This window comes from Erigeron canadensis, chromosome 9 (assembly GCF_010389155.1).
Source record: "Erigeron canadensis isolate Cc75 chromosome 9, C_canadensis_v1, whole genome shotgun sequence".
NCBI lineage: Eukaryota > Viridiplantae > Streptophyta > Magnoliopsida > Asterales > Asteraceae > Erigeron > Erigeron canadensis.
In genome coordinates this window covers 32,937,864-33,009,574 of record NC_057769.1, presented here as the reverse complement: position 1 = coordinate 33,009,574, position 71,711 = coordinate 32,937,864, and the positions used below count along the sequence as shown (strand labels likewise).

General features: G+C 32.0%; 8 protein-coding genes across 8 annotated transcripts in view; 4 read left to right on the top strand and 4 right to left on the bottom strand.

Annotated features, from left to right (window-relative positions):
- The window catches only part of LOC122582629, a 5,190-nt gene extending 512 nt beyond the window's left edge, over nt 1-4,678 (top strand). The window contains exons 2-13 of the mRNA XM_043755047.1: nt 455-676; nt 807-902; nt 1,273-1,325; nt 1,419-1,515; nt 1,944-2,017; nt 2,112-2,223; nt 2,328-2,438; nt 3,436-3,512; nt 3,877-3,943; nt 4,103-4,168; nt 4,356-4,476; nt 4,586-4,678. Of these exons, the coding sequence (XP_043610982.1) occupies nt 455-676; nt 807-902; nt 1,273-1,325; nt 1,419-1,515; nt 1,944-2,017; nt 2,112-2,223; nt 2,328-2,438; nt 3,436-3,512; nt 3,877-3,943; nt 4,103-4,168; nt 4,356-4,436 (1,056 nt within the window). The 3' untranslated portion in view covers nt 4,437-4,476; nt 4,586-4,678. The remainder of the gene's footprint in view (nt 1-454; nt 677-806; nt 903-1,272; nt 1,326-1,418; nt 1,516-1,943; nt 2,018-2,111; nt 2,224-2,327; nt 2,439-3,435; nt 3,513-3,876; nt 3,944-4,102; nt 4,169-4,355; nt 4,477-4,585) is intronic.
- A 5,210-nt stretch (nt 4,679-9,888) lies between these two features.
- LOC122583611 (F-box protein At4g22390-like) lies at nt 9,889-10,675 on the top strand. The gene is made up of 2 exons (XM_043755996.1): nt 9,889-10,484; nt 10,576-10,675. The coding sequence occupies exons 1-2, from the start codon at nt 9,889-9,891 to the stop codon at nt 10,673-10,675; spliced, it is 696 nt and encodes a 231-aa protein (XP_043611931.1).
- Nucleotides 10,676-20,117: 9,442 nt separating this feature from the next.
- Nucleotides 20,118-21,566, top strand: LOC122583799 (protein SODIUM POTASSIUM ROOT DEFECTIVE 1-like). The gene is made up of 2 exons (XM_043756173.1): nt 20,118-20,856; nt 21,220-21,566. The coding sequence occupies exons 1-2, from the start codon at nt 20,130-20,132 to the stop codon at nt 21,354-21,356; spliced, it is 864 nt and encodes a 287-aa protein (XP_043612108.1). The 5' UTR covers nt 20,118-20,129; the 3' UTR covers nt 21,357-21,566.
- Nucleotides 21,567-25,302: 3,736 nt separating this feature from the next.
- Nucleotides 25,303-29,598, bottom strand: LOC122583610. Its single transcript, XM_043755995.1, has 5 exons — nt 29,550-29,598; nt 28,667-28,740; nt 27,201-28,544; nt 26,321-26,462; nt 25,303-25,898 (listed from the first exon to the last, which is right to left on the bottom strand). Exons 1-5 carry the CDS (start codon nt 29,596-29,598, stop codon nt 25,303-25,305), a joined length of 2,205 nt encoding a protein of 734 aa, XP_043611930.1.
- Nucleotides 29,599-39,284: 9,686 nt separating this feature from the next.
- LOC122581477 (protein SLOW GREEN 1, chloroplastic) lies at nt 39,285-40,608 on the bottom strand. The gene has a single exon (XM_043753708.1). It carries the CDS (start codon nt 40,533-40,535, stop codon nt 39,519-39,521), a length of 1,017 nt encoding a protein of 338 aa, XP_043609643.1. The 5' UTR covers nt 40,536-40,608; the 3' UTR covers nt 39,285-39,518.
- Nucleotides 40,609-45,241: 4,633 nt separating this feature from the next.
- Nucleotides 45,242-49,152, bottom strand: LOC122583836. Its single transcript, XM_043756217.1, has 3 exons — nt 48,947-49,152; nt 48,571-48,676; nt 45,242-45,718 (listed from the first exon to the last, which is right to left on the bottom strand). The coding sequence occupies exons 1-3, from the start codon at nt 49,019-49,021 to the stop codon at nt 45,573-45,575; spliced, it is 327 nt and encodes a 108-aa protein (XP_043612152.1). The 5' UTR covers nt 49,022-49,152; the 3' UTR covers nt 45,242-45,572.
- Nucleotides 49,153-55,814: 6,662 nt separating this feature from the next.
- On the bottom strand, nt 55,815-61,155 carry LOC122582239 (serine/threonine-protein kinase AFC1). The gene is made up of 12 exons (XM_043754606.1): nt 60,890-61,155; nt 59,805-59,976; nt 59,395-59,421; nt 59,122-59,275; nt 58,992-59,040; nt 58,762-58,876; nt 58,430-58,521; nt 57,902-58,058; nt 57,757-57,821; nt 56,899-56,996; nt 56,716-56,821; nt 55,815-56,111 (listed from the first exon to the last, which is right to left on the bottom strand). The coding sequence occupies exons 1-12, from the start codon at nt 61,007-61,009 to the stop codon at nt 55,953-55,955; spliced, it is 1,314 nt and encodes a 437-aa protein (XP_043610541.1). The 5' UTR covers nt 61,010-61,155; the 3' UTR covers nt 55,815-55,952.
- A 1,688-nt stretch (nt 61,156-62,843) lies between these two features.
- Nucleotides 62,844-69,872, top strand: LOC122582164 (kinesin-like protein KIN-5B). Its single transcript, XM_043754522.1, has 24 exons — nt 62,844-62,912; nt 63,004-63,222; nt 63,697-63,826; nt 63,901-64,056; nt 64,357-64,694; nt 64,963-65,101; nt 65,199-65,296; nt 65,524-65,680; nt 65,774-65,843; nt 65,941-66,017; nt 66,319-66,372; nt 66,845-66,925; nt 66,995-67,106; nt 67,184-67,270; nt 67,426-67,601; nt 67,692-67,853; nt 67,997-68,104; nt 68,286-68,444; nt 68,541-68,624; nt 68,711-68,916; nt 68,993-69,094; nt 69,178-69,287; nt 69,373-69,521; nt 69,629-69,872. Exons 2-24 carry the CDS (start codon nt 63,017-63,019, stop codon nt 69,845-69,847), a joined length of 3,180 nt encoding a protein of 1,059 aa, XP_043610457.1. The 5' UTR covers nt 62,844-62,912; nt 63,004-63,016; the 3' UTR covers nt 69,848-69,872.
- Nucleotides 69,873-71,711: the final 1,839 nt, after the last annotated feature.

Here is a 71,711-nt window from a genome sequence, read left to right as displayed (position 1 = left end):
GGTGATGGGTGGTGGGCACGGCAATGATGGTGAATGTTAAAGTAATTGATGTTGAAGGCGGTAGTGAAGTTATTTTAAGGGTTGAGGGTTTATGCTGTAAATTATTTCATTTAGGGAGCTGTTTAAATTAGTGAATAAAGATTAGAAATATTTTGGGTAGTTTAAAGTTGTAATCTGAGAAAAAGGGGAGGGATTGATGCTTTATATAATAGTAACACACGGTCTGAAGGGTATTCCAGATATATTAATGTTTTTCTTAAATGGTCTGTTTTGTTGTTGGATAATTTTTCATATCATATGTCTTATAAGATTGTCATTCAAAAAAATGAGGATTTATGACCATTTAGTAATAGAGCGCGGGCATTGCCAATTTGTCATATTATTTGATCAGTTTTAATAGATGCAGCATAAATAGTGTAATGAAACATAACATTATTGTCATTGTAAAAATCAGACTAATCGGAATATACAAAGCTTCAGTGATGTAGCTAGAAGGCTCGAAGAAGTGTCTGTATCTTGTAAAGGGGAAGAAAGAGTTCAGTTGCTAAGAAAGTGGTTTGTTGCTCTAAGAGAATATGAAAAACTAGACGAAAGTCAGCTTGAGAATGATCGAAAAAGTATTGAGGATCCTCAGACAGTAAATGATAAGAATGTTACTCATGGGAAGCCGATTATGGTACTGTTTTTTCATTACATTCCTATACTGTATATTGTAGCCCTTATAACTTGTGTGATTATTTATAATTATTATATAATCTTCATGGACGTTCCTATATATCTATAATTCATACATTCTCTTTCGACAGATTCTATACTATGACCCTGATCTTGGTAACGTACCAATGAATTTCCGTGATGTTTTTCTTCAAAGTCAAGCTCTCGAAGGGATGACGACGTCTATGGTAAGTATAAGTCAAGAAATTCTTCTCTAGCATCAGTTAATCAGGTGACATTAGACCAACAATGGTTTTTCTCTATGACAAATTAAACGTATGTTCATCATGACTTCTTAATGAAATGTGTGTGTATATTGTAACGGCGTGTTGCTTATCAACTTGATTTTGAATTTTTCTAGAACAATTCGGTAATGACTACTACACAACATTCCCATGTTTATTGTTTCCATACTACATTCCCATGATTTCCATAAGTTTCATGTTTATGCGTGTCGCTAGTACATTAGCTAGACTTGTTTTTCAATACCATATAAGGTGTTTTGTATTTGCTGATATATGGAGTTTAACCGCAGGTTCACTCTTTTGTCTAAATCAGATTCTTGGAGAACCGAATGAGGAGGAAATATTTCTACTGCACAATATATTCGGGTAACATTTCTCACACATCAAATTGATTTGATCATGTAACACGATAGATGGCATCAATTAGACTTTCCTGTTATGTTGTTTCTCTGGACATAGGTTGTGTCTAACAGGAGGGAGGGAAATCCATGATGCCATAGTTAAAATTATACAAGATCTGGCAAAAGCTTTCTCAGTTTACGATGGAGAAATGCTGGTAATATTATCACAAACACTGTACACACTTTTGAATTCAGAGAAACAAATCTGACCCATTTACTTATACATAGATAGATTTGGATATGTTGTATCACTAACGGGTCAAAAGGGTAAACGGAGAAGAATAAGCTAAAATGTGAATGCATTGAAAGTTTTGCCGAATGTAACTTATTAATGCATACAAACGCCCAGCTTTATCGTTTTGACTAAAATTTTTATAATTCTCATATTAATGTAGTTTTTAAATCATATTTGATACACTAAAAAGTTATTGAAAAGGTAAAAAAAAACCTGCACGTTCTGTTTTGACCTGTCCTAACAATTACCCGTTTTGACCTGATCCCATCTTGACCCATTATCCAACCTGGCCATTTTTAAACCCCTATAGAGCAAGGTTGAATTCGAATATCTCACAACTTGTCCCAGGTCAGGAAAGAAGAATTGCTTCAGTTTGTTAAAACTGCAATTACCGGGCTGAAAGTAACTGCTGATGTATCAAGGTCAGTGGGTAAACATGTGCTCTATTTTATTACTTTTACTTTTGTATAACTGCTATATGCTATGATATCTGATCCTTTGGTGACTTTCCCTCAGAATAGATTCAGAAATCTCACAAATACAACAAAGCTTGAATAGAATGAACTACCAAAAATCTGTTGACGAGAGTGGGAATTCTTCTGAAGTGACAATTAGTGCATCACCAAGGGTAACACACCCAGGTCCTTAGATTTTGCATGGCTTTATATAACAAGAGATCCACCTGTAGATAGTGACTTATTAATTCTTGAAAAACTACCCGTTTGTTGGCAGGATGCGAAAGAATTTGTAGCCCACATTCAACTGTGTTGCAGATTAAAGTCACTTCTATCAAAGAAAAGATTGTTAAAGAAAGGGGATACACCGGAGACTCATGGTCAAAAAGTACAGTTCATTTTAATTATCTTGTTTTGCTAAGTTTACTGCAATTATTCTTTCTTATTAGCTAATCAGTCAGCATTAATTAAGAAACAATAAATGGAAACAATCTTTGCAAAAGTGCCATTGCCTGATTCTCATTTACCAGTAACAAGGAGATGCCATGTATGGCCATGTCTTGTAAAAAAGGGTAAATGGGCAGTGCCGGTCCTGCATCAGGGCAGTAAGGGCGATAGCCCTGAGCATCGTGTTAACGTGGGGCAGAGAATTTGTACACCTGTCAATATGAGTAGCATGTGTATTGTAGTGTAGTCCATTTTTTAACTGATGCATAAATTTTGTGAAAGAGAAAACATTAACTAATGAAAAAGTATTACTTATTCCCACCTCCTACCCTTTTAAATATATAGAGTCTTAATTTAAACCCCTTCCACTTTTGAGTTAATCAAATTAACACTTTTATTGTGATTTATGAATATTAAATCTAATGTGACCTAATGAGATATCGTGAAAACCACCTAATATTGATTAATTAATCAATTAGTGAACTATTTATATACAAGTGACTATAATAACTACAACTATTTTTTGTCTCAAGAATAAAAATATAGTTAAAAAATTAGGTTTCTTATGATTTAGACCTTTAAAAATAAGTGTATTGTTTGTTTACAAAATTTTATAGGAGCATTTTTAAATCATCTTGCCCTGAGCATTAAAAAATTCAGGACCGGCTCTGTAAATGGGTGGGAACCTTCTGGTCCCATGTACCGAATAGGTACCCTGAGTCACTACTACATAGACTACAGCCCGGTGGCTCCCTAGAGAGATAGGTGGGAGGGAATCTGCTTAGCAAGGATTCGAACCCGCGCCTTTTAGCTAGGACTCTTTGTTAGGGGCGGTACATGGGACCACTGTTTGATTCTCATTTACCAGTAACAGGGAGATGCCATGTATGGCCATGTCTTGTACTCATATGTAGTCTGATTATTTTATTATTCTGCAGGTTGATAAATTGAGAATTCTATTAGAATCTCTTTATAACTCGGCCTACAAAACTGAAAAGCGAATTTTAGAACATAGGTACATATTTGTCATTTCTATCCCTTTATATTGAAATTGTATGTGTCGGGAAGAGAGTTAGATTTCATGTACAAAACTGAAAAGCGATTTTTAGAGCATGGATACATATTCACCACTTATTTGAAATTTGAGCATATATTATAGGTTTGAAAGTGATTATCTGACCTTTATAATCAAATAATCAGAAGCAAAATATGTTAATTCAAAAATGAACTGATACAAGAAATCTGTTTGAATTCACAAATCCGAACACCCCTTATTGATTACAAAATATTGAACTAGTATACTTTTGACTTTCATCTCTAAAGTAAAATGATGACTTTTTCTTGACCTCATCATACATCCATCACCAATCTGTTGGCAGGGAGCAGAAAAAGGAAATCCTTAATTTTCGGGTAGCAAGAACAAATGAAGTCAGCCAAATTGAGAAGGTGTTTGGTTCATATACAGTTCACTTATTATTGTATATATATATTTTGTTAGCTTACGCTAAATTTGGCACTTTTACATGTTTGTTCCATAAACAATTCGGATAATAAGAACTACTTGTTTTCCTGTTTATGCTAGCTAAATATTATGGTAATTTCCAGGATTTAGAAGCTGAAGTTAGTCTGATTGAAAAGAAACGAAATGAACTTGAAGCTGAATTAAGAAAGGTAGTGTCTGCCATTTTCATTGACATTTGACATTTCTATTTATAAATATGCAGTAAAATAAACAGTTGATCGGAAATCATGAGTGTCTGTATCATTACCTAAATGCTACAAGAGTGTGCCGTTATTACAATGCTACATTTGATTTGTTTTATTTATTAGGGGAAGGAAAAGTGTTACATCCGATTAGATTTCATGTTTAGGTCATTGGCACTTTGGCAGCTGCAAATGCTCGTCTCCAGGATGCCAGGGAACAACGATTACAGTTTGATGAAGATAATAATGAGTTCCTTGTATATTTAAAGGAAAAGGTGGGATGTTATTTTTACTTATAAAATTTAAGGTATATCAATTTTAGTGTATTTTGAATACGTATTTTAGGGCTATGTTATATACCCTTATATAAATGTTATCATTTAGGAAGATGAACTCTCAAAAACAATTTATTCGTATAGAGCAGAAGCAGATAGGTGCGACGCATTTATTCATTTTCTGGAAACTACTTGGGATTTCCAGTCCTCATTTGAGAAGCAAAGGGACAAGCAGGTCAAGTATGTCTATTGTTAAAAATATTTTTGTATGTGATATAACTAGTCGATAATCAGATAATTGTAAGACTTATGGTTTATTTTGGCATGTTGAAGTGATCAACTGCAGAAACATGAAGCATACTTCATAAATGCGGCTACTAGTTTTTTATCTACATTCAAGGTAGTACTATAAATTTGATGATAATCATTTTGCAGTCTTACTTGCATTTCACCGCTTATTTGACATTAATCTTATCAGAATCAACTGGAACCTGCTATTGCCAATCTAAGGAAGATTCTAGAGGGCTTGAATGGGTACATTGTGATTGTTTCATCATTCCCCCTCTGTCTATTTAAAGTGCCAAAGTATATATTTCTGACTTGGAAACAAATATTTCAAATACGCAGAAACATATGGCTTGGTATATTTCAGCCCTACTAGAGGGCTTTTGTTATTATAGTTACGTTTTCAGTTACGTTTTCGGTGGATATTGATTTAAAATATTGATTGTACTGAGTTTTGGTTTGTGGTAGGTATCAGGGGCGGTACTAAAGGGGGGGCAAGGGGGTCCAATGCCCCCTTTAAATTTAAATTCTGTCATGTATTTTTGAATTTTTCATAAAATTTTAAAAATTTTCTATAGGTTTTTAACATTTTGCCCCCTTTTAGATTTGTTTTTCATAAGTTTTCTAAGTTTGCCCCTTTGGAATTTTTTCATTTTTCATAAAATTTTTAAATTTTTTTATAGGTTTTTAACATTTTGCCCCCTTTTAGATTTGTTTTTCAGAAGTTTTCTAAGTTTGCCCCCTTTGGAATTTTTTCCTGGTATCGCCTCTGGTAGGTATCAATATATAATCGATCCGGCTGAAGAATTTCTGCAAGATATTAAGCAGAGGGAAAGTTTTGAGCAGGAATATCTGGATGCAGAAGCCAAGGTGTTATTACACATCTGAATTCTACCATCCATGATTGATCATTTCTATCATACTTTACATTACTAGTTGAATCATGCAGGTTATAAACATATTTCATGCAGTACAGAGCATTAAAGAGCTCTTTTACAGTACGATTGATGATGCTTCAAGGTAAGGTTAATTTGATAGATTAACTATATCCTATTTTTGAAATCTACCAACTTCAATAAAAAAACATGCATGTTTTCATTATGTAAGTAACTTGGCAAAGATCAGACAAGTTATTATGACAAGTGACACACCTTTATATAATCATATGTTATACGCTCATTTTAACACCGGGACAGCAATTTTAAACCATTTTAACACTGTTAACTAACAGGTTTAACTGGTAAAATCAAACAGTTAGCCTAATATGAGATTGGTCAAGTTGATAGAAAATCACGCAAAGGGACAAAGGGTAAGGGCAATTTAATATCGATAATCAATCTCGTGATCATATTTGACAAACTGGTTGTTAATAAAACATGGAACAGAAAGTGCTTCAGGTTTGACCTGACCTTGTTTCGGCCCGTAACAAAATAACCCTGTTTGGACTACAACTGACCGTCCCATTTGGCACTTCTACCAAAAGGGTATTGTCTAATATGATGTGTGATGGAAGAGATAGATGTGATCATGTGAAGCATGTTATTGTTTGTTCCACTTGTTAAGGCATTGCTTCTCTGATATTTCAACTTTTAGTTTTTACTTCCATAATTTGAAAATTAGTTTTATGAAAGTGTTTTTATACTTTCATAAAGGGTAATTATTCAAAACTTTTTCCTTGAGTGGTTAAAATCGGAATTTGCAGTGATTATTTCAATCACTTGCATTTATAAAATGGTCGCTTAAGATGGATTAAGAACCGGTTAATTATATTCATCAGAGTAGCAAAACGGACGGATCAGGCAGTGTAGGAAATGCTTTAATATGTTAAAATTTGGATACATGTTTAGCAACTGACCCGTGTCCATACACATGAGTTGCGAGTTCCACATCTAGCATTTCTGCTAAATTTTGTGTATGTTGTTCTGGATAGGAAAGGTGTTGAAGTGGTTAATGAGCTATGCAGTGCTATTGAGAACATTAAACGTGACTTTAAAACTATCAAAAGGCCAATCTTGAGGATCGAAGTCTCAACTAATGAGGAGGAGTTCTCCCCTGCAACAGGAAGTCCTCAAGGAGTTATGATACGGTCTCCTGGACGCGTCATACCAGATCTTAAGTCGATTTTTACTCAAAAATTGATCAAGTCTCCGAGACAAAAACCATATATACCATTAGGCGGGTCACCTGACAACTCTCCGTTATCAAGCAAGGGGAATGATACTATATTTTCAGAAAACAAGCACCATAAATCAGACGTGTGGGAGTCTGAAAGGCCGTCAAACATTGACATGACAGATGATGTAAATGGCAAACAATTCCAACTTTCAACATCTAATGACAGAAAGACAGTTGAGCCTGATGTGGAACTGTCAAAATCTACCTCGGAAATTAAGGCTGGTGAATTCTCCACAAAAGAAGTTGTTGGCTGGCAATTCAACGAATCTGGAAATGAGCACAAATATGAGGGTAATGATCATAAACGAACTTGAAAGTTACCCGGTTGAAGACATTTTGATGTGTGAGAACCCATTTGCAAGTGTATCAAAGTTGTACGCTATTTGTCACTCCTTAGGAGAGGTAACAAGATACTAAATAGCTGGCTTGGTCCAGTTTGGGCGATGGGTCAACCGGGTTGGGTAGGGCTGGGACCTATTCAACCTGTTTCCCCTTTTAGCTACATACTTTCTGATTTGACCCATATGATGTATCAGGATTTAGGAGTAAGCCATAACCCAAGTTGTACCATTTTAACATTAATTTGTATATATTTATGCCTTTAAAAAAAAAATTCCATATTAATGATTATTTTTCTCTTTATATAACTAAGAAAGGATAAGTTTTTGATTATGTAGCAATTATAAAATCATGCCATGTAGGATTTTTTCTTAGGTGTTATACTGAAATTAAATTCCTAATTTTAAGCATACATTAAAAAATTACACTTTAACCTAATCATCATTAACTAATAATAAAAAAAATTAGGAACTCTTAGTTGGCAAACTTATATAAATATAAAATATAAATGTACATAAATATATAAATATAATATGTATGTAAATTTTTATAATGTGTACTCATGATTTAGATAGATACATTATCTTTTTATAAAGATTTGATCATATATTTTTTATTCATTCGTAATTTTTTTTTTATGTGTACTCATTGTTTAGATGGATACATAGACTAGGCATACATTATCTTTTTTTATAAAGAGTTGATCATATATAATTTTATTCATTTAACTTTTTTAATATTAAAAGCTACTATTATCGGTATCATTAGTTAGTATAAATTAGATCTAACCCGTATATTATATAGGGCTGATTAAGAACGTAAATAAAAAGTAATTGATAGTTATAGTATTATTTGTTAATAGAAGAGTAAGTACTATATCTCTATTTTGTTGTAAGTATACTTATCGTAACATTTTTATGAACTTGGTATAATTTGCATTAGTTAATCATAAAAAATGTATAAGAAAATCATGTTATATTGTATTAAATACTTTTACGCATAATGTTATTTATTATATTGGATTCTTAATTATTTTTCTTGAATTAATTGTCTATTAATCTCTTCATATTAGTGGTTTATATGGAATATATTTTTGTTGAAATATTATAGTCCTATACTTCAAATTTAAAAGATACATTATCTATCTTAACCGGACTTTTACGACTACAATTATTCGCCATGCAAGGCTGAGTTTAATCTAGTTATTTATATATTAATTTTTACCCAAGTACCAATTTATATAATTTGAGTCGGTTAGTTAGTTACTAATTAGGTGTCGGCAATATAAACACCTGTAATTAGGGATTTGGGGCTCTAATAACCGACCAAGATTTTCAATTAATGGGCCAATTCTCTTTCTTTTCTTAACGCTGTTTGTGGTTTTCTTTTTTTCCTTTTTGTTCGTCGCATACAAGTAAGTATATCGTTGCATATAACCAATTCGTTAGCTAGCTAACTATATCGAAGATCTGACGTTATTTTTTTTTAAGAATTTCATTCATTCGAGAATGAATATGGAGCAACATCTAGCTATGAGTAGTTTATCCACGTCAACTACCTTGAATTTAGATCGACATTCATGTTTGAACCTAAGTAATTGGCTCAGTGACTAATTAGGGTTATTACACAATCATTACTCTCCTGATAAATCAGTGCAAACCTAGCAAACTCTTTACTAGTCTAAGGTGGAATGATTGAGTAATAAATATGAGATAGATATTGAATGAATGTTGATTGATTGTGAGCATTAAATGTGAATTGAATGAATGTCGTTTGAAGAATTCTTGACAGAGTATTTATATAGGAATATTCAGGAGGCTACATAAATCTTTCTAAGATTCATGTACAGTGAATATCCTTTTTGTAGCAATAACGTAACGTATACTTATTTACTAAGCTGTTCATATATATATGTGTGCGGGCCTAGCCCACTGCTATAGTGAGCCGAATCCAAGACCCTAATTCCAAGTATTATAAGCAACTAATTAAAGAGAGGGAGAGAAGCAGGACGCACACATATATTTATATTATTATATATATTAGAGGCGGGATATTAGAGAAGGGAAAGAATTAAAACACAATTTTAGTCCTTCCTCCTTTAGATCCGACCCGGTTCCTCACCCGGTTCCTTTGTAGGTATATCTTGTGATCGATCTCTAGATTCTTTTCCTCGTGTATCATATTCAAGAAGGGAGGAGGCCTGCCCTGATAGGGTCTGACCCAGCCCGTTCACTTGGTATTATTTTCAATCATGTATGTGTCTTCCCTGATCGATTTCGATACATATATATACTTATTCGCCGTTCTTGTTCCTTTCTTTGTATCTCACAGGTTTCCCTAATATACATATATATCTTTCTTGGATATATGTAAATATCCGACCCTAATTAGATAGGGTTACATCCGACCCGGATAGGGTTCCATCCGACCCGGTTTCCTTGCATCCCTATTTCCCCTTAAGCCTTTGTATATTGGTTTAATCGTGTGTCTTAGTCTCTCGGATATCTATACGGGATCAATTCACAAAAAAAGCCTTTAGTAAACAGCATCATCCCTGACGATATCTTAATAACCAACCTACTCATTTGATTACCAGCCAAACAACTTGCTCAAATGAGATCCCTTTCTAAAACCTGGAATTCTCTCTTGTCACATCCCTCCTTTATCGAATCTCATCTCAATCGTTCAAAGGGTACCAACGATGCAATCCTTCTGATAAATGAAGACGAGGGTGTAATTTACAACTGGTTTCCTGTGCATGTGTTTAGTGTTATAAAGGGTTCTTGGGAACCAATCACCGAAAGGTTTCCATCCCATGCTTTAGCCATTCGTAAGATAAATGAAGTTTTTGTAGATGGACACGACGACCGTCTTCATTACCTTTGTCTTGTTACTTATCATGCTGATTGGACAGAAGAAACAATCGTTGCCTTTGATTTGGGTGATGAAACTTTTAGTGAGATGTCACTCCCGGATTGGGGACACGATTATCGTAGGGAAAACGAGCTAGGATTTTTGTCTCAAAAGCTTTGTGTAATGTCGTGCATTGGCAATGGTGATTGTGAGGTGTGGGTGATGGAAAATTACGAGGTGGCTACTTCTTGGGTGAAACGATACGTAGTTCCTAAATATGACGGTGACAATATTATTCCAATTGGATTCACTTTAAACAGTGAGTTTGTGTTTGAACATGGTATTCATCTAGCACTGTACGTACAACCTAGAATCACTCACAGTTAAACGTTTTAAGGGCGCAAGACTATTTTCTGAGTTCACCACAGTTGTTCATTATGTTGACAGTCTTGTTTGGCCGGTAACACTTACTAAATGGGCCTATAATAATGATGATGGCTGCAAGTCTTCATCACAGATTGAAAAGAAGCAAGATTTGGATGATTGATGATCAAACTAATAACAGTATAAGAGGCTATAACGACTGTCGACTTGGTTTAACAAAAGTATCGATTTCTAGTTTATTACTTTAGACGCTATCTCAATTCGTTTTGATTTCTTTGGGCCACTATTTTCTAAAACAAGTTTTCCTTTTCATTTTGATTTCTCTTATCCAATATGGTTTTCCTATATACAGTTCACCACAATGTATTGTGTATTCCTGTAAAATGGTTCACACGTACAAGTTCTAGACGATAATTTAAATTTTATCGAATATATTCTAACCAATATGACCCTGTTAGAAATTGATCGTATTATTGATGATATATCTATCCCTCAATTCTTTCAACAATTATTGTTCTAAACTTTTATGAAATCTTGTACAAATCTTCAAAGTCTAAGCTAAAGTTTCAAGAAATCGATCATTGACACCAATGTTTGATGATTTTGTTTGAATAATATGAAGCATTTACCCAAACAATCACATACAAATCATAAAAGAGATCAAGTATACAAACCCCACCATAATGGCCATTTCCACCACCACCATTGGTACTATTCATCACCATGCAATTATTCCCTCGATCCCTAGATCAATTTCCATCTCATCCCACTATGAACATTCCACCTTTGACCATATATCGTCGTCCAACAGGACGGGTTCCTGTTGGTATTATTCATAGGAGGATACGGACGTTGGTAACTGGTGGAGTGGGGTTTGTGGGTAGTCATTTGGTTGATAAGTTGATGGCCAGGGTTGTGATTGATATTTTTTTTTACTAGTAGGAAAGAAAATATTGTGCATCATTTAGAAATGAAGTCCTAGATTTGATCAACCAATTTTATTGGACGTTGATCAAATTTATCACTTAGCTTGTCCTGCTTCCCCTATTCATTACAAATACAATCCTATCAAGACCATCATATCCTTTTCTAAATCTTTCTTGTTAAATATTCTTACTTTAATCAAAAAATAAGCTATTGACGTCAATAGAGTGTTATACATGATCAAACCGCCAAATGTATACACAAAACTCCGGTTCTATGCACTATGTTATTACTTCTTTTTGTTTCATTACATGGTATCAGATCGAGTCTAACTAAAGTACGTTTCTATGACCTACCGGATCTAATTGTAATTGAAGGTTTCTTTTTAGTACTTAAAAACATTATTAATTATGTGCTTTTAGTGATCTGTGTATTGATTTCTTGATGTTCCTTAAAAAGGATAGGGATAACGGCACCAGAGTGTAACCAACTATGACCAAAAGGTTATATAATGTAATCAACTACTCGACAAGCTATGTAGTGTAATCACCTTTGTTTTTTGGGTTATGTCATGTAAGCTACCGGCTACTTCAAGTTTCCATCCGGTTAAGCCAAAAATAAACTTAAGGATAATGACACCGGAGTGTAACCAACTATGACTAAAAGGTTATGTAGTGTAACCAACTATGAACAAAAGGTTATGTAATGTAACCAACTACTCAACTAGCTATGTAGTGTAACCAACTTTGTAATTCCACTAACAAAAATAAAGTTATAGAATTATTCATTTCTTTTGCTTCGTTTATCTTCTTCATTTTATCACACGAACTATGGAACACAACCCAATGAGAATTTAAACCCAAATATATTAACCTACCCGATTTACCATATCATCATCAATCAATATATCTTCTTCTATCTATCACTATATATCTATATCTATATAAATTTCTCATTCGCCGTCGTAGACAAATGGTTTCACCATGTCGATTCGTAGAAAAGCTAGAGAGGTCGCTTGTTGCCGTAATCTTCAAAATCAAAACCGTCGCCACCATGATCAATGTGGTTTACTTTGTGTTGGAGTGTGATCATTTTATTATAAATCGCATGTCCGGGAATAATTTAAGCCTACGGGGTCACACGAAATGACACGGTAACTCGGTAATATTAATTGATATATTAAAGTAATATATTGATTAGTTTGATCACGAAATGATTAATTAAACATAATTAAAGGGTTAGTTATATTTAATTGATTAAAGAGGAGGATTAAAATGTGAAAATCGAAAAATGGACTTGGACCTAAAGCCCATGTAGGGGGACGGCACATTAGAGGCTCATTTAAGCCTTTATGTTGCTTATTTTCCAAGATATGTTAACCCTAATTAAGCCCTATAAATAGAGGCTTAATTCTTGGTTTTTCATATACTTTTTCACATAAGCAAATTCTCTCCTTTTTCTTCCTTTCTTGGAAGTGGCTGAAATTCCTTCTTCTAAGAGGGGTTTCGACTTTGAAGTTTAAGGTTCAAGCAAAATGTTTGTTTGGTTTGTGATCGAGTACTAACATACGTTATTCGGGATGTCTAGTGTGCGATCGTAGAGGGGTTTTGCTTTAAAATCAATTCTATTATTTGTTAATTAATTTGATTGCATATTTGATTCGATTTCTTCCGTTGCGCTTACTCGTGATCATATGGTTATTTATGTGTTCATATTCTAACACTTTGTAGAGAAAAGAGGTGTATATATATATACATTAAATATAATTGTTTATATATAAATATTTAGTAAATATATATTCTTAATATATGTGACACGTGACCCCTTTTTTTAATTAAAAAAGAATAAAAATGAAAGTGGTAACCGACAACCTGTTTCCCATCCGGTTGCTTACATTACATAACCCAACAAACAAAGGTGGTTACACTATATAGCTAGTCGAGTAGTTGGTTACATTACATAACCTTTTGGTCATAGTTGGTTACACTCCGGTGCCATTATCCCATAAAAATAAAGGTGGTAACCGGCAACTTGTTTTGTATCCGGTTGCTTATATTGCATAACCCAAAGAACAAAGTTGGTTACACTACATAGCTAGTCGAGTAATTGGTTATATTACATAACCTTTTGGTCATAGTTGATTACACTCACGTGCAATTATCCCAAAAGATATAACAAAGACCTTAGCTAGCTTTGACTATTGAAGGTTCAACTTCAACATAGAGCTTTTCGGAATTTATGATTTTCATATCAACTTGACAACTTCAAGATTGACTTTTTTTTCTTTTCTTTTTTTTCTTTTTCTTAATATTTTATAACAATCAACCTAGCCATCCATATATTTCTGGAAAACCTTTTAAAAACTCGCATGAATTTAAAGTTGAAAATATTATGTTTGACCTTAAAAGTCAAAGTGTAATTTGACTTTTTGGATTTGATGAGGCATAGTTCATATATGCTAAAAGAAACTCTTTTTGGTTGCGTGGCTTCTTCATTGGCATTTGTATTGCCGGATTGGCAGGTCCTCTGACAACTTTCTGTGAGTCCGACATTTAAATTGCCAGATTGAACTTGTTTTATATTACCGTTTGATCATCTTTTTCCCTTTCGTTCTTGTTTTTGTGAGGTTTTTTATTGGTGATTTCCTTTGACAACCCTGGATAGTGGACCTTCACAATTTTTGAATGAAATGTTTTTAAATTGTCTCTGCAACTATTTCTAATGAAGAAGATGAACCTTTTGTAAAGCTTTACACTTTTGCCCCTTGAGATATTTAAGCAAAGTACTATAACCTAAAATTTTTATTTTATCCCTTATAGTTTTTCATTTGTTTAAATCTTACCCAATTTAGATAAAAAATTTTATATGTTTTTTAATAAGATTAAGGTATATGAAAAAAAGTTGTAGATTTTGAAATCTACTTACTTTTTAACCTCCGTATTAGCTTTAGATAATTATTTTTTCCCATCTACCAATATCTATATAACAAGGTCTTAAATTCTTTTATGAAGAAGTAAGGACCCTTAGATGAGTCTTAACTTTTAATCACAATCCTTTGATCAATATAATAGTATTGTTATCAAAAAAATTTCAAGTGAACACGATATTAGTCCTTCTACCTTATATAATTAAACCTTATATATTTAATTTTATAATAGTGGATTAATATGTTTTGGTAATTTTTTAGTCCGTATCCAATTTAAGTAGAATTCTTACCTATAATTTTACAACTGTGAATTCATATAGAGTAAGTAAGTAACTGCTCAGTGCCGCCTTCTGCGGGTTTTGAGCCCTAATACCTCGACGGTGTATAGGGGAGATTAAGATTTTCAGTTTCTACCTAAATGGTAGAAAAGGCACTCCAACCTTTGCATGGGATGAGGATCGAACCCATGACCTTTGTTTCCAGAGACAAGGATGTTTACCACTGATCCAACCATGTTGCTTACAACTGTGAATTCATATGTTTTAGTATATTCAATGTACGTGCAAATTGAAACTCAAAGTGTTTTTTTTTTTTCTAAACCTATCATGATCAATAAATTAACTCAAGTATTTAATATATAATAATGTAAAAGATTTTTATTCTTTTTATTAATATTGAGTGAATCTGACAAGCTTAAGTGGTGTTTGTTTATGACTTAATAAATCAAGTCATGATTTAATCAAAAATTCTTAATCTATTAAGTTATCAAAAGTGTTTGTTTTATTGACTTAATAAACAAAAAACAACCGTATTGACTAAATTCATACAGACGTTATTTATTCATTCAGTCACTTAATCAATTCAATCATTTAATGGTTAAAAAAACAAACAGGCCCTTACTAATCAAGATAAAATTACTAAGAATTGAGTTTGTAAGTTTGTTATCATTGTGCTTCAGGGCTTTCTTCCACGAATCAGTTTCACCTTTCATCTCACAGGGAAAGCGAGGCACACAATAATATATAAAAGAAAAGGGAAGTTTCAATCCGGCAATGTAAATGTCGGACTCACAGAAAGTTGTCAGAGGACCTGCCAATCCAGCAATACAAATGTCAGACTCACAATGAAGAAACCAAGTAACCAAAAAGGTGTTGCCACGTACAAATGTTAAACGAATCCGGCAATGGAAATGCCCGATTGAGGTGAGTTGGACGAATAATACTACTTTCATAAAAATTTTTACCCGAAAACTTGATTGACAAAATGATTTCCAAAAATGTCCACTTCAAAAAAAATTCAGTGGTTCGTAGAATGTTATAAATGGTTTTTAAAATCTTTAGGTCAACGGACTAATGGCACTGATGGAAAGTGAGCATATCGGGTCCTTCAATTTGGGCAATCCAGGCGAGTTCACCACGTTAGAGCTCGCTCAGGTTTGTCAGCCTTGTATAGTTGTATGTATAGCCAAGTATTACTGTATTAATCATTTTAGGCCAAGACTATCTATACTTCTCTATAAAACAAACTACCCTCTCCCCTTTAAGTAATTAAGATTTTGAAATGACTATATTACCAATCTTCTTTATTCACTAATTTAAACATCTTCACCTATTTACCTACAATACCCTTAATAAAATAAATTACAACATAGATCCTCCAACCCTTAAAAACCATATTAACCCATCTTACATTAATTAATTTACATTCACCACCACGTCACCACCACCGTCACCGCCGCACATCGTCGCCACACTACCGCCGTCGCCACACCTTCGTCGCTATCACTATCACCGCCGCATCGCGCGGGCGTCCCTCTTAGGGATGGCAAAAAAAACCCGAACCCGATGGGAAAACCCGATAACCGAAAAATTTGGGGCGGGGCGGGGCAAGCTTATCTGGTTTCGGGGCAATTATCGGGTTTTTTATTCGGGTTCGGGGCAGTGACTGGGGCATGGTTACCCCGACCCGACCCCGATAATATATATATATATCATACATAAAGTATAACTACCACTAAATAATAAGAACTACATTGCTTCTTTGTTTCACAGTTCACATCGCCAAAGCCCACAGTCCGTTTCAGCTTTTATATTCTTCAATTTACAAAGAAATGAAGTTAGCTTTTGTTTGTTAGTATTTTCGATTAACATTCTGCATCTTTTGTGTTAGTAGAAAGTCTTTGTTTGCTACTTTGCTATAACAACAGTCAACATTCTGTTTGATATTCTTTGCCTAATATCGGGTCGGGTTTCGGGTTTTATAATGGGGATCGGGTATCGGGTCTGTTTTGGGGACCATTTTACCCCCGATGGGGATCCCCGATAAGATACCCGACGGGGATCGGGGCGGGTTCGGGTAGAGGTTTTCTTATGGGGTTCGGGTTCGGGTTTATCACTACCCCAACCCGCCCCATTGCCATTCATGGTCCCTCTAGTAGATAATAACGTACAACAATTAAGTTTTGAATATCGCTTAAGGCGTTGGCTATGTAACATTGACCATGTAGGTCAATCGTTGACCCTTATATACACCTCGCCTAAGTAGGGGTCTTCATTCTTCGGATTAACCAAATAACCCACCCAATCCATTTGACACTTGTATTATTTGGATTTGGTTTGCTGTTTGGGTGAAACCGAATAAGGAAGTTGTTAAACGGTTTGGTTTTGGTTTAGAAAATTTTAATTGGGGCCCAACCAAAACCCGATTAAGATTTAATAAAAACTATAATAACCTAATTTAAATGGTATTTAATATGACTGTAGTTATTTAAATACGTTGTTCTACACATCTAATAGCATATAGTTAGTTGAATAACCTCACATGGATAAATAAAATGGTGTAAATTGAAATTCGGATTGCATGATTATTCAAATATACTAAATAAAAATTGAAAGCGTTTTTTATTTGGGTAATTCAAGAACCGACCAAATAACCCGAACTTTATTTGGGTGGTTTGGATTGGGTGGTCATATATATGGATTGGGTATTGGGTGGTTTTCTCATTCTTAAAAAACCGACTACCCCAAACCAAATAACTCTATTCACCCAAAGTTCGACCGAATGAACACCCCTACGCCTAAGGGTCACCCTTTAATTACTGTACCTTTACAATATACTGTAATTATGTAGCTCTTTTATATATCTGTTTGGTTATTTTTTAGGTGGTAAAAGAAACTATAGATTCGAATGCTAAAATAGAGTACAGAGAGAACACGGCAGTCGATCCTCAAATAAGGAAACCAGATATCAGCAAAGCAAAAAAACTGCTAAAGTGGGAACCAAAGATAATGCTCTGAGAAGGTCTGCCACGAATGGCGTCTGACTTCAAAAGTTGAATATTCCTGAAAGAAGAAGAAGAAGAAAGGGACATTGACAAATGAGAAAATGATCGGTGTGAAATCCCACATGTATATATATATATAGATATTTGTACATCTATATGAATAGCCCTTTTGGGAAACAAAACGTACTAGAAGATGTCGATATATCGTTAAAAATAACGTGGTTTCAAGTTTTTGTTAACGAGACCTTTTATTTTGAACTCATCATATATTAGATAGGAAAGTCAATTACTACATATATAATTAAACCTTATTTTTTTTATTTAGAAATGTAAAAAAATGAGAGTAGTAAATAAAGTCGCGAACTTTTTTATCCAAAAACAAACAAAATTTGCGTTAAACATTATACTTTACAACTATTGAGCTGAGTGGCGAAACCAGGATTTACAGCCCGGGATCGTTGAACAGTTTCATTATACTAACAAGTGTAAAATTATATACTACGAAATTAAATTATAAGGTTGCCAATTACCTTTAAAATAGAAAAATACATAAAAATAGTACTAGACTAATAGAGTTTTATAATAATTATGGGGTTGTCATACCCACCTTTGGCCACCACATAGCTCCACCACTGTAACTATTTAGTGTTCGTTGTGGATGGATAAAATATATCAAGGATTTATCTGTAAAAAAATTGTGTTTAAAAAGTTAATCTTTTGATACTCCAATATGTTCTACCAATGAAAATAAAGGAATAGATAAGAAAAAGAAGACTAAGTTTAATTTAACTGGTCCATTTCATAGATCATGTGAATTTGTAAAACTATATGTAATTAATTTGTAAACATAACATTGCTCTAAAAATAATTTAAAAAAACTTTATAGTACTTATTAATAGGACGGATCACCCTCGACAACAATTTATAAGTTCAGTCATTTTTAGTCTTTAATTAAAAAAAAGTTATTAATTTTTACCTTATATAGATAAAAAAAAAATGTTACTCTTTTAACTTTAGATGAGAAACTGAATACTTAATTAAATAAAAATATTACAATTTCAAGTATTTGATTTTAAAAAATATTTCTAACTGATTAACATTATAATATCTTCAGTATTTTATAAATAACACTTTTTGTTTTAAAACTTTAACTTTTTATTAAATGCAAATACAAAAATTCGAAACTTTAAAAGAGTAATTAGTCACATAAAAATTTTGAAGCTGCAATATCACATGCATAAAACGATTTATATATGTTAAATGAATAGAATTATACGTTAATTTACACTATTCGTGTATACACATGGTCGGTGTGTGTCTTACTAGTACATTTATATTGTTATGTGTCTTGTGTCAAGGGACAATTAATGGATGACGAAGAATCAATATATGTTTGTGTGAGGCATCTAATTCTTCTGAGAGATCTCTCTCTCTTTTTCTTTTTTTCTTTTTTTCAATTTTGACGATGGATTGTTGATACAATTATTCGTGATGTTAGATTAGTATAATATTCATAAAAGGAAAACATAATGAGGGAATTTTTGTATTATATATGTCTCTTTCGCATCAAATGAATGAAAACTTTTTTAGTTTATGTGGACTGTGGAATATGGAATACAATTCCATCCCAGACTAGCCCAAAACTTTATTCTTATGTAAAGCCCATCTCTACTTTCCACCAATTAAGTCTATGTGCGGCAAAATTTGGTATACTGTACCTCATCCCATCTTTTCATTTTGTGTTTGTTTGGCAAGGGGCTTTTAGGAGCTTAAAAGCCCCGAGCTTTTAAATATAAGCTCATTAGCCCTGTTTGGAAACGCATTCGAATTTAAAAGCCCTAGCCCTAAAAAGCTCCTAAAAGCCTCGAAAGGTCTTTAAAATAAAAGCTCGTAGGAAGAGAGTTGAAAAAAAAGTCTCAGCCCCTAGCCCCAACCTCAAACTCCAGCCCCAAGCCCTTAACTACAGCCCCAGCTCCAAGCTTTTGTGCCAAACTTACCCTTTATCTTTTCATTTTACAACATATCATAATCATATAAATTAGAGAATTCATAATCTAATTAGTATATACTTCAATTCCTTTTGTTACTTCTTTATAGTAGTAGCATATATATATATAGTTGGTGTAACAGAATTGGACCACTAGACCAAACCCACTTTTTTCGGTCACTCAACATCGTATAATTAAGGAGGTTGATCAATTAGCAAATCGTCGTAACGACATAAGCAATGACCCATTTAGGTTACTCATTTATGGTATGTAACGTAGTAAGTAGCTAATAATTTTAATCTTCTATATAAGTAATTTGATATTTTCTTATCTTTGAATGTTGGATAACTAGTTAAAAGAGAGTTGTAAAGTTACCACTTGAAAGCAATTATTCTGAAGGCACTATATATAAAAGGTGTTTGATGATATTTTCTGTCTATATATGTACGTTACTTAAATAAGTTGCAATTCACCACCCATTTTAATTAATTGTGAGATGGATTCTATTGTTCTTGAAGATCAGCCTTGTTCCTCTAGCTCCACCACTTTTGGGGTTGAAGGGGATGGTGGTGGTCGAGCAATTGACCGTCATAACCCCATCATTCGAGGTGAAAAAAGACTCGGTCATCAAGGCGGCCATATACTATTTCCTTCTAGCTCTACTATTACCATCACCTCCACCACTTGTACAACGGACCAAGCCTACCTTGACGACCTCCCTAACCTTACACCTGATCACGTGGATAGCGGCGATCACAAGAAAAAGAATGTTGCATATGCTGCTGAGGATCATAATGAGGTTATTAATAACCCGGAAAGCTCTTCAAGGTTCTTGTTAAGTCATGATGACGACGCTACGTTCAATTACTCATCTTCAGATCATCAATTGGGTCATATTTCGCAGCCACCACAACCTCATGGGCCTCTTGATTCACAAAAGGGAAATCCAAGTAAAAACAAATTAGATGATGATCATTCAGTAGTCCTGCCCTCTTCTCCTCCACCCAAACCTCTGATAATGGCTAATAATAACAATTATGAGGCTTCCAAACACCGCGACAACTCAATGTTTTCTGCTACCCCTAAATCACCTAATTTGGTGTCAGTTCCGCCACCACAGCAACCATCGCCTCCCTCTTCCCACCAAGTTGTGGTCCTAGAAGTATCACTGCACTGTAGAGGTTGTGAAAGGAAAATGAAAAAACATATCTCCAAGATTGAAGGTACACGTACCTACGTATATACTCTCGATCTCTATCTCAATTTAAATGTCATACTTTGACTTTTTAATTTTTTTTTTATAACTTTGACGGTAAATTATTTCGTGTGCTATACAATAATTGATGTAAAATATATAGATAGATTGAGCTTTAGATATATTTTTCATTAATATAACTTTCATTAAATATTATATTATATAAACAAAAATATTTATAGGAAATAAGAGTATATCACTATTGATTAAACAAATATCATTTTTAATACATGCAAAATATTTATAAGATCATTTATTTGCAAAATATTTATAAGATCATTTATTTGTATTTTTCCTTTTTATAAGCGAAGGTTTCATGTATAAATTTCAGGGGTAACATCCTTCAAAATAGAATTTGCGGCCAAAAAGGTGACGGTTGTCGGAGACGTGACACCGCTAGCGGTTCTAACTAGCGTGTTAAAGGTCAAAAATGCAAAACTATTGACGCCGGCAACTATATCATCATGATACGAATACGATCAGTTATCACTGTTAATTATATATAGCATTATATTATTTGTGTTATACAAAAATAGTAAATCAAGTGATCAATCCTGGTATAGTGGTATCTCAGTTTTCTACTACGTACGTACATACAAGTGAAATATGTACATTTTTCTTCTTAATTTATTAGTCATGGAAAGGGTACATTTTCATCACTATGTGAATAAAGTGTTATAATGCCACACGTTTTAGGGTATTAAAAAAAAGCCCCAACAAGTCAACAACAATAATACGTATATCTAATTCTGTTGAAGACCGAAAAAGGTATTAGAAAAAAAATTAGTCACGTACGTCTTATTCTAAGCAAGCTAGAGGGGTCAAATCGAAATTGAATAACATAAAATTTGGGACTGACTAGTTTAATGATATTATTCGGATCGAGCACGAATAACCGTGTAGAATTGTCATGGAACTAAAACATAAGTATTCGTTGGGGTTAATGAGCTCAAGTTAGTCTAGGATGATTTTGTTAATTAAAAAAAAAAAATTAACTATTTTTCAAACTCGCGCGATTATCTTTTACAAGCTCTAGTTTGATAAACTTTTTTAATGTCTCGGGCCTGAATTCGGTGCTAAAAATGATCTTTTGTATCTTTTTGATGATGCAATATACTCCGTTAAAATGCATTATATATATTTCGGTCAATCTTTATAAAGACATGCATATCAAAGTGAATGAAAGTGTACCTTAAATTTGTGTAGGTTTTATTCGAAGGATTTTATTTCCCCTCATCTCTATAATGTATCACTTGAATAATTTCAAGCATAAATCCATTGAGTGATTCCAAAGATAAATTTTCCCATGTCTTTATCAAGACTCGGGGAAAAAAAGTAAAATTAAAAATACGGAGTAAGTGGAATCGGAGATAAGTCATCTTGAAAATGCTTTTGCACAGTCCAATAGTTAGGCCCAAATATGAAAAAAAAAAAAAAAAATTAAAAGCAAATTTAGGTGCATGTTTTTTTATATACACTCTAATTTGAGAAAAAAACTCATTATGGAAAAATTCATGTCTTCATTTCTATAAGTATTTTGTTCACACAAAGATTTGAACCCAAAACCTCTAAGGGGGCCATTTGGTTCGCAGAATTTTTTTTAAGGAATTGGAAATTCATCAAAGGAATCGAAATTCGATGGAATTCGAATTTAAATAGATTAGATACTGATGAAATTGAAATTTGATTGAATTATAATCTTTTTTGTTTGGTTAAGTGTAATTGAATGAAATTCATAATATTAATTATAGAAATAACTATAATAAAATATTTATTTTTTAATTTATAATATTAATACTTTTTATAAAATATAAAATATTATATAAAATATTATTAATATTTTATAAAATAAAAAAAATTTGTAGAATAATATTAGATTTTATAAACTAAAGTTAGCTTTTTAATAAGATTTTTTTTATTAACTAGTAATAAATTTTTATAAAATCATAAATATTTTTATACATTTATATTATTATTTATAAATAATTATATTAATCTTATTTATATTTTTGTAAAATAATATTTTTTATTGAATAATATTAAACTTTACGAGCTAAAATTAAATTTTTATATAAAAAATGACTTTAATAAGTAGTAATAAACTTTACAAGTATTGGTAATTTTTTATAAAATTTTAAACAATTTTTAACTAGTACGAAGTAATTATTAACAATAATATTTATAATGTAATAATACTAATAATTATTATTATAGTTTTAAAAATATAATAATTCTAACTGTAATAATAATGATAATAAACATAGGTTTGAAATATATTATAATAGTTTTAGTAGTTAAAAGATAATTATAAAAGATTTAGTTTTATCAAAACTTGAATTTCAATGGAATTTTAAACTTTCCATTAAAAATGTGAAGAAATCTTGAATTCTATTATATGATAGAATTTGAAGGAATCCAATTCCATATGAACCAAACAATTAATGGGATAGAATCTGAATTTCATTTTGCCAACCAAAGAGGATATGAAATGGAATTCAGATTCTAATTCCATTAAATTTTTTGAAATTCTGGAAACTAAACACCAATTACTCTCCACTATATACCAATCAATCTATTGATCATTGGTTAGGCCCATATATGATATCACTTAATTAGGGGTGTTCAAACGGTCGGGTTTCGGTTTCATAAGGTTAGTCGGTTTGGTTTAATCGGGTTTTAAATAAAAATTTAACCAACCAATACCCAATCCAAAAATGTAAACACCTGATCCACACCACCCAAAAAACATTCGGTTTAAATGGATTGGGGCCCAATAAATTCAAAAATGTAAAATGATTCAAAAATTAAACTAAACATATATAACGACTTATCATGGATAGTAAATTAGAACTAAATTTGTAACATATCTTAAGTAAATTAACTACATAAATATAGTGATGGTGTTGTCTTCATGATATTATACTACAATTATTCTAGAATACTTGCATTTTGACTACGCGATATATATAACCAAGTTCATCAATATTAACTTATCGGGTTTCGGTTTGGGCCTCAAATTTTATTTTTTTACCCAAAACCAATTCAATACCCGATACTTTTATTCGGTTATAACCAATTAACCAACCAAATCCAAACAACCCAAACCCAGTTAACCCAAATCCAATTGGATTTGGCAGTTTTCCAAATAAAACCAAATAATGAACACCCCTACACTTAATGAAATGAAACTGCTAGTGGGCCGTAAAAGAAGGCTTAGGCTTCACAAATTTGATTCAAATGAACTAAATAATTAGGTAAGAGTTTTTCACTTTTAAATATGGACCAACGTATGGTTAAAAATCAAATAATTACAAGTAAATATAAAAAACAATTGATTATAGATCAACTGCTAAAATCACCATATGTACACGAGAGTCCATAAAATGAAGACTGTTACACGTTCAAATATTGCCAGACACAAGTAGAAAAAATATCTTTTATACACCATATATTAGAATAATGTGTTACCGGGCATGAGACCGAAGGTTCTACACATTTACCTTTTTTCAAAATTAAATCTAAACTATGTTAACTTTATAAAATCATCTTTACACTTGTATTAAATAGATTACCTCTTTTCTTTCTCAACTTTTAGGCATTAAAACACCTAAACTACCTTTTTTTTTTATTCACCAATTTAAATATTACCAACTAATAACCCTAAAATACCCTTAATAAAATTATTTACAACATATATCGCTCAACCTTTAAAATGACTACACTACCTCTATTTATATTGATTACGTTTATATTAATGACTAAACCGTCGCGCACGATTACCTGTCGCGCACGATTACCTGTTTAGTATTGCATGATGTTTTTGTCGTTTGTGTTTAAAAGCAACATATGCTTCCATAGGCCCGAGAATATTTAGATAAAATTGAACCAAAGAGCACTAGGTTCTATTCAAAACCTTTACCGTTGTCTGGTATGATTCTAAAAATCTAAAGATGTATACAGTAATAGGATAATAGCTTGACATCAATTTACTGCCATTTCCTACAACCCAAAACTTGACATTGGTTATACGAATATATGAACATTCAATCAATGCAAGTACCAAAGCATAAAATAACCAACAATCAGATAAAACCCAAACAAAGGCAAATACTATGTAACCACCGAGAAAAAGAATAATAGACATGTACTTGAAATCGGATAAACATGATAAAATCTTTCAAGATACACTAAACCATAAATTCCCAAAAAAACAAAAATCATGAGATTGATCTGAATGTGAAATAATGTTCTTATGTATCAAAAACAAGTGTTTGCTCTTTTTTGGAGCTAAAAAAACCAAGCCTGGAGTAATGAACATATCTTGCATGACTTATTGTTTTTGGTTTGGTAATTTTAGCTCTAAAAGAGGGAACTATCTTGCTAACTGTACCTGTACTAATTTCGGTTTATATGGTTAAAACTTTATAAATTCTAGTACTAAATCATTTAGGACTAATTCTCCAATTAGCTTACCTAAGATGTCCATTTCATTAGTCGGGTGGTCCCACTCTGGATCTTTGTCACAGTTGACTGCAAAAAATATCTCGTCATCTTCCCTGTCTATCTCATTGATCAATTTACGTATCTGATCTTCGATTTTGAATTTCTTTAGTGTCAGTTGGCCTTTCCTTTTTGCGGGGTTGACCCATGGCTGTGCTACCATTGACTTGGAGGTTCTAATGAATGTTTGTTCAAAATAGTCATGAACAAGGCACTTTTCAGACCGTGATAACACTACTCCTTCAAAATAATACTTTTTAAGGCGATAAAATAGCCTTGGATCAATAGGAAGATGAACTGACTGATATGCAGGTGTGAATGTATCAGGGTCGATACTGTTGATTCCTGAAGCTTGTAGAATTTGTGCCGTGAATGAAGATCCTGAGTTGACTGACTCTTGGGTTGCACCTGATGATCCTTGTCTGAGTTTTTTAACTGTAGGGGTTAGTTTGAGGTTGTTAGAAGTTAGCGCCGACTGCACTTTCATCATATGACGCTGTTTCCTGAGCTCTGAAAATGACAATTAAAAGGTTAAACAAAAAGATTAGAGGAGTTTGTTGCAAGTACAGAGCAATAAAGAGTTTGAGGTATATAACTTCCTAAATTTGGTTTTTGGGTAACAAAGTGTCATATAACGGTATTTTATAGTCACTCTACGTCTTCATTTAGGGAGCTTAACAATTATTGATATATAGCTTATGGGCATCGTCTCTTTTACTACATTCCATATATGTGAACGGAATGTACTAACATATGTATAACTGCAACTAGTAAATACAGTACTCCATATTATATTATACAACAGAACAATGGAAGAGTATAATGTAAGGAAAGCTTTTTAAACATCGAATATAATATAATGAAAAGTGGCAAATAATTCCAATGGGTTAATAAGAAATTGGTTGATGAGGAGAAAACAGTTTAATAGTTACCTTGAAGTCGAGAATAAAGTCTCTCATAGCTGTCAGAATCAGATGATACATCTTCTGAAGGAAGGGCTTTCAGAAGTGAGCATTGATGGCTATGAACAACGTCCTTAAAGCTTTCACGAGATTCAGATTGAGGTCCAGACAGCTGAGTCAGAATTATAATGATAAAGGATTTAGTTTCTTATAAAGAAAAGTATGCTCGTTGGTTTAATTATCTTCAAGAAACATCAACTGGTCAAATAAAATGGAAATATTCTCAAGATAACAAGTAAACTGCAGCAGGCTTTACGATATATACATCAAGTACATGTTAATTAGTAACAAAAGATATGAAAGTTTCTAGAGTGTTATGTATAGGCATGCTTATACAAATCTGCAACTCAAACATCAGATGAAAAATAATAACTTTTTACACCTAAAAAGCTACAGGGCTGGCTTAATGCCAAAGCTTCACACCTATCCATAGCAAGTGTTCATTCACAACTTAAATATTAGACCATGATGAAAGTGTGATGTTTTAAATGATTTCAACTTCTATAAGACCATGAAACTAAACCCGACTCTCTAACCTGGAGATAAGCTACAAATATGAGTCATTACTACTCATTTATGTGTTACTAATCATTATCATTTATCACATATTCACAACCAAATATATATACAGACTGCATTTAATAGTACGTCTATCTGTCCCTAGGTATTATTAAGCACTCGGTTTCCCAGATAAGTATGCAGCAAGATTTAAGTGAGCCTGTATTTTGGTTCAAGTAAATCTATTGCCAGCATGAAACCAAAATAAAGGATTTCCATAGATATGAACAATATGAAAATTACTACATAAACAAATTTTCATTAATAGTTCAGAGAGGTAATACAGCGTCACCTGATAGTTTTGTGAAGTTTCATCGACCCTGGAAGAATTTATGTCTCCTACCACACGACTAACAAGATTTGCGTTCAACTTGTTCAAACTTTCCAAAGATGTTTCAATCTTAAAACCAGACACTTCACCAAATAGAAATGCTGCATAGGTAGCATCATTATAATCATCGACATTTGAAATTGCTGGCTGATACTTAGTGGGACCCTCATTCCCAAAGGAAATTTTGGTAGATTCTTTGCTGGTTTGACTTTCCGGTAAACAAACACCAAACTCAGTGCTAAAGATTTTGCCAGGTTGAGAGGAATGACTCTTTTTATTGTATCCTACTTTTTGCAATGAAATGTCCCCTCTTTTACTTCGTTTTAGGGGCTCGCTATACACCACCACCTTCTCATCAGCATCGATTTCATCATTGACATTTACCATATCATTTGGGTCAGGAGAAGATGGAACAAGAGATATTGACTCTGACATACTTATCAGACATCTGTCCCTTTGACCATTCCCACCACAATTACCCAAAGCCATACTTGGTACTGAAGGCACGGAAGATATATCATTGACCTCAACCAAACCCGCCACATTGCTTGACTCCTCGGGTCTCATTTCTTCATTAGGGAAAGAAAGTATTTCTCTTAACGTACTACCTTTATTGACTGATTCTACATGTTCATGCCTGCCAGTTGTCTTCCATCTTTCTGAAATTCTGTTCTTTGCCTCTATAACTAAAGAGCGTTCAAAGATTTTGGATAATGAATGTGTGAGCCTATCATTCCGGTCAATGGTAATTCGAGAAGTAGTTGCTATTACTTCTGTCTCACTAAAAGAGCCACTTGTAAACACGTGCAAACTATCATCCCCAATATAACCACAATCAGATAAACTTATATCCTCGCTTTCACAACCCTCATTCATCCGCCTATCTATATCATTTATTGTCTCTCTAGCATTTCCGTATTTACATCCAGCCACATTACTTGAACATTCAATGTTTTCGTTAAAAAACTTAAAAGAATTCTTAACTGTTTTAGTATTCGTTGTGTTGGGCTTCAGAACGACGTTTCTACTAAACTCGAGGTCAGACACCTTTGCAATTGACAGTGATGAGTGAAGTTGATTTGCTACATGTAATGCTACTAGATCTTCTTTCACAGCCTTCATATTCATAGTACTAAAATTGTTTGACAACCTTCTTTGTTGGGCACCTCTACCCATCAGCTTGGCTAAAATACTTGGTGAACATTTTTCGGCTGAGGTTTCATTTGATACTCCTCTAGCCGACAACTTTTGTGTTGGTTTCCCCTTTCGCTGTTTTGAAGGGCTTTTTCCAACTTCAAACTTGAACTACAATCAACAAATTTAATCACTTTCATAACTCATGTATTGGAAATACTTGAAATAAGCTGTGACAAAAAGTTATACAATGTATATATAAGTTCAAGGAAGTAAAAAGATATGTGACGCACCATCCTTTGCTTGGCGGTGGCATTATCAGGGGACCAAGATTGAACAGGTTCACGTCTTGAGCGTTCGTCAATCCCTATCAAAGTTACATACGATGCATAAAGTAATAAATTACTAAATCAGATACCGAAACAGATTGCAGCATTGATTTAGAACAAAAAAGGAAAGCTAACAATTGCATAGACTAACTGTGAGAAAACGCTCAAAAAACCTATATTCTCATTCTCATATATATACCCGACTTGAATACTTGTGTAACAATGAACGAATTTCAGTAAGTAGGCAAGGAGCCCGCTAAGCCTTTCGATGATAATTCGTGATGACTAATGACACTATAGAAACACATACTCATAACTTTACACTATCACACTAAAAGAAAGGAAAAAAACTGCTTTACATAAAAATCATGGGCATGTTCAAAATTTACAATCCAAATAAAGCATAACAAAGAATAAAAAAGGCATACCAGATATTAATACCCAGAATCCATATAAAGTATTCTCATAAGTACACTTTTTTTATATATAATTTCATAATAATAAATAGATAAAATCAATTACAGCTAGTATAATACTGTAATAGAATTCCGATTTTGGCATCATTTTAAAACATATAGGAGCCTTAATCTTGACATAAAGAGATTATTTAAAACAACACACACACAACTTTAATAACAGTATTTTCATTAGCATTGATCATGAAACAGAACAACAATTAATAATATCATTGGTTTCTACTTAGGTTTCACCTTAATTTAATATTTTATAAATTTCTTACAACTCAAATTCATCTTGTGTTTAAAGAATAACTAAAAATCATCAAAAGTTAAAATACAAAATTCACAACAAATAAAATAAAAATATGAAATACTAGAATTAATTATACCTCCAAAAAGACAAGGAAACTTCAACTTTCTTCTTTTAGTTCTCTCCATTTTCTAGAAAATCAAAATCAATACACAAACTAATCTTCCCCTATAAATTTTAAAAACAAACACAACATTTTGTTAGCATAAAAACAAAAACAACTATTGCAAGACAAAGATATATATCTATATATGAAATGTATATGTGTATGTTATATGTAGAGAGAGGTACAATGAACATGGGACATTAAAGTTGTTACCTTTCTTAATGGTTTTTTTCAGTTGATCATTTTTCTGAATATATTGAGAAAATTGTGTATGACTATGTGTGTGCTTTATAGTTTCAACTTTCAAATGAAAATGTTACATGTAAAGAATGAGAGTGGAAGAGGATAAAAAGGGAGTGGTAATAGTAAAAAACAGGGGTTTCGCGGGCAATTAATAGGACCGATTTCCACTTGTAATAATCTTTTTACGCCACGTTTGTATTTCAAATACATATATATCTTTCATCATTCATAACTATTAAAATGTGTTTAAAACTTTGTATGTTTATTTATTTCATAATAAATGCTTAAATATTATGTTAGTTATTACATTAAGATTTACAATTTTTATTTTATACAATATTTCCAATTAAATTTGATAAGTAGATCATGAAAAAGGATAAGTAATTGTAATTTCTGGTCTCATATACTATATTGGTATTCTACACACCACAAAAAATTCATATTCATTATTCTAACACATAAATCACAGTGTATAATTAGTGTACTTGTCTTTGATAATTTCGAGCACATATCATGCAACATTCATATATGGGCTTGTGTACCTTTGGATTTTACTTTTTACCCCATTGTTTTGATAAGTAAAGTGATGGCGGTATATTATCTTGTTAACTTTTTCCAGTCAAACATAAGTTAAAACGAATCACACACATAGTTTAAGATCTTTTTTAAAATCTATCTTTTCAACAAGGATTTCTTGGGTTCATGATGTTAAAAGGGAATGCAATAAAGCAATTTCGTAATATTAGAAAAATATCATTTATACAAAATTTGATGAAAAGGTGTAGTAATGTAATTGTCAAATTATATGATGCTTTATAGTGTTGAGAACATAAGTATATTGAAGGATAATGGCACTAAACACATGGTAGATCTTTTATATAAATAAAACAAGATTGTTTCTATATGTGACATAACATCATTTTTTCCTAAATGAATTTTAAAAATATGTGATGTCATAGTAGATTTTATTTTCTTTCAAAAAACTATTATTTATATTAGACAATATGTAATTTTTTTTTTTCATATTATTTTTTCAACCTTAATTTTTTTAAATTAATATGAAAAATAATTGACTGTATCCTAACTCTTTAATTTTAGTTTCATATCTACCATTGATTTATGATAATTATTTTTTAATTTTTTTCATCACATTAATCGGTTTTATATATTAACGTTCATCTTTACAAGTATGTTGCTATCTCCGTATCAAATTATAATGTACTGGCAACAAATTAAATACATATTTCTATATATTTTTTGGTTTTAAATTAAGCGTCTCGGGTTGAACCCGGTCTGATTAGCTGGTATTATATATATGGTACTTATTAAAAAAAGTTACACTAAACATTTACGATAAATGAAGCCACTTTATTTGATTCATATTGTGACAATATGTCAATATGTGTTATACCGTTATAACATAATATTTTGTTTATGCACGTGTAACTTTATTTGCAAAAAAATCTAGTCGAAATGTCGAATTAAGTGGTTTATGCACGTGTAAGACTTATATGGATAAATGTTGTAAATCATCTTATTATGGGTATGTTTTAGGGGGCTTTTAGGAACTAAAAAGCCCTGTTTGAATATGTATTTGAAATCAAAAGTTTCAACCCAAAAAGCTACTAAAAACCTCGTAATTTTTTTAAAATAAAATCTTGTGTAAGACGAGTTAATCACAGCCACAACACAAAAAATTTTTGTGGGAAATATACTCACATATAAGTAAGTGATACGTGTATTGAATAGTAAAAGACATTCATTAAAAATACCTCAAACTTGTAATTTTAGGGGAATAAGTTAATGCTTTATACATTAGCAATATATAAAATTAGTACGGTACCCGTGCATTGTAATGTAGATACCATTAATAGGATGCAAATAAAAGAAAGAGGAAAAAATTACATTTTTCGTCCCTCAACTTGGTAAATTTCACAGTTTTAACCCTAAAGTGAATTAATTAAAAAAAAACCCCTAAAGTTGGTCTTTTTTTCATTTGACACTCCGCGACCTAACGGAGTTAAATTTTGGCCGTTAACCCATACACGTGCCAAACACGTGGGGGCATTTCCGTCATTTTCTCCTTCAAGACCAAGAATGAAAAAATATACAACTTCATGGACCAAAAGTGAAAACATATACAACTTTAGGGATCAAAAACGTAACAACAGTTTAACTTTAAAAGGTGATAACACATCCCAATTAAACAACTCGTAAATAAATATAAATCTTCAAATCTATTTTTAGTTGAAAATTGAAACTAGAATCCTAACTATCAGAACTCCTAAATTGATAAATATATATAAAATATGAAAATATATATAGTTGGAAACTTCAGACTACAATAATGAAATAGAGTGGGAACGTGGCGCATGACTCATGAAGTGGTGATGTCTTAAACTTAATTTCATTAACTTTATTGGGTATGTACCTCATTTTCATTGGATATACATTCTATATGAAAAACTTACAAAAGAAAACCCAATTTAAATTTTTTACACTAATTTAAATAGTCAAAGGGTATGCAAATGTATACCCTGCCTAAGCTATACGTCCGCCACTGTATATAGTAGTGGTGGTAATAGGTGGATATGGTGGCGATGAAAGATGAGACTGTTGTGCTCACGGTGGCCATAATTTGGTGGTGGTAATGGTGGTCGGAGTTTGGTGGTGGTTGTAGTGTATGTTTGAGTTTTTGTATTTTTTTTTAATCTATAAATATATAAAACTAATATATACATATTTATATAGTTGATGTTTGTTAGCATTTGTAGGATTATAGTTGTTTTAAATGAGTTTTATTAAGAATGGATGTAAATTTTAGGTTTTGGGTTGAATGAGGATAATGAAGGAAGAAGAAGATGGGAGTTGTAAATTTTGGATTTTTGATGAATGATGATGATGAAGGAAGAAAAAGATGAGAGTTGGAAAAGACATGTGTAATATAAAAGCTCATTTTTCCAGATCAAGATTTTTTATGTTTTTGGTCTCTAAAGTTGTATATGTTTTCACTTTTGGTCCCTAAAGTTGTATATTTTTTCATTTTTGGTCTTAAAGGAGAAAATGACAGAAATGCCCTCACGTGCTTGGCACGTGTAAGGGTTAACGGCCAAAATTTAACTCCGTTAGGTCGCGGAATGTAAAATGAAAAAAACGACCAAATTTAGGGATTTTTTTGTAATTAATTCACTTTATGGTCAAAACTGTGAAATTTGCCAAGTTGAGGGACAAAAAATGTAATTTTCTCAAGAAAGAAAAAGATATTGAGATAGAATTGCGTACGTGTATATGAATGACTACAAATGAAAATGAAAGAGTTTCCTTGTGAAGGGTAATTTAGACATTTTTTCCATTAAATTTTCAACATGGGGGGCCTATTCTTTATATTTTGTAATATAGATATAAATTATTACGGTCAAAATTTCTTGGTTTTCAAAATTACATGATATTCCCTTATACGAAACGTTGTTACATTTACATTCATTTTCTCACGCCTCGTCGTTCATGTTGTTTTATCAGAATTGCACCTATGAGACTATATATGACCTTTATTTTAGTTTTCTAAAGAGGGATTGTAAATGTAACAAAGTTTCAGACAAAGGCCAGATCAATTACCACTTTAAATACTACAGGATTATGAGCGTAATATCGAAAACTAAAGAATAAAATGAATGTAATCTTGATAATACACATTTGTTATTCATATATCATGTGTACCACCCGATCATATCCCCACAAGATAATAATGTCAATACATCAATTTAAAAAAAAACTTAATAAATATGAGAAAACCCCTTTATGTGGGTTTTGAACCCATGATTATATGGTTACTAGACCTTATCCCACCACCAAGATGACACTAGGCTATTAAGCCATGGACGGTTAATTAAGATTTAAGAGTCGCATTTTTTTCGTAATTTTTTAACATATTCACATGGTGCAATTCCATTTTGATCTCATGCATTAGCCTATGGGATTCAAATCTAGTGAAGAGTGAAGACCTACATTTTTAAACAAGTAAACTATAGAGTGTATAAACTCAAGTGGTGACGGCGTGACGCCATGACACAAGTGACCTCTAATAGCTAGACTAGACTGTTGACTGCTACTAGACTGTAAAATTGTTGAGAAAAATTAAAATATTTTTGCCAATCAAAAGTCAAATCGTATTTAATGTCATTTACTTTTTTTTTTTTAAAGGTGAATTTTGCTGGAAACTTCGTATCGTGATTTGACAACGAAAGGTCTAGCATACTTTGTCTTAACCGGGTCCGCGCTAGAGAGCTTCCTCGAAGTAGAAATGCCTATTGTAAATACCCGATGGGGAAAATACCCCTACTAATCCGCCCGAAGGCACGACGATCAATAGGGGTAAACCCTGCCGCCTCAGACTTGAACATGGGTATACCTAAGCCAATCCCTCATAAAGAGACTTCCTTATGTCTTCCCCAAAACCTGAACTCAAGACCTCATATATATAAAGAGATGGTATTTCAACTATTGAGCTAATGCTCCAGTTGTAATTTCCTTTACTTATAATTTCCTTTACTTATCTAGTGGAAATGTGGGATACATAATGACCTCGATCTTATTTTTTTATTCATATATAATACGAGTAATATACAATTTCTAAACAGTCACAAATAGTAATAAAGCATTGTCGTTTCTCTATAAATGGTTGTGCAAGCTGCGTAAGCGGTTAATTAAGTTTATTTAATTTTGTAAGTTCATAAGAATGAAAAAAAGACAATGCATGTATGTATAATTATTGATGAACCAAATAAATATTCTAGTTAAGTAGAGGCAATGCATGCGAGGATGGAATGGAAGTTACTACACATCTTGTTCGATTAAAGTTATTAAGGTTTGACTATGTATCTGCACACGATTATATTAAAAAAAATTCCTGGACATTAAGCAAATGCATTGATTAATTATACTAAAAGTCAAAGCTTATGGAGCAAACTAAAAACTAAAAAGAAACTAAGAGTATAGCTTTTAAAAAAAAAAAAAAAATTAAACCTATAAAGTCAAAAATCTTATTACATTATTGTTATGTCATATAGTCAACTATTTTGTATCCGTTACGAAACGCAAGTTTTAATTGATTATAGCACATTTTTCCAATTTTCTATGTCACACATGTTTTAAAAGAACTTAATAATCTTATTTTTTATTTTTGAATGTATCAAAGTTTCACTCAAAATCCTATGGTGATAAGAGTTTGTTTTTTTTAACTAAAATTTACAAAATTACTTTGGATGTGACAGAGGTCAATAGCAAGTAGAATTTGGACTAATATTTTCCCACACTCCATATAAACTTATTTATTTTTCCGTTTTAAACTAATCTTTATTCTTTTACACCTAAAAATGAGGACTCCATCAAAAGTTCAAAACACCTTACCTTTAATAGCAAATTTCATTTTCAATGTCAACATACATATATATGTGATATGTGATATGTGATATGTGATACACTCATGACTCATCAAATCAACTAGCATTGTTTTGTTGTGCTTAATATAACCGGAAATTTTGTTGGATTGTAGTTGAATAGCTGATAATAGATTAGCATAGTGGTATAGTTTCATACATAGCCATATATGATTTCATGCCAACTATTTCTCGTATGGGCTACTACCGAGCCAGCCCGGACCAGTTTCTTGCAACCAAACCTAGGTTGATCCATGGTTCGTCCAAGCCTATGGGCTATGGCCTTGTAGTGACTAGTGAGCAGCTTAGTCTTTTTTGGTTGCAAGTACACTCCCCTAGGCAACCAGGTCTTCGGTCCATCGTGTTCGATGTCCTGCATTTGATTTACGACTTGGTTTTAAATCTAACCAGGTCTATATGAGGAGGCTTGTGGCTTTCCAAAGTTGGGAGACGACGTTTTTTTTTTTAACAGCAAATTTTAAACTAACACTACCTTATTTAAATACACCAAGAAACATCATTGTCAAGGTTTGAACCTTGATATTTTCCCCAAGAGGACAAAGCCTCTACCACCCCACCAAAGTGGTGATGGCAGTTGGGAGACGATGTGGCTTCAACATTTGATCCAGCTTGGATTTCACGGATTGCCCGTTTGGGTTTTCAATTTAGCTGCAAAAACGATGAACACGGCTATACTTGTCCATGATTGCGAACTGATGGTCTAGTATTCCTGTATTAGGGACATTTTTTATTAAGTAGACCCACTTGTAGATAAAATTGTTGACGAATGACCAATTTTTCACCCTATGATCATTACATCTTCTAATAGCTTACATATTTGAAAAGTAATCGGTGTAACCAGTGATTGCAAAAGAATGAACAGCATATTGATCGAATTAAACGGGAGTGCAAATCGGTTGGAATCATGGAGACGAAGAAATTTATGTTGATGAAACATTATCTTTTAAATTGAAATGAATAAATAGTTTGTTACAATGACAAGACAATACTGATCGAAATATAACTATTAATTGAGCATAGTTCAAGCGATTATATCATACCTGCAAAAAATATGGCTCATTGGATGGATTTTTGGAAATACTAAAGCTTAACTAACAGTATTTAGTTAATTCACATATTTTGATCTATCGCACATTGATTAGTTTATGGAAAATAATTAATCACATAGGTTGATTATTAGGTTGATTTATTAGGTTGATATATTATTAGTCTTAGTTTATTTCTGCTTTCGCTGAACTTAGTCATAAGTTACTTTTTTAAAGTTGGCGAGGTGTACTGAGGAAAACGAAATTGTTTTCATAACTCATGCCTTCAACTCTTTTACATATTACCAAATCCACTAAAGATAGATCAGGTAAAATAAAAGTCCACCGGGTTGAGTATTTATCATCATCCCTAATCGCTGGTTAATACTAAGTGGAATTTGAACTAATCTTACCTAAAATCTGGACTCCATTAATACCACCTTCCTTTTCTAGAGAATTTGTATTCATAATAAAACAATATCAAATGATGCCAACTATTAGCATGTTGTTTAATACTGCCGGAAATTTTGTTGGAATGTACATGTTATAGATTAGCATAGCACCTTGTGATGCCAACTATTTGTCTATTTCTCATATGGGCTAGTTCCAAGCTGACCCCGACCATGGAACCAGGCCTAGGTTAATCCATGTGTACTTGCCACTTAGTTGGTCCATGCCTATGACTTAGTACCCGGCAGGTAAGTCCTTTTTTTGGTTGCAAGTACAGCCCCCTAACAAACCTGGCCGTGATCGGTCCCAAGTGTACCCAGCCCAGCTTTCAATTTACAGTTAGGAGCCTCCTATTCACACCAAAAAGATGATGTGATGTGGCTTCACCCTTTCAACCAACTCAGGGTTTCACATACTGCCCTTTCGGGTTTTCAGTTTAGCCATAGAAACGATGACTAACTAGACTAGTTGCCCCTGGTTTGGAAACTAGTGCACTAATGTCAGGCACAATTTGTGATCTGGAGTAGAGTGAGTAGACCAATTGTACCAAGTCTTGGATAACTGACCAATTTCACCTTCTAAACAACACTAAAATTTAGACTCGGATATGAATCAAAATCACTCAAGAAAAAAAATGGGAGTAATTTGAATACATACAAAGAGCATGGAAAGTGTAACCAACCATTGCTTACAACACGTATCTAAAACTGAATGCATAATACAACGAACGTATAACACACACACACAAGGTAATCTACACTGACAAGTATATTGCCATAATTCCATTACCCAAACTTTTCATAACTAGTGAAAAGGTCTTATTTGAGAAAAAGCATTATATCAGTATATAAATTATATAATACCAACAAATTTATCATATGCACATAACAGGCATGCCCTTGTCATGAAAATTTATATTAAAAACAACAGAAAGCAGCTCGGCCTAAAAAACTCGTTTCATATTGTCAGCTTTCCAATTTGGTTTTAAAAATAGATAACAGCACCTATAATCATACCACTCTAACCATCATATACTGTAACGCTCTATGGCAATCATGAACCACACAAACAGCAATGCATAAAACATCTAACAGAAAGAGACAACAATCTCCTCATTTCAACATGAAAACCAAAGGCTATATTTACTACCAGTTTAAATCCCACCAAACCTAAAGTCCTACTCGAATCATGTAGCATTCCCATTGACCCAAACCAGAACAAGTTAACATTAACCCAAATAACCATACGTAAACAAATAGCAAACATCAGGGTCTCAAAACATATCCTTTGTGATAAAAAAAAAAAAATCCTGCATCCTTGTTACAACCAACTCAACTCCCCAAAAAAGCTCATTCGTTCTCCACTTTCTGTACAAAAAGCTTACAAGCACGTAGAAATTTGGAAAGGATGAAGCTTTAATCATAATTAACTATAGAATAGTTAACTTCTCTTACATTCTGACCATATGCATCATCTATATTCTTCTCCCATATAACAAGTTTCCCGTTGTGATTACTTGGCTAACAATATATCTCAGTGAACTGTCGGATTTCAGAAATCATGGGAGGCCTTGCATGAAGCCCATAGACTAAGGAAACTCAATATCATGGTTCCAGCATGTAGTTGCCAAATGTCCTAAGTTGGTTTATGGTTACTTGTAACATTTCAGCTATAGTTGTCCATCTTTAGAGTTTAGAAATCGTAAATATAAACCAACCTACAGTTCTTGTAATAGATTAAAAAACTATGTCATCAATAGATGGGTCTACAACTATCGAGAAGTAAAAAAGAAATACAACTCACTACTCATAAACATGTTAGAAAGAAAGTTTCCAAATATTGAAGAAAGTTAAACAAGACTCTTGGTTTTTGAATCAAAAAAGTGATACTTGTGGTCTACGATGTCAACCAGTTCTATTTCTAAAAGTCTCACAAAAAACTACTGTACATTACTCACTAAACAAACTCCACCAAATTAAAACCGTACACAAATCATAACTTACCAGTTGTGCCTGAGTAGAGCAAAAATATCATAAACCTTACTAAGAAGGGAACTTCTATAATCCTATAACCATAGACTTTCCAAAATATTGGACATTTTTAAGTGACTGAATCATGTATAAGGATACACTAATTCATATGCAACAGTGCAATAGCAAATCTAATACTACCTGGATAATTGTCAAGTCTTGGTATAAAAACATATACCATGTTTATAAAGCATCCAACACTAAATCATGAAGCCAAACTAAAACCATGATTGACAAACTTTTCAAAGAATAGAAAATCAGCTCAGTTAGCCAAAAACTCTTGTTGCATACACTATGTTTTCCAATTTGCTTTTGCAACACTTGCACCTCAAGTCACAATAACAAGTACACATAGTAACAGGGTAAGGTTCCACGGGAAATGTCTCGTCATGCTATAAACTGTAGGAACGATTTTAAAAGTGACGCATGTTACTTTTTTTTTACTAAGAAGTGCATCAGACTCGTCTCATGGTAGTCACAAATAGCAATACAAACAACATCTAATTAACATAAGCAACAACTTCCTAATTCCAACATAAAAAACCAAAAGCTTAAACAAAATCCAACCAAAAATCTAACCCTTACTCAGATTATACCATCACAATACCGAAACGAAGATAACAATTTAAAACTACTTAACAAATAAATTTAACAATGATCTCCATAAACATAAAAAGCAAAGCAGAGTAATAAACCATAACCTTTGCTATACACGATTTCCGCCCCCATCAAACTCTCTCAACTCTTGGAAAACGCCCGCTCGTTCTCCACTTTTTGCGCAAAAACTTTCGTAGCAACCATATTCTCATCAAAATATCTCGTATAAGGATGTCCTTTCGGCACAAGCCTCCTATACTTTCCAAACATCTTTTCCGCCTCATCGTTTTTCCCTAACAACGTATAAATTATCCCTTGACATAAATACGGCCTAAAATCCCTCGCCTCTTCCTTACTCAACTCCTCGTAAATCTTTAACGCCTCGTCATATTCCCCTTGAATAACCCGAATTTGCGCTAACAATAACTTAAAATCCCTAACATCGTCTTTCTTTTTCGATTTTTTACACATTTCCATCCCTTCTAAAACCCTTTTTTCGATGTCTTTCAGCGCGTCAAGCGACTCGCTTGCAGACGCCGCCATTACTAACCCGTGATACGCCTCGACACGAAAAGGGTCTTTTTCTAAAATCTGTTCAAATCCGGATTTTGCGGAATCATGGTCCCCACTATAAGAATGTAAATGATATTTCAACAATTGCCATTCGCTATCTTCGGGTTCTAAGTTAATTAACTGATTTAAAATACCTATTGCTTCTTGTACTTTACCTATTTTAATCTTGACTTCCATTAAGGATTTCAAGACATTTTTGTCATCTGGGTGTTTGTCCAGCTGTTCTTCCAATGTCTTTTCGTGTGTTTTTTCTTCCTCGGTTACTTCGACGGTGGGTGGTGGTGGAGGAGCTGCGACGGCAATTGAGGGTTTGGTCGGAAAACGTGAGAGGATCACGGCGGCGACGGTGACGCCGGTGATGAACGTGGTTTTGATGAAAGATGGTAAATTAGGGTTTAAGGTTTTGGGGGTTGGTGAAATGGTGTGGTTATTATAAATGGATGATTTTATTTTGGGTAAGGATCGAAACGATGTCGTTTTGGGGAAAGTGATTGATTTTGAGATGGGGTTAGCAGTGTGGGTGAAGGAAGGAAACGATGTCGTTTTGGTGAAAGGAGAGGTGATTTTAGTGAGAGAGAGTTCCATTTTGGTTTTTTTGGGGAGAGGCTAAACTAAACCCTGGTGAAAGTGATAAAATGGTGTGAGAGGAAGAGAGAAAGAATATGCTTTGATGTTATAAACCCTTTTTTAGGATTTTGTATAGTTGTTTGTAGTTGACTCGTTTATGTCCTTCTAGTTTTAAAAGTTGTTGTTTTTAACTACAAAATATTCTCACAAGATGCACTTTTTAAGTAAACGGCTTTTGATTTCATTTATAACTCGAAAAAGAGTTTATATTAATACAATTGTTTTGTAAAAAACCGACAAAGTTGAGATGGCCGAGTTGGTCTAAGGCAGCACATTAAGGGTGTGTTCTGAGAGGGCGTGATGTTTTATTTTCCATCATTAGATTTTCTTGATGACATCATCAACCCAAAAATTAGTCAAGAACATTTTTAGTCATCATACTTTATTTATTACAATTTACTTTTATTTAATTTAGTTTAGTAAATGTCTTAATTAAATACCACTCAATAACTTTAATGAGTAAATGTTTGAGCCGATGAATTTTAGTATAAAAAAATATATTTATTTAGTATATATATTATATTTTCATGTATACAAAGTAATTTAATATGATACTTTTTGATTAATTTACTATATGCTTATATATTTGTTGATAACATATACCATTTACTTCACTAATTACCTTTTAGTAAAGAATTTAGTTTTATCATTTATTTATTTATTTTTTGTTTACTTTTTAGTGTGTAATTATAATAAAACATTAAAAATGTTATATTGTTACGAGAAATTTTAAATACATTTTATTTTCTTTAATAACGTTTTGTTTCAACGACACTAAAATATTTTTCAAAAAACTTTATATTAAATGGTTTTTTTGATGTGATTGTTTAAATACATGAATTAAAATAACACATTTAGTACATTTGATAAGAGTAGAGGAATAACTACAACTTAGTGTTAATAATGATATCTCTTTAATATTTCATGTATATAATTTAGTTTTATGATTGAAAACATGATTTGTCAATTTCGCTTGACAATGAATATGGTATTATAACTGTTATTCAAAAGTATGCAAATATCTATTTAGATGTTAATAATTTTCAAATATTAATAGTTTTTTAATGAAAAAAAACTAACAAATCTTGCGTGTTACGCAATTTATAAGCTAGTATTTTACGAGTAATATTTTTTGTTTAATTAATTAATGTTTTAGCCCGATGAATTTTAGTATAAAAAAAGTATAATGAGAGAGTGTTCCATTTTGGTTTTGGGTAAAAAGGCCGAACACTGGAGAAAACCCTTTTTTAGGCTTTTGTATATATAGTTGTTTGTACTTGACTATTTGATTATTTTATGTCCTAGTTTTAAAAGTCGTTGTTTCTAATTGTACAAAGTATTCTCACAAGATGCACTTTTAATTAACGGTTTTTAGTTTCATTTATAACTCGAAAAAGAGTTCATATTAATATAATTGTTTTGTAAAAAATTTGATAAAGTTGAGATGGCCGAGTTGGTCTAGGGCGGCACATTAAGGGTGTGTTCTGAAAGGGCGTGGGTTTGAATCCCACTCTCAACATTTTTTTTTTCCCTCTCTCTCTCTCTTTTTTTTTGAAAGTTGTTATACTTATTACCACCATACATATATTACAAGAAAAAAATCACATTATTTAGATATATTTGTCTAATCACAGATTATTATGCCATTAAATAGATTTATTTAGATATATATTTAATTAAAGGAAAAAATCACATTATTTTCCTTCTGTGCATTGCGTGGTTTCATTTAAGGTGATTAGTTTTTGTTATTGACAATGTATTACTAAAATAATATGGGTATATGAAATAGATATTTGTCTAAAGTCAATACCACAATGTTTCAAAAGTTTATAGAAACGAATACATATGTTTATATGTGCAATAAACCAATAATCTAATGGAAAAAAAATGAAGTTTTCAATATATTAGTTAAAAAGTCCAAGGGAGAAAAGTGTGATAAAAACTAAATAGCGGTACATAACAATATGAAAAACTTCTGATATATTGGTTGGAAACCTAAAAGGAAAAAAGTGCACAAAAACTAATGATTAACTTGTGTTTGAAAACCAGAACGAAATGCGATAAATATAGAGATTACACATCACTTTTCATATATTTTTTTAGCTTATGCTTACTATCATACTATGACAAGAGTAAAAGATGTAGGAAATCATGTTTTAACCCTCTTTGATGAACTAAAAGTCTAATTTGCGGTGTTTTGTCGTCGACTTAAAAAATTAGTCTCATACTTTTATCAACTTGGATTGGGCGATCCTTTAGCAAGAAAAGACTGGCAAAATGGGCCAACCTTACAAAAGAAAATTGGTGTGGGCCTAACATGAAATGGACTTGGATGAAATCACTTTTCCAAGAAACCAATGGGCATAATGGGCTACATCCAAATTATTTATTTGAAAGTTTGAAACACCAAGCTGGTACCACATATCGTAGTAAAGTTGGGAAACCAGTGTAACCCAATTTAGGAAATGAAACTAAGAAAATATACAATTATATGTAATGTGTTCAATGTATAAAAAACACAGTTACAAAATATTAAAGTAAAGGTGCAGTTGAGCTAAAGACTCGCAATGCCGCTGTTTATGAATAATACGGAATGATGTGGTTTCGCCACCCGAAAAGAATGTCTGCGACATCATAGACACCTTAGTGCCGGGGACAAAATGATCTATATGGTATTCGTATAGGCCGGTTATAAACCAATTGTAACATTTCACTACCTAATATATGCAATACAAAATAAATATACCATATCATAATTACAGGTTTAGAGAAGAACATTTCGAAGTGGTAAAATGGTTTGTGAGCGGGATAAGTCTCATGAGTCGAATATCAGGTTAATGTATATACTGGATAGGTCTAATTATACGTGTGTGGAAAAAACATAAAATCAGCCAAGGCACTGTGACGGGACATAGTGTCCTTTTATTGAATCTCGACAATAACTTGGCAATAAAATGACGCACAATTAATTAAATCTTAGAAATGTGGAGTCGATATGTGCAAATTAAACTTATACTCTGTATGAGATATAAATAAATCAACACTAAATGATACAAATCATTAATTTAAACTAGAAAGCTGTTTTCATATAACATATTAGTTTAGAGAATAACATAGCTAGCTACCTAAAAATAATCTTAAAACAAGTTTATTTTAGTTTTCACAGATCACCAATCAATCTCAAACCCGCCATGCGATTCGCAAGCAAAACAGACGTACTTGCAATTTTTCCAAAATATTTAGGTCCAGTATAGATGTTTGTTATCCAATTCATGATCATTTGAATAGCATTAATCAAACACTTTAGATTTTCATTCCATCTCATAATAAATCAAGTAGACCTTAATTATATATTAACACAATAACACATATAAACTCGTCAAACAATCTAAAATACACACAAGTTAATCAAGATGCATAATTAACTACAATAGAAAAAACCAGCCTATCGGACAAATAGTGAAAGATTGGAAGGAAGTGACACGTGAGTAATCAGTCATGGAGCAAAAGGGTAATGACTGCCACGCAAACACCACGCGTCCTAATGCCCATAAACCTTGGATTACCCTCTACTCTTGTTCTTTTTGTCTTTTATATATATATATATATATATATATATATATATATATATATATTGACTATCAAATGAGAATGGAATTAAAATGAGAACACTTAAAAACTATATTTTGATGCATTAAAAGTCCATTAAACTGACATAATGCTTAACTAATTATCATTATTTAAGTGTTTAACAACACATTGATCCGTCAAAATCGAAAAAATCACGTTTTTTGTTGGATGCATCATTTTGATGAATATGCATCCAAGATAGATGCACAAAACAAAAAACGTGGTTTTTTCGATTTTGACGGATCAATGTGTTGTTAAATACTTAAATAATGATAATTAGTTAAGCACTATGTTAGTTTTATGGACTTTTAATGCATCAAAATGATGTTTTTAAGTGTTGTCACCATTCTTATTTTAAAAGTGTTCTCACTGGAGTGTTACCATATATATATATATATATGTGAAACAAAAGAGAAAAAATGTAGGGTACAAATACGATATCTATATCTTCACCTTCATATATAACCGTTAATATCATTTGAAAATGTTATGATAGTGTATATAGGATTAGGCACTCTAAAATAGGAAAATGATTTTCTTACCACAAATATTAATAAATCTACCACACAGTATAACTGTTAAAACATAATGTACAAACCATTAAAACATATATGTGGTAAATTAATTAATATATATTGTACAAGAATCACTTCTTTAAAAAAATATATACTCATGCATCTAGTTCAAAAATAAGTGCTTATTTCTTATTTGTTCCGAGCCTAATTAATTACGGACGATACTAAATTATTCTTTCGCGCAATATGCGAGATAAAAATACGGACAAACATTTTATCTGAAAAGCCTCGTATAGCTGTCATTCTAAAATGTCAAACCTAAAACATGAAGATAATTAAATAAAGAAAAATGATAATGACAGCCCTAAAGATTGTCATTAACAACTTATTAAATGCATAAGAAATAATACCTTATATATCAATAACCGCACTCTGAATTTTCACAAGACAAAGTACAAATTTTAATGCATCAAATTAATTAATACTGACAGCCCTAACGGCTGTTATTAACAAAACTCATAAACCAAAACTTATCAACGAGTTAAACTAACAGACCAATATATACATCTAACGTACATTAATATGGAACAATCGATGCAATATATATATACCTAACAGTATATAATTAATTAATGTTAGTTTTCAAACAAAACCACGACATTGCCCGTACTCTAAATATATAGATACAATCACGTTATTCAAAACATCTAACATCTAACACAATCTTTTACATAAACTTTTATCCAAAAGGTTAATTTAACACGGCTTTTTCCATTTTTTTTTCTCCTCAATCATATCCTCATGATCATTTAATCCTTCAATATATATGAAATCCTGACTTCAACTTTCTCTATGGTGATGATGATGATGATGATGATAAACAAGAAGAGGACGACGACGACGATGAAATCGATTGTGTTTGATGATGATGATCCCTTCTCGTGTGGTTGTATGTCTCAAAGAAGTCTTTATTCACCTTTTCAAGCTCATTCCACACTAGAATAAACATAGACATATAAAACATGCATGTATGTTCATTAATTAATTAATTAGCAAAGAAAATAAAACGTAATCGTTCACAACATTTTGTCAGCCAATTCTGTTAGTGAGGTTTAGTTGTCCAAATTTTCCTCACATAACAAAACTATATATATGCTTTTTAATTATTTATGCTCGGATAAGCGTATTGTTAATATAATAATATGCATGAACCGAAGGGGTACATATTTTGGCCTAGCTAGCGGTATGGCATATATTAGCTAGGTAACAGCCTATTAATTAACTAACAGGTTGAGAAAAGCTAGTCTCATGAGTCACGGGAGACGATTTGTGCAAATGATATTTAGGTGGAAGTAGAAGTACCAAATCTCTGCCTTTCAGTACTATACAAAAAGAGCTGAGATTAAAAAAAAATGTGTGGTTTTTACCTTTGAAAAAACAAATAGTAGTGTATCTTTTGTAATTTATGAAAAACTTTAGTAGTATACATATAAAACGCGAATAGCGTGTAACATTATAAAATGATGGGTTCCCATTTTAAAGGTTTACTTAGTTTTATTGCCTTAAAAATAGTAGTGAAAAATAAGTGTTAGCAGCAATACATAAATGTTTTTTTTTATTTTTAAAAACAACAAACAAAAAGGCCAAAGTACTTTTCGTCCCTGTGGTTTTTCGAATAAGCACTTTACATCCTCGCCGTTAATTTTTGGCTAAAATCGTCCATGTGGTTTGCATTTCGTCCTTGGATCCGTTAACCCCCTCACGTGCAAGGCACGTGAGGGGCATATATGTCTTTTTACCCATTTGTTCCTATGGTTAAGTGCAAAATTCGTCCTTATGGTTTGTCATTTTTGCATTTTTCATCCTTAAATTTAACAAACTTCCAAACAAAAATTTAATCAAAAATCAAAACAAACTCAAATCAAAAACCTATATATACACCTACATATGAGGATCTAATTTAATACCGACTTATACAACTAATTTAATTTATTTTATTTTTTAAAACGTGTTATAAAACTTACTACAATATAATGAAAATAGTCAAAATATAATTAGGATTCACTCAAAAAAAAAAAAAACAAATAGGTACTTTATAACAAATTACAAGAAAGTTCACAAATTACAAAAAATAACATTAAAGTATTGTAAAAATAATTTTTAAAAAAATTCAAAAAATAAAAAATGTGAATACCGGAAGTACCAGAACAGTAATACCGAAAATATCGAAAATAGTTGTAGCGGGGCACCTTCCGATACCGGTATTACGGGTATACTACCGGTATTTAAAATATTGTATGTACATGTTTGCATTTAAAAGTGATTGAGCATATTCTCAAATGTAGGTATATAGGTTTTTGTTTTGTTTGGATTAAATTGGTACGGTAATTTTTGTTTGTTTGTTGTTTTTTTTTGAAATTTTTTCCTGAAATTGTTAACGGCGAGGACGAAAAATGCAAAAACGATAAACTACAAGGACATTTTTTACATTTAACTCTATAAAAAGACGAAAATTCCCCTCACGTGAGCCAAACAAAAATAACCATTCATTGAAGTGCATGTAAAAGTTGTCCGGCGGGCCTAAAATTTGTGTGTGTATAGTATATTGTTGGGGATCGGTGTAAATTCTCATTTGTTTAATTTGTTTTGACTCTATCCGTTATTTATTAAAATTTATAGTGTATTTGGTGTCTTTGGAGAGCATGAAAAACCAACAAGTAGTCTTTAGAAACATTAAATCCTGCATAAATTCACTGTTGTTCGAAATGGTTGGGCCGGGTCATATCATGCCTATGGATCTCAAACAAGATTTTCTTCGTTTATAGTAGATAATTGTATGTTTGCTTTTTTATCCTTCTTGTTGGATGTTTTGCGGTTGTACTTCGATCTCTGGGTGAATACACTTTGTATTACTTTTTATATTTGTGAATGTTTATTTGTGAATGTTGATTAATAAAGGGTTTTTGAGAATCTTAAGTTTCATTTTTGAGATACGTATAATTTTAAAGTAGGAAAATGATAGACTATTGTTAAAAGAAAAAAATGTACTATATAGATATAGATAAAGCTATATAACAACAAAAACGACCGTACTTCCATTTTTAAGCAATATGTATGAACAAGTTTTATTTCCTTCAATTCTTTAATTAGTTAAAAGTGCAGCTTGACAACTTCAAGTGTCTTTTTTATTTTCTTTCAAAATAATGGGTAAATACGTGTGTTAATTAATTTAGTGAAGTCACTTATATATTTTTAAGATATAATAGTACTATCATATAATTATAGTAGTAATAGTAAAGCAATAAGCAATTCATTTTGTAATTCTTATTATATTCAACTTTAAAGAATTGGCGTTGTTGAAGAATGACAATATGGACACCCTAATATATATTATATGATTATCAACACAATTATTATCACTCTAATAAGAAAACAACAAACAACAATTAGTTTTAATTTTATAGGCAATTGATGCAATCTGTAAAGTTAATTATACTTTATCCCATAAACAATTACTTGTAGATTATTCTAATTTACAAGTAAAGTATTAATACTCATTTTATATAGTCCCACTAGCTAATATTTAAAACTCCGCATAAGAAGTAATTAAGATTGAAACTTGAAACCATCAACAATCATAATTATTACAATTATTACAATTATTACAATAGTGTATTACGGAGTATATATTTGAGGATTATAAGTATGATTAATTGTTGCAAACTCATAAGAATATAATTACATTTAAATTAATTATAAAGTTAACTATTTAAGGCTGTTTAATTAACTTACATGAAATTAGTTGAGAAGATATTAAAAGTGATGGGAGATTAATTGAGTATATGTACCGGTTGAAGTGATAGCCGGCATGATGTTTGCATGCTTAGAAAGGGATTCCATGCATTCTTCTTTGCTCATATTGAATATTAAACACTCTTCTATTAGATGGTGCACCTGCATAAACCAAAATTATGTATATATATGTATAATAACTTATTAACATTTAGAAGGTTAATTTTAGCGCAATACTCTGGTTAAATTGTGTACATTTGAGTCGAAAGACTTTCCATTCACAAATAACTCGAGTAGAAGAAAAAAATTATCCGTTTATATGTTTTATGCAAGGTAGCTCGCATGATATATTAATATGTCATGTCTTTATATATATGACATATATATATAAACATTTGTTGCATAGGTAAAAGAAAAGAAGAAAAAGGTTACCATGTGAATGTAAGAAGCAGAAGAATCAGCCATCTTTATGTCCTCTTTTGATTTCTTAGCAAATTTGTACACCATGTATAGAAAAAATGAGAAAAAGAGAGAGAGAGAGAGAGGGGGGGTGGAGGTTTTTCTGGGCAGTCCTTGAAGAAAATAAATAAGAAGAATGGTGTAGTGTGACTAGATAATTTGACTTGTTCATATATATATACGGGGCTAACCTTTATTGTATATTATGCGATCCGTCATCCAATATATATAGAGAATCGATCAAAAAATCCAAATATGGATATTTCTTTATTTTCATCTTAAGGCACTTAATTAACTAGTTTTATTTATGGGATAAGTATCCTGGAATGTAACAAATTTTAGATAAATGTCTATAGTAGGAAATAACTAAAGTTTTGTGTATTGTATGTAAACAACTTTAAAAAATGTTTATTGTATGTAAGAAAATATATTTAACCAATTAAAATCAGACAACTGACACCTTTATATGGTTGCCACGTATGTTTTCTTACATACAATAAATATTATTTTCGAGTTGTTTACATACAATACACACAACTTTAGTTATTTCATACTATATATATTCGTTCAAAATTTGTTACATTTCAAGATACTTATCCCTTTACTTATTTACGTAGACAATGCAAGCTTTAATATTATATTCTTTTTTTTTTTATCTCTTGAAAGTAATTTTTAATTCCTACGAACTTAGGATATATTCCATTATAAAGATCACTAACTAGCTAGATTCTTAATGTTTACAAGAGATTTTATTACATATATAAATCTTTTTAGGATATATTTGGAGATGACGAGGATTGGTTCCATAACAAGTTCCAAATACTTAAATCCAATCACGTATATTTAAATTAAAAAATCGTCTTTATAAACAAATTGAACAGGAAAACCGTAACTCCCTCCAATAATTGACTATAGAATATATGTATGTATAGGTAACTAAGTGATTACATTCATATGGTTTCGAGTGATGGGTGATAACGAAGCAATGGCTTAATTTGAGAGTGTAAAGTGATATCAAATCTATCTATCTAGCTAGATATATTCTAAACCGAATTAATTGGTTTAAAACTTCATTTTTCATTCTACTCGAAGCTTAATTCATAATGATTTACAAATCTGAAACCAAACTTACTCTTAATTCATAATACTTCTATGTCCTATATTAAGTGTCATAGTTTTATTTTTTTTAGTTTTTCCCTTTCAACTTTGACTATAAATATTTTTGTTTGTGTTATATAATACTTGATATAACATATATGAATTGATTGAGTTTTAAATGTACTTTTCATTGATATAACTTTTATCAACTAATGTATAACACAAATAAAGATATTTACGATCAAAGTCGAAAGAAAAAAATTTTACCAGTTAAAATAAGAAAATTAAAATGAAACAGATGAAGTATTACGGTACTTTGTTTTATATTAATCATACATTACATATGGTTTCGAGTGATGGTTTTCAAGCTTTTTAATATATATATATATATATATATATATATATATATATATATATATATATATATGGAAATGATTAATCCTTTTAACTAAATAGCTTAATAATTCTCTTAACTATGAAATGATGATATGTGAAAAAATGAGGCAAGATTATGAAAGAAAATTAGTGGATATCACATGTCACCTTCTTAAAGTATTAGAAAAATTATTAGGCTATTTGGTTAGAAAGATTTATCATTTTTTATATATTATTGTCCGAGGGATGCTTATTAAAAAAGCAAATAGACACAAAATTTAGAGTAAAGCACATGGATTACTATTCTTTTCCACTCATTAAAAATAAAAATAATAAACCGACAAACATCCATAATGGAGATTAAAATATTTTTTTAATGTTATACTATATTATAATCGAATATGTTAGACAGATATAGTATTATGGGAGAAGGTCGTGGGTCCCATTTCCCACGTGAAAAGATGAATCTCATTGGTTAAAATGGGTTAGAAAGATTTTTAGGTAAGCTGAGTTTCCTACGTGGCTCAAACCCATGTGAACATGGGCCCACGTTGCTACTCACAAAGTCAGTAAAAAGTAAAAACTAGAAAGCTACATGTAAACTTAACTATTTAAATTGCCGCTCAAAATGATAATAAATAAATTTAACCTTTTTACTCGTAGTTGTTTATCCGTGATTCCATGTCCAAATGAAGCAAGGAAACATAACAATAATCGAAAGTTTCAAACAAATATGGAGATTTTGTTAGTAACTACAGATGTTAGATTAAAAATGAAATTTACCTATTTATTAGAGAAGGATAATGAGGAGATTCACTTCATGTTTCACAATTGATAAATATAGTAATTTACATATAAATAAAAGGTAAACGGGTAAGAAGTTGTGCTGCAACTTCATTTTGTAAAGCAAAACTAAAACGTTTAAAAACTACATTCATCGACCGTGACATCATGACATATTACTATGCATAATTTGCTGGACCCTTCCAAGTAACTCGACGGTCTCAATTGCAAAAAAACTTAAATTTAACAACTACAATAACTTTTTAAGAATTTAAAGTTTTTACTTTTTTAAAACTTATAAAAAAAATAAATTTAAGTTAATCATGCTAAGAAGATGAGTCTTTAACTTAATGTTTAAATCTAAAACCTTTTGAAAAAAATCAACATTTTTGACCATTTAGGCCGCTTGGAGTAAGGGTTGAACTAGCTCGTCCTTGAGCTCTTCCTTGTCGACGTTAATGCTAGGGGCGTGTTTATGCTCGTCGAAAACATCCTGCTTCGGATTTAAGAACTAGATGGACAAAGAGCATGTGGGGGCCGATGAGCGTGTTTCATGAGTTCAAATAAAAAAAAAGCTTTTTTTAAAAAAAATTTTGTGTATACATACGCAGTATATGCATATGTATTGAGCAGGCGGGGAAGACAACAATTTTGATTTGTCCATGTATATATTTTGAGCAGGCGGGGAAGACAACAATTTTGATTTGTCCATTTTCGGTCCCTGCAAATTTGAAGTTATGTAAAAAATTGAATAACTTTTAAGTTAGCCCTTAAAAATATTAACATATTTATAATTAGTTTTAATTTAAAGTTTTGAAATTTACAAATGTAAAATTAAGTAAGTATATTTATTATTTTCACATATTATGAAGTTTTAGTTTTAAGTAAGTAATAGTTTTATTAATATTTTGGGTTAAAATAAAATAGAATAAAAAATGGTGAGGAAGAGGAGAAAAATAGGTGAGAAAGTGGTCTTAATGCTAAGGGTAATTCTTGGATTGATAGTAAGGAAAATGTGAATAATAGATTTTAAAAATGGCCTTATTAATAAGAAGGCCTTAGGTTACATTGCAAGAAAACAAGAGTTTCGACAATCTACCGATTGGATTGGTTTCAATAATTAATTTTGAACTTTTCACGGGTGATAATATTAGATTATCTTTAAAGGTAAATAAATCCTTAGAGATCTTAAGCTTTCACGTTAATTTTCACATCAGATCTTATAAGTTCTTAAAATCTTTAATTTTACTTCTAATAATACTAATATACTTACGTATTTCACATTACCACACATCCTCATATATTTTATTTTATATTCTATATAAACAAACAACAAAAAGTATTATAAATATTCTAAAAACATATCCTTGACGAAAGATATTTACCTATAAATCCTCTATTAATGATATACTTCAATGATAAGGATACCTAAAGATTTTTAAAAATATCCGTATTATAATAAAGAAATAGTTCTTATGTTGAAAGTTACATTAGAGAAAATATTTAAACTACCATCCTATAAAAAAACAACCCTAAATCTAGTCTAAAACATGATAGTCATCAAAATTCTCTTTTACATACATAACGGCTCTTTTACATGATTTCACACACTGTTCACATACAAATTTGTACTATGATATCCGCTGCAAGACGCGAGTACTATGCTAGTAACATAACCATTTGTGTAATGTGGGGAGTACATATTTTATATCCCTGACACTAGACGACGTTTTGGTCAATTGAGAAAATAAGATAATTTAACATTATCTCTTTAAGAAAAACAAGGAAAATCCAATGAAAAAGTTATTATATATATATATTTTTTTGGACGACAAAATATATGATGTATAAATAAAAACTACGAGTAAGGTGATAAAAACAATATAATACAATCTAAATCTAAAAATAAACTATACTAGATTCTTCTCGGACTTTATGTATATTTTATTTTATGGGTATAATTATTTTTATATGTATTTTATTTTATGAAAAGGTTTATTTGTCTTTTTATGATGTGTAGGATTTTAATAAGTAAAATATAAAAAGTATGTGTTATAATAGTTATTAAAACAATATTTTAACTAAATATGATAGAAATTATATGAGTAAATTGGGTATTTTACATATGTAAAATAAATGTATAATTCAATATACTTACACAATTTTTATAACGTATTATAGACAAATGAATATAATTAAGCCCATAATTATTATATAATATAAACTTGGGATGAACAATGATGGAAAACAAACATTGAGATGAAAAATGACTGATGTCAAAAAAATGTTGGAAGTCAAGAGTGTTTCTAGTAATTTAAGAAAAAACCTTTATAAAAAAACGAGATTATGCTTTTGTTAGTTGTTACATGACTATTCTTATTCTAGTTTCTAGTTACAATATTACTACTGTAATAAATAATCTATAATATAACTAAAAAAAAGAATTGGGTATACTTGGCACCCCAAATTTTTCTCATTTAGCCTAATACTCCATTATTATTAATTATCTATTTTTTTATATTTATTTAATAAAAATGACCGACCATTAATAAAAAAATCTTATAAAAAATCTTTATTATTATTATTATTATCTATATATATACCACCTAGAAAAAATCCTCACATATTCTCAAACCTAAGAAAAAACCTACGGCAAAAAAAAAAACAAACTACGATCGACTACCAAAAACGTTTTTTTGATTTATATACTTTATTCATATTTAATCATTATTATTCAACATTGAATTCTTATATTATTGATAATATTATCTTTTGTAATATTTATATGGAGTTAATTTTCATATATTTCTTCTTTAGCTTTCGTATTAATTAAGTTGTGATATTGATCATACACTTTTTGTTTCTCTTTTTATTTAACTAAAGTTAGAAAAAAGGGTAAACTGCAATCAATATTTATATAGAGTTAATTTTCATATGTTTCTTCTTTAACTTTCAAATTGATTAAGTAGTGATATTGATCATACACTTTTTGTTTCTCTTTTTATTTAACTAAAATTGAAAAAAAAAAAAAAAACTGGAATCAATATTTATATTAAGTTAATTTTCATATGTTTTTTCTTCGGCTTTCGTATTTATTTAGTTGTGATATTGGTCATACATATCTTGAGACTAACCGTCCAAACGGATCTGAGCACTAGTAAATTGTATGAACTTATATCGTAGGTTCGAGTCCTGTCATTCCTACATATTCGGGCAGTCAGAAGAGAAAATAGTAACCACTTTAAGTGTAGTATCAAATTATATGGACAAATTTCATCTGATAAATTTACACATGAACATCTTTTCATAGTTTTAGAAACCTTCGCACTATAGTAGTATAGCATATAAACAAAAAGTTTGTAACACTTTCTTAAAGAGACAGACCCAAGTGAGATGGGACCATCAAAAAAAGATTCCAGCCATAAATTGGGAAAAACTTTCCAAATTGATCAACGAGTGAATCAACAGTCCCTTTCCTTGCCTTTGCTATTGCAACAATGAACATGATAGAATACCAGAAAGTTGTCCCAAAAGGTTGTAAACTACGTTCACGTTCTCATATAGCAATTCTAATAAGACAACGACTAACGCTAAATGGGAAGGATTGAGATGGGTAGCAAACAAGTACGTTGGAAGAATGTCGAACGTTCAATGGTAGAGTGAGACAAATAGCAAATTAACAGAATGGAAGAAATAGTAACTTGCCAGATTGTAGATAACAAAATCACCAAAGCAAGCAAAAGCATTGCCTTAAAAAGTTGGATTGTGTTCTTCTGTATAATTGTGTAATCACAAGTAAAAAAAAAACGGTAGATTGATAGTAACCGTTTGATCCCATGTACCGAATTGGTACCCACATAACCCCCAACAGGGATAATGTCAAGGTAATTCAACCACTTAAATTCAATTCTGCCTCTGGCAAGATTCGAACCCAGGTTGCTCCTAGAATGTAACAGCTGGTGGTCAGCTCTTCGTGGTTTAATCACAAGTAAGATTATAAAAATAGACAGACACTAGGACATTCCATCCGAAAAGATATAGACAAAATTTGATGATATTTCAGACTAGACTAGGCCGTAGCATGCATTATAAAGTCACGCCATCTTGTCTGGCATCTTCGACACACACCACAATCGGTACAAGTGTAGCAAGCCTTCAAACAAGACTCGATTAATCTTGAAGCTTTGTAACAAATCTCCTTGCAATACTCTATGGGTAATACATAAAATAGTAACTTTAATCTAAAATGGAATTTTACAACATGGAATGATGTGTTGTATGTACCTTGTGATGCTTATTTACCCTTTACATTATGCGACAATCAACTCCCATGTGAATATCTATTATACTTTTCTTTAGGTTATCTCATATGTAACAACTAACAGGTTATCAGAATCATGCATACAGTTTTGGCTTTAATTGCTCATGTCACGTACTCTATACTCTGAAAGTAGTTTAAGCAGATTTTAAAAAAGTTAAAATAGGTAGCGCAAAGCGTAAAATAGAGGCTTTAAACTGAGCCATGAATAGAAACAAATATACATCAAACATTCCAACAAGCAAACACAAGGATAAAAACAGATCATTTGTGGTGTAACAGTAAAACCATCATCAAAAAGCATCAATTATAGTGGAAAATGACACGTATTTTCTATTAACTTTTTTTTCATAGCAAAGAAGAGACTCGTTTACCCCAATTAAAAGGGTGAGTCGAATTTTCAAATTACAAAGGGTACCCATATCGTCTAATATCTCGTGTGAAGAAAGGATGTCGTAAAGCTTCCCTAGCTTTGAGTCGCTCTGACGGGTCAAATCGCAGTAGCCCCTGCAAGAGGTCGATCAACACCCCAGCAGAGTGATCCACATGCTGCATTACCAAGTTCTGCAATTGAAAAAAGCAGTTTTAAAAAGTAAAAACTGTGCCGAAGATACATTACTTCTAACAGATATATAACCCTTTCGCAACATTGACAGTTACAGTTTGAAATAAGCATATTCTAGAATCAAAGATATTATGAGCAATTTTCCTCGCAGGTTCTGATGAAATATATTATGAGCAGGCTATTTTCTCCCCACAATTTTAAGATTCATGTTCCTGAATATCCAGGTTTTTATGATAGATAGACTATTTTTCTCCCCGCGAGCTTTACTTCTCTTCAAAAGTTGAAGTTTAACATTGGATTCTTTCTCTTTGGTTGTCATGAGTAGTATTGTAACAGGAAATCAGGAACAGGCGTATTGACATATAACGAAAACTACACATTGGCATGCATATAGTCGCTAACCTAACTCCTAACACGTTTATATAATTTTAATTCTAACTGTTTCTAGCTCTTATATGTCACATATAGTCCTTCACATGTAGCACCTTTAACCTTTACTTGGACTAGCCTACACTTTTAACACCACATATACGTAATTAGTACTTCAAAGACCATAAAAAAAGAGACCCAAGACTTTCAAAAAAAATCTGTACACTTAAATACCTGCAGGCGTGGAAGTTTCCACACTGCCCTCATACTTTCTCTTGAGGTTGCACCCTCAGGCCAGTCTAATCTTGCATCTCTTCTAAAATATTTTTCAGACCGACGACTGCAAAGGTTCAGATTTGTGTAAGAGTGTTTGTCTGCATCCATGGAACTAAAGACAAGATAAACAGAATATCTTACTCGGCTCTCATAATCATATGTGGAGGAAGAGGCCCTAGAACTCTCTCCATCATGGCAAGATGTTCCATATTCTCGTGAGTCTGGAATAAAGCCTCACCCTATTTGCAAATGAACATATAAAAGACAAAGCCATTAGAAAGGTTTATATTTAAAACATACCTCCACAATAAGAGAAAGCAATGGCAAGGTTTCCACTTAAATATTGGTCAAAAAAAAAAAAAATTGCTACCATAACATCAGAAACAGTATGGAAAAGTTAATGGCATGTTCAGCAGCCACTCTGGCAATCTGGTTGGAGGGTTGAACAATGGGTGTAAAAAGATTCAGACCAAAATGGGTTATATTTACAATTGGTAATGTCAAAAAGGTTTAGGTTGACTCGAAAACATGATGTCCATGCAACATTGTTTTTTTGTAAATAATTAGTGCGTTTAACAATAACCTGAATATTTGGATAAAGCAAGTTAGAAGATTAAATACATTTTGGGTCACTTCTGAACCATTATACTCATCTTTTTTACCCAGGTATCTGACCCGCTTTGTGGGTCGACTAATTCTAAGAGACCACCCGCTTTGCAGGTAGGGCAGAGCCGTCATGGGTGAACCTTCGTGGCCATCTTTTTGCTTCTAGAATTCGAACTTGGTACCTCTACGTATTTTCACCCTTAGAAACCAAGATTTTACCACTACACTACCACCCTTGTGGCTGCCATTACACTCGTTTCCATTCTCTACTGTTTGGTTTTGTCCATTTGACCCATTACATATAATACAAACATAAGTAAATGGGTTCATTTTGACACCTCTACCAGAAAAGTTAAATAATTACATAATACAAGAAATACAATTTTAACTTACAGAGCAAAGTTCAACAAGTATGCAACCCACACTCCACAAATCACATGCATAGTTCCATCCAAGACCTATGTACAAAAATCATATAACTCAAATGAGAAACAACATCACTAATGAAAGCGCATAGGGTAAAGTAGACTGCACTTACCCAATATAACCTCTGGGGCCCGATAATGACGGGTTGAAACAACATAGCTGTGATCTTGGTGTTCGAATGTTGTACTCCCAAAATCAATGAGCTTAATAGCACTCGTTTTAGGCAAATTCTTGAAGTAAGAACCTTCCTTTCCAGACCGAGAGAGAAACTTGATTACAGACAAAATAGCAGCCATCAGAAGTTTTATACATAAGCAAACAACAAAATAACCTTAGCATAATAATTGCTAAACTGCTAATATTCAGGTGAAGGAAATAAAATCATTATTTCCAAGTAGGACCTACTGAACTACATAAAAGATGCATGCAGCTTTTAAGAAGAAAACAAAAAAAGCATGCATCCATAGGTTGTCTATCATCATCAACATGCATGCATAAGCGGTCCATGTAGAGGACCTTAATGAGAAAATTTTAAAATTTTATTAGCAAGGCAATGACCATGCTCTACCAATGAGCAAACACTCATATCTCAGACACAGTTCCAAAATTTCGAATAACTCGTATATTTATCATACCATACCTTATAATCCGGCACCTTGATATACTCTGATGAAACCAGAAGAATGTTTTCTGGTTTTAGATCGGTATGTATAAGGCGTAGATCATGCATAACTACAAGGAAAAGATGCAGTGCAAATTAGACAACCAGAAGAGAAAAGGTTGATCATGCCACTGATAGATGGAACCAACAACAAGAAACATAACACGACAAAAATTCACTATTAAAGGTGATATGAGTATCTAAATAGCATAAGGATGTAAAATAGACGCAACTCGCATGTAAAAATATAGAAAGAATATAGTCATATACATAAAACAAAAAACAGTAATGGTACAAGTTTTTGCACACACATGCCACAGATTCCAAAAGTTGTCTTCCAAACTCCCGAACAAGATCAATGGGAAATGAACGGTAGTTGTTTTTGCGAAGAAAATCGTATAAGCTTGGACCAAGCTTCTCAAAAACCTGTTAAGACCATTTAAACCGATCCGCAAGTTTTTAACTCACAGGAAATCCAAGCATGACATAACGCCATTTCCATTGCAAATTAGACAAATTTCAAACACCATTGAATACTTACAATACAAATATGATTACGATAGTCAAACCAATTCCGTATTTGCACACAACTGCAAAAATAAAACCGCTTACACCACCATCACTTTAATTTCTACAACCAACAATCTAAAAGAAAAGAAAGAGGTACATACCGTGAGCCACCAATATCATGCCGTGCAAGCTTCTGTAACACATCAATCTCAATCATAGCAGCTTCACGATACTTGCTTATTGAACGAACTATTTTAATTGCTACAGGTTCTTTCTTTTCATTGTCTAAACACTCCAAAACTTGCCCAAAAGTACCTATGTTTATTTCAAAGTGAACATTAAACGTTAATCATTACAAGACTAACAAAAATCATGTTTGAAAGATAATTGTAGAATATTTTATTGGAGATGCAGAATACTAGACTATAGCTAACCTTCACCCATTTTACTCAAGATCCTATCTGCAATTAAAAAAACACAAAGCATCATTAACACATGATGTATAGAAATAATTAATCATAGAAAAAAAACTGAAATCCTACAAAAATTACAATTACATAAAAAGTTTATAAGCAGCAACCTGAAAGCTAACCAATTTAAGTTTCAAAAAGTTTCTCTAATTTAAATTCAGCTGCTTTAGTCAGGTTCAAGTAGGAACCAACTTTTTTGAAGTCCTAAAAGGTTTTTCAAATTTCATGCAGAGACGCTTGTGATAACCACATAGATTGTAACACATTAAAAAAAAAAACACAACGGCCATCTAATGGACAACTCTTCCGCTGTTAAAAAAAAAAGACATCTCAATCACAAAGCTAGAATTATTAAGCAACTGCAGTCCACTTACATCGAGGAGTTATATTCTCTCCTATCGCAAACATGTAATGGCCTTCTTTGTCATCCGGTCTCCACGGAGGGGAACCATTGTGCGGTATCCCTTTATAATATATTGAAGAATAAGAAAAAACGGGAACCGCCCCATTCATAAACTCCTGCCTGCAGTATAATGTCGGAAGTACCTGAATTTACAAACAAGCATTTAACACATTAGCATTAACAGACTTCATAACATTACATATAATATAGATCTAACCAATAACCATTGTATGAAAAAAAAAATATACTTCTCCTAAATCAGATTATTTAAAATAAAATCAGCAATAATCTTTTATTTTAATAGATATATTATTTGACAAAAGCAGCTAAAGATAAAAATTAAGCTAATCCGGTTGAAACACTTAAACTCAGTAGTTCAATTCCATGCAGAATTGCAGATCCATAAACCGATCAATTTAATCATTTTAATCCTGATTTTATGCATAATTTTTAATATGTAGAATTTTACAAAAAAATCGATGGAAGTCGATAAATTTAACTAAATAAACATAGCATTAAATCTAAACATAATACTTGTAACATTTGAATCTGTTAAATTATGTGCAGATCTATATATATTCTAAGGAAAGCTAGATATTGATCCTGAGGTCATAACTCATAATGAATCCTAATTTTAATATACATATATATATATATATATATATATATATATATATATATATATATATATATATATTATAAAAAATTTCATGATAATTTGCAAAATCGTATGACATATATCATACCTAATAACAAAATTATAAAAACACAATTAGATTCAACACATTTATTTCATTTTTGTTATATTTAATTCATTTCAATTAAACTTCATTTCATTTAATCTAATATCTTATATACAGATCTAAAAGTCTCATCATTTTACAAATAAATTTAAAAAAAACAAAATTACTCAAAAACTTAAAAAACAAAAATAGCTAGAGTTACAAAAATTAACATAAACTTAATCCAGATATTAAAATTCACAATAATAAACATTTAATAAATTGATAAAAAAAAAATACAAAATTCACTAAAATAAAAAATTGAAAAAAAAACCTTAGGAGGTTGATTAATAAGAGGATCAGAAGGCGGCATATCCCAAGCTAAACGAGGTCGTTTTCTCGGCCTTTTATCCATAATTTTATGTGGAAATTCCATAATTCTCTGTGTCTCCATCACGTTACGCGAATTATCAAATTGATATTTCGATACATATAGATATAGTCATATATAATAAATAATATATAGATATAAATAGATATTTATTGATTGTATGTGAATTTTGTATTGTGAAATTTTTGTAAATGAAGAACCCTAAATTGAGAAAAGGGGGAAAATGGAAAGAGATGATGATCAGGAGGGAAAGTAATTAGGGTTCAGTTAAAATGTTGACCATGGTTAGTTAGTTGTTGGCACGTGATGCGTCTCTTTAGTTGCACGTGACGTGTGTTTCGAGATTTCTTTTTCTTTTTGCTTTTTTCATTTTGATGAAGATATTTTTTTTTAAGGTGAATGGGCTTATTGTGTGTAACTATTGGGCCTGGTTCAAGTGTTTGGAAATGGAATTGGCAATCCATTGCAAATGTGGTCATGTAACGTATTTTACAAGGGTAGTTAAGTTGTTGAAAGTTTAAACCATTTCTTGATGTTATATTTTTGCAAAGTATAGAATGGATTGAGGAATATATTTTTGCATTTCTTGATGTTATCCACACATCAACAATATCTAAATCAAAAAGGTCTTAATTCATCGTGTGTAACATTAAAATGTTATTCACATCTCTCAATATATAATGTGATTATAATAACCAACTGTACAATTAAGTATCACTAAACTTTACTTGCAATCAATGATTTTTTGATTTTAATAACACGAGCAAGTTAGAGTATCAGCTTATTTAAATGCTGTATTCAAGATAATATAAATGGATGTTATCATTTGTAACACATCACATATGCCCTTTAATAATAAGGTACGTATTAAAAACATTTTGATCAAACAAGTAAACAAGGCTTGAAACAATTAGTTAACACATTTGTCTTTTGAGACAGAATTATGGGTTTGATCCTTAATTCTTGCAACACCAGGGGCGAGGAGTTATTTCTTTTAACATCTTGATTAAACCCAAAAAACTCCATTGCTATTTTAATATGGCTCTCATTTGATCCACAAATGCTAAATTGTGTTTAGCAAGAAATGTCACGGTTCTATAAATTCTCTTCAATTAATATACGTCTAAAGAAATCAATATTGTTTAAATCTGAAATTTAAATATCAAATGTTTGAAGAAATACCTAATTGAAATCCTTAATATACCTCATTGGTTCTTAGCTTTAATTTTATGTCCAGTAGTTTTATTAACAGTAACCTTGTGGTGTTATACATGTATTCAAAGTTATTTGTACATCTTACAAAATCAATGTAAGTTTTTGTGTTTGTAATAATTTTCGACCCGGTATTTTATTTTTATAACTTAGGTTTTTGACTAGAACGAATGAACGATATACAACTATTTGAATATCACCATTAGAGAAAATCTAACGTCGACATTTATGATAAGCAAAATTATTTTGTGTTATTTTGCTTGAATAAAAACATGTTGCCAAAGAACGAAACTAACAAAACCCTCACATTACATGCTTAAAAAACTTGTACATTATATATTAAAAATCGCCCATTGATTTTTCTAACAGCAAAATACAAATTTTAATGCACCCAATTAGTTTTTACTGACAACCCTAAGGGCTGTCACTAACAAAACCCTTAGCCAAAAGACTTTTTTATAGTTAGAAAATGTAAAACTGAGTTTTGTAGCTAGAAAATAATAATAACAAAAAAAGGGTCTTCAAAAACTTTATTATGTTTGAGAAAAAAAAGTAAATAGTAATCCGACCCGTTCATAGTGGCAAGGCGCCTTAATTTTGAATATTTTTACAAGAAAAAATTGGCCTCCATTTGTCAAATAAATACACCCCCTCACCGTCTTTTGTAGCCGTTACATCCAAAAACTCAAAACATACCCATTTTCAACCTAACACACACACACAATTTGAATCTATATTTTTTGTCCAGTACTAGGTAAACAGTTTGTTCCTTTTTTCTTTATTTATTATTAATCTTGATTGATTGTTTTTGATATAGTTTTTTTTGTGTGTGTTTGTGTTTTTAGGGTTTATATATATATGGATTATAAAAGAAGTACAAGTTCAATGACTCCGGATCATAGCGGAAAAGTAGGTGTCGGAATGGGGGCTGCCCCGTTGCCGTTTTATACTCCGAGACCAGAACGTAGACGTCCTGTTGATTCGAGAAGTATCGATTGGGGTTCTTCCAATAAAAACGATAAAGATCGCGGTGAAGTTAATATCCAAGTTTTGCTTCGATGCAGGTATTTCATTTTTTACTTATATATACAAATATCTTTTGTTTTATTCTATATACTATTTTGAGGATCTGTCATAATTTATGTAAATTTGTTACATTTTCTTGATGTATTTATTTATTTATTTATTACAGACTTATTTGCTGAAATTTAGTCGGTTTATAGTGTGACTGTTGATTACAAATATGGATTGTTTTAAAAGGTAGATACTTGTGTATACTCGTATGCATTTATTTGGATGTGCCAAATTTGCACGATACAGAATAAAAAGTATCTCACATGTCGCAATTTTTAACTTTGTATGAGAAATTTGGTTCTCATTCCATCAATTTTATTGTTTTTTGTGTGTCATTTATGGGATAAACGAGTTAAGGTAGTGCTAAATCAGTATAGTTGTAAGCGTAGCTATGTATTGTGGATGTTTGAATATCGAGAGCTAATGTTATATCGATAATAACATGACTTTAATTGTATGTATAGGCCGTTAAGTGATGAAGAACAAAAGTGCAATGTACCAAAGGTAATAACTTGTAATGAGCACAAAAGAGAAGTATCGATATTGCAGAATGTTGCTAACAAGCAAGTGGACAAAATGTTTACCTTTGACAAGGTATATCGGTTACCCTTTTGCTACTATAATGATTTTTGTGATTTGAACAGCTAACTTATGCGATCACTTTGCAGGTTTTTGGGCCTAAAGCACAGCAAAGATCAATATATGACCAAGCGATTTTTCCTATTGTAAATGAAGTTCTCGAGGGCTTCAACTGCACGGTCTTTGCATATGGACAGACTGGGACGGGAAAAACATATACCATGGAGGGAGGAATGAGAAATAAGGTAGTTACGAATTTAAGACTATTTTGCATATACCTTGTGACATAGAGACTATTTACTTAAAGTAATCTCATATAAATAGTAATCACATATTAACTTAAGTATTCACATATAGATAGCCTGGCTTTATGCAGATAGTCGGATACCGTATGTCATAGTAAGAGTACACTTTATTTTATTGGCCCTTGTCTACTGATTTACTCACACGTAGATAGTCGGTCACCACTTGTTGTATACTTCTAATGGCATAGTAACAATTTACTTGATTTTATTGTCTTGTTGATTGAGTTACTTTAATTTAAGGGTGGAGAGTTGCCTGCTGAGGCTGGAGTAATTCCAAGAGCAGTTCGGCAAATTTTTGATACATTAGAGGCTCAGAATGCTGATTATAGTATGAAGGTTACTTTCTTGGAACTTTACAATGAAGAAATAGTAGATCTTCTTACCACAGAAGACTACTCCAGATCTTTTGAGGAGAGGCAAAAGAAGCCCATTTCGTTGATGGAAGATGGGAAAGGCTGTGTACTTGTAAGAGGTTTGGAAGAAGAAGCTGTATACAGTGCCAATGATATATATAATCTCTTGGAACGAGGTGCAGCCAAAAGACGAACAGCAGACACCTTATTAAACAAGCGAAGCAGGTAGACTTGTTCGTGTACTTGATTTTCAGTAAAGGTGGCAATATGAGTGAGTCAGACGGGTGGTTGGATAATGGTTCAGAAAATGTCAGGCCACCGACAAACTATATTACTATAACAGTAGTATATAACTTATCTAAATACAAAATTATCAAATTGACAACATTTATCTGTAAGTGGGTCTAAAGTTGCCACCCAGAAGGCCAGAATTTTCATTTCCGTTGTTAGAGATATACTATTTGTTGCTAAGTACAGTTATTTTTTCTTGCAGTCGTTCTCATTCAGTCTTTACAATAACTGTACATATCAAACAAGCAACTATTGGTAGTGAGGAGCTCATTAAATATGGAAAGCTTAATCTTGTTGATTTAGCAGGATCAGAAAATATTTCTCGCTCAGGTGCCCGAGATGTAAGGAAAACTGATGAATCGTATTATCACTAGAAAAGGCTTACATTCTACATTCTTTTATTGATATTGATGAAAATAGAATTTTTCTCTATTGTAGGGTAGAGCACGGGAAGCTGGGGAAATAAACAAGAGCTTGCTCACATTGGGCCGCGTCATTAATGCACTGGTTGAACATTCTGGTCATGTGCCTTATAGGTTTGTGTTGATGATATTTCTGATAACTTTTTTAGCACTAAACTAATACCTGGCATAAAGAAACTACTCCTTCATGAAGCACATTCGTCTAGGTAGCCAGATGGGTGGGTAACACGGGTTAAATAATGGATTAGCAGGTCGATCTGTTCATATGTAAATAGATCGAAGTTACCACCACACATACTTGTCCTGCTTTTGCTAACTTTTCTGTATGTTGCAACGCGCAGGGATAGTAAGCTGACAAGGCTGCTAAGGGATTCACTTGGTGGAAAGACCAAAACTTGCATCATTGCAACGGTTTCTCCATCTGCTCATTGTCTAGAAGAAACATTGAGCACTCTAGATTATGCACACCGTGCTAAAAACATCAAGAACAAGCCAGAGGTCAGTTTGGATAACATCTATTGTCTCAATTTTGTTTACATTATTATGTATATATAACCTTACCTGAATTTCAATCAATATATATTATTGCAGGCAAATCAGAAGATGTCCAAAGCTATGCTGCTCAAAGATATGTATTTGGAAATTGAGAAAATGAAACAAGGTTTGACAATTGATTCATACTGGTATAATGATAATATTCGTGATTAAGAATTCTGGTAAGGCTACATATGAATATTTTTTGTATTCAATCTAAGCAGATCTTCGAGCAGCTAGGGAAAAGAATGGTGTCTATATTCCACATGAAAGATTTGCACAGGATGAAGCTGAAAAGAAGGTATGTGCCTATGGAAGCCTTAAAACACGTTACCTTTTTGCTCGTTGTAAATTTGTTGAATAACTTTCCACATTATGATAAATGATAAAATAGAAGCATTTGAGACACATTGGACGCACTCACAGTTTTGCTTATAGAAGCAAAAAGCCTTGATTACTCAATTTCCCATATGCTTAAACATTGCATCTATCCCTTAAGGAATTTCCTTCTTAAACCTGCCTTACATTTCATTACCAAAGTTCATGGTCAAAAGTATCTTTTATCTAGACGAGGCAAGTTAATGATTTTATCTCCTTTACAGTTGAAGAATGAAAAGATAGAGCAACTGGAGATTGATCTAAACATCAGTGATAAGGTACCAGTAGTTCTTTCTTCTGTCTTATTGCTCACATGTCACAGGGTCGCAACAGTAGTGGGTCAGACGATATTTGGTATGCCCTAATGGGCTGGGTCAGGTTGATCTGGGATTTTTTCTGTACATATGACTAAATATAAAGTATTTTAGTTATAATTTAGTTTTTGAATACAATGTTGTTGTAAATTTTATGGATTCAAAATACAAGATGATTTGACCAGTTTACCCCATTTGGCCCGTGACATTAAGGGTAATGGGGGGAACCCTAGCCCCGGTAATTTATATCCGGTACTCCATTAGAGATATAATATACCTGAATCAACCTATTTTAACTAAATGGGTAAAACTTGCCACTTACAGCTTGTTGTATCACACAAGATAGGCCTAAGACAACAATCAAATTCAATAACTTCTATACTTTTGTGTGATACTAAATGCATTACTGATCAATGAATATCGTTTTTGAATGCAGGAAGTAAATAGATATCGTGAGCTCTACGAAAGTGAACAAGAAAAGAGGTTGAATTTGGAAAGTGATCTTAAAGATTGCAAGGTATGCAACAAGTTGTGAACTCATGGACATAAACATAATCTGTAGTGTCTTATAACCTTTGTATTTCAGGCAAATTTGGAAAACAGTAACAAGGCGTTGTTAGATATTCAAGAAAAACATAGGGAAGTTGTGTTAGTGTTGAAGAAAAAAGAACATTTCATCTCCAAACTTCTGGATTCAGGTGAAACATAAATCAATACTCTTTTCTACCCCAAGTTGATACATTCTGAAAATTTCAAAACCTTTTCGTGTATACAGAAAATTGTCTAGTTGATCATGCAAAAGGTCTGCGGAACAAACTACAAGATGCATCTGAGGACATGACAGTATTGTTCTCCAAAATTGGTATACGCTTTCTTCTGTGAAGTTATCTTATCCTGCAGAAGTGGCCATTTTGATCCCTTTAACATGCGATTTTGGGTCAAAGGTCAAATGGGTCAAACCTGCTAAAAACATCTTGTTAAGTAATAACGAGTAACAAAGATAAATGTTGTGTATAGATCACAAGAGCAAGTTGGAAGTAGAAAACAATGGGCTTCTTTTGTCATTTGGTTGTCAACTAGATCACAACTTAAAAGACCTGCAGGAAGTTGTTTTCAGCTCAGTTTCACAACAGCAACAGCAAATGAGATGCATGGATGAACATATCTCTTTGTTTCTTGATAGTAAACATGAAGTAAGAAATTGGCTTCGTGGTTATCAACTTATATTTGAACTTTAATTTCTACAAATTCACCGCTGATATACCCTTCAAATTATTATCCAGAAAACGCAAGTTTTGGAATCAAGGATCAAGAACATAACAGACACATACACTTCAGGCATGACGGCATTGAAGGAGCTGGTTGACTCACTACAACTAAAAAATTCTTTCGACTTGGTCCATATAAAATCCCGAATATCAGAGCATATCATTGAAGTTGAGAATGTATGTAATATATTTTACGAACTCATTTTCTTCCAGGCGTATAATTAAACTAAGGATTCTAATAATGGCAAATGTTAGCAATATTTCGAGTAACATGAAATCGTTTTTGAATGCTTAGCTGATTGCTAATGGTCTATATGCAGATTTTTGCGAAAGCTGTTATGGAGGCAAAGAATGCCACTAGTGATATTCAGAACTCTATTGCTGAACAGAAGCAAATGCTGATCTTTTCTGCTCAGCAACATGACGAGGTTGGAGTCCTTATTTCTATACTTTTATTTTCTTGTAGAAAGGTCGTGTTACATTCTGAGGTAGTTAATTTTCTATAAACTGTGGGTGAGTTTTGATCTGCTTTCTTTTAACTACTTGTTTAACCACTTGACCCCGGTAAAGACGATATTATTTTTTGGTCTTATCTTTTTGATTGTATAGGGACTACATAGAAGTTTGGTGTCAGCACACGAAATCTCAATGGCAACAATTGAATCCTTTAGGAACCTCAGACAACAAGCTACCAAACTCATGGCAACTCTTGAAGAAAATCATATAACTAGATCTCATCAGCTAACATCATTTGAGAAGACATTCAAGGTCATGAAGCAAAAAATTTGATAAGCCATGGAATAGTAAATCTGTATAATGCGAAGACGCTAAAGGACCTAACAATCTTAATTTTCTGTTTCTCAGGAAGATGCAGCTAGAGAAGAACAGTTGGCAATAGAAAACATTTCAGCAATCTTAAGGAACTTGACGGCAAAACAAACTTCAAGGGTGAGCTGGATTTTTTTTTTCTATTCTATATCATGGGCAATAGTTAATCCTATACGGACCTTTGTTGACTTCACTTTTATGATTAGGTTTCTGAGGCATCACAAAATATTCATGACATGAGTTCACAATATAACACAATGTTGCTGCAAGACGTGTCAAACGTTATTCAAGTGTCGGAAGATGGAACCGTTGAGATGAAAGAATATTTTGAAAAGGCAAAAACTCATTTTACCGAAGATATGTTTGTTTCAACTGAAAACCGGGCACTTGTGGAGAATTGCCTCGAGGAATGGTAAGAACTATCATGGTAACTATCACACAGTCAACATGATTTATAGTAGGCACTGATTTTTTCTTTCCACATGCAGTACAAACAAGGTCGAGAAATCTTTAGGACATTGGAATAACACAAAGTTTGCTATTAATCGCCTTAATGAGAGCAATATGGAAGAGACGGAATCGTTTATAAGGTACCATACATAAATATTCACACACACTAAGCAGGAAATATTTTCTTCTTGCATGCTCTTAATCTCTTAATCTTTTGTTACAGAGAAACTATACTCGTAAATAATCTCAGAAGTGAAGAAATTGCTGCAACACATGTGTCCGTGGATGCAAAGTTCCAATTGGAAACTAGTGATTTGAAATCATCTGTCAATGGTAATGTTAACTACTATCATAATAAATCTCTTTATGTACATAATTTATGAACCATAACCAATTTGGCAATTTGTATGGCAACTAGATTCGTTGATGTTGGACCAAGAAATGAAAAGGGAATTCGACTCCATATCGAAGATATGCACGGATCATCTGACATCCTTAAAAGACAAGCACAGTGACAGAACGAGAAGTATGTTAAACCAAGCCGAGTGCTTAAAGAAAGACTATCGGGTAAGCTTCTGTCAGTGAAAAGTATATCTTTTACTAATTAAAACTTTTAACTATCGTGTACTAAGTAAATACTTTGAAAATTATGTGTGATGACAATTGTATAACAGGTTGATCACGATTCCAGTCCAATAAAACATGAGATAGATGTGCCTAGCTTGACATCCATAGAAGCAATGCGAACACCTGCCTTTGAGGGTCTTTTAGCAGCAACAGAAATTGCTTCTGAAAACAGACAAATATATGTGGAACATGGAAGTAAAGCGAAGAATCATCAACGATTAAGCTCCGGATCTCCAAACAGAAGTCCTTTCACAGATGTAAACTAAATTTTGGATTAACGATATTGATATTGATATATATAGAAGTTACTCAAGTAAGAGAGCTTCAACATTCATGTAATGTTACATGCTCTTATATCTTGTGCCCTATATGCAACTTAAGATTGGTGAAGTCCAAAACTCTCTCATCTACCGATGAGCATGAATGTTGTAACTTCATTAAGCAATATAAGTTTTGGTTGTTGTATTGAAAGATCAATTTTATGTTTGCCAACTTAACTTAATCTTGTGATCATAAATGTCTCAAAACGGATGGGTTGGGTTGACCTGCTGGCAACTTTATTATTCCAAAAGTTTCATATATGGGATTTTAAGAAGTCATAAGCATTTTTAGTAGACAAATTGAGACTGTTTGAACATCAAGAAAAAATGTATCATGTGTATATCCGCTTTCGTGTAAACTCAGAGGGACAACATTCTTTGCAAGATATCTTTTCTTGATGCAACTTGGTCGCAAAATAATGTATCCTTACAGCCCCATCCTCGTTGCAAACTACTCATCACATCTCAATTTTCACGTTATATATGCATTTTTGTGTCATATAATCTACTATTATGGCATGTATATGAATTAAAAGTTGCATGTACGGTTTCGTTTGTACATTGATCAAAGACACAAAATAGGTAGACATAAAGTAGTTCACAAAACTGATTCTTATTTGAAGGCCATGTCAAGATTATGATCTTTATGTTCAGGAATAATGGATATTCAAACCATCCAAATACTTGTATGTATTTGTAGATCACGAAAAAAAAAAAGAAGGTATTTTGGTATATCCTATACCTTGTTACACCTTTTTTAGAAAAAAAGCTTTTGAAATTTACACCATTGGAGATGCTTTTAAAGTTATCAACACGTTATACAAAATCATAAAAGCGAGAGGAAATTATTAATTTTAACATGTCGTTGAAGGTTTACCAATAAGATTAAAATTCCCTCTTGCGCGTGTATCCTTGTAAGTACTAAATAGGTAAATCCATTGCACAACCGCATATAGAAATTTTAGCGAACTGAAAGAAGATTGTCGAGGTTTCCGCATGTTTGTTTTTATAAATTTAAATGAACAAACGACATAACACGAGTATTTAAAATGTGATTTATGAGTTAGATTCATTTGTAATGATCCGACCACAAGGTGACAACGAAGAGTTGACAAAATAAGTAAAAATTGACCGCAAATTATAAGCTTTCATGTATTTAGTCATTGGTGAGCATTGAAACAAGTATGATCAGAACAGTGACTCATTCATTTGAAAAGGTTATTTCCTACCGTATATTTTTGAAGGGAAAAGATTCCTTCAAGGTAATTCTCCAATTTTTAACTGTACTTCTGAACCATCACAATGGTTGTCGTATCTTCACATCGATCCCCCCACTCTTTTAGTGCCTAAATAACATGTTTGGTCCCTGGACTCTAACAAGTAATACAATTGTAGCCTAAACACATCTTTAGACTAATTCCATATAAGTCCCTAAACTTTTGACCCCAAGACTTATACAATTATATCCAACAATATAGAGTTATGGTGTGTTGTGATCTGTGATTTGAGCAATGTACAATTTATGACGTGCACCTCTTGTTTCTGCTATTTTTAGGGACTTCTGGATGTCAAAACCTCCAGGCACAGGTGAAGGTGAAATAGCTTCCAATGATTCTTCTAGAGTTGAGCCCAAGTGATCTCATCGGTGCTTCATGGATGGTACGGAAGCACAATTGCTGCCCATCCAACAAGAGGCTGGCTGCTGAATTTCAACATCCCAATTCATTCACTGCACTTTTAAACTCAAATATATATCGGGGAAGTCCTTCCAGTTTCCCTTCTGTAGCAAGCCAAATTATAGAAAGGCTCT

Bases quoted from the DNA above. Each gene is read 5' to 3' on its own strand.
- LOC122582164 (XM_043754522.1), top strand. From the start codon at position 63,017: ATGGATTATAAAAGAAGTACAAGTTCAATGACTCCGGATCATAGCGGA. The intron at 64,057-64,356 runs GTAGTTACGAAT...CTTTAATTTAAG, and splicing joins AGGGAGGAATGAGAAATAAG to GGTGGAGAGTTGCCTGCTGA. The intron at 67,271-67,425 runs GTATACGCTTTC...TGTTGTGTATAG, and splicing joins AGTATTGTTCTCCAAAATTG to ATCACAAGAGCAAGTTGGAA.
- LOC122583610 (XM_043755995.1), bottom strand. From the start codon at position 29,598: ATGGAGAGAACTAAAAGAAGAAAGTTGAAGTTTCCTTGTCTTTTTGGA. The intron at 28,545-28,666 runs GTGCGTCACATA...TGTTGATTGTAG, and splicing joins CCACCGCCAAGCAAAGGATG to TTCAAGTTTGAAGTTGGAAA. The intron at 26,463-27,200 runs GTGACGCTGTAT...ATTCTGACTCAG, and splicing joins AAACTTCACAAAACTATCAG to CTGTCTGGACCTCAATCTGA.
- LOC122581477 (XM_043753708.1), bottom strand. From the start codon at position 40,535: ATGGAACTCTCTCTCACTAAAATCACCTCTCCTTTCACCAAAACGACA.
- LOC122583611 (XM_043755996.1), top strand. From the start codon at position 9,889: ATGAGATCCCTTTCTAAAACCTGGAATTCTCTCTTGTCACATCCCTCC. The intron at 10,485-10,575 runs GTACGTACAACC...TTATGTTGACAG, and splicing joins CATGGTATTCATCTAGCACT to TCTTGTTTGGCCGGTAACAC.
- LOC122583799 (XM_043756173.1), top strand. From the start codon at position 20,130: ATGGATTCTATTGTTCTTGAAGATCAGCCTTGTTCCTCTAGCTCCACC. The intron at 20,857-21,219 runs GTACACGTACCT...TATAAATTTCAG, and splicing joins ACATATCTCCAAGATTGAAG to GGGTAACATCCTTCAAAATA.
- LOC122583836 (XM_043756217.1), bottom strand. From the start codon at position 49,021: ATGGTGTACAAATTTGCTAAGAAATCAAAAGAGGACATAAAGATGGCT. The intron at 48,677-48,946 runs GTAACCTTTTTC...TGGTTTATGCAG, and splicing joins CTGCTTCTTACATTCACATG to GTGCACCATCTAATAGAAGA. The intron at 45,719-48,570 runs GTACATATACTC...TGTTTATTCTAG, and splicing joins GCCGGCTATCACTTCAACCG to TGTGGAATGAGCTTGAAAAG.
- LOC122582239 (XM_043754606.1), bottom strand. From the start codon at position 61,009: ATGGAGACACAGAGAATTATGGAATTTCCACATAAAATTATGGATAAA. The intron at 59,276-59,394 runs GTTAGCTATAGT...AAATAAACATAG, and splicing joins CTTGAGTAAAATGGGTGAAG to GTACTTTTGGGCAAGTTTTG. The intron at 59,041-59,121 runs GTATGTACCTCT...TTATTTTTGCAG, and splicing joins CATGATATTGGTGGCTCACG to TTGTGTGCAAATACGGAATT.